This window comes from Arachis hypogaea, chromosome 4, assembly GCF_003086295.3.
Source record: "Arachis hypogaea cultivar Tifrunner chromosome 4, arahy.Tifrunner.gnm2.J5K5, whole genome shotgun sequence".
NCBI classification, from domain to species: domain Eukaryota; kingdom Viridiplantae; phylum Streptophyta; class Magnoliopsida; order Fabales; family Fabaceae; genus Arachis; species Arachis hypogaea.
The window spans coordinates 30,257,811-30,329,899 of record NC_092039.1 but is presented as its reverse complement, the minus strand read 5'-3'; positions in this window follow the sequence as shown (position 1 = coordinate 30,329,899).

The window sequence follows — 72,089 nt, the reverse complement described above, 5'->3', positions numbered from 1 at the left end:
GGAATTTTGTCCTTCTTGGAAATATCTCCAAGCCTAATACATTGGGGGCAAGATTTGCAATAGAGAGAAGCATCTTTGAGAATAGTTGGCCACCAAAATCCGCAATCAAGGACCTTTCTTGCCGTTCTTTGGGGCCCATAGTGACCACCTCCTTCGGAAGCATGGCAAGCGTCCAAGATTGCTTGGAATTCGGTTTGAGGTATGCACCGTCGCACTATTTGGTCCGCTCCACACCTCCACAAATAGGGATCATCCCAAATATAGTATTTGGATTCGCTTTTCAGCTTATCCTTTTTGTTTTTGTCGAGATTAGGAGGGAAAGTGCGTGAAACCAAATAGTTTGCTATTGGGGCATACCAAGGAACCACTTTCGAGATTGCGTGCAAAGCATCTAAAGGAAAGGAGTCATTGATAGGAGTGGTGTCGCCTTTTGTGTGTTCGAGGCGACTTAAATGGTCCGCCACTAGGTTTTGGGAACCGCTCCTATCTTTGATCTCCAAGTCAAATTCTTGTAACAAAAGCACCCAACGAATTAATCTCGGTTTTGATTCCTTTTTGGCCAATAAGTACTTTAGTGCCGTGTGATCCGAGTACACTACAACCTTGGAACCAAGAAGATAGGCTCGGAACTTGTCCAAAGCAAAAACAATAGCTAGGAGTTCCTTTTCGGTAGTAGTGTAGTTGGATTGGGCTCCGTCTAATGTTTTGGAAGCATAAGCTATGACATAGGGGATCTTACCCTCGCGTTGTGCTAACGCAGCTCCTATCGCATAATTCGAAGCATCACATATGATTTCAAAAGGTTGAGTCCAATTGGGGCCTCGCACTATAGGAGCTTGTGTCAATGCTACTTTGAGTTTGTCATATGCTTCCATACATTCCTTGCTCAGCTCAAATTCGGTGTCTTTTTGTAGTAATCGAGAGAGAGGTAAGGCCACCTTGCTAAAGTCTTTGATGAATCTCCGGTAAAATCCTGCATGTCCAAGAAAAGAACGGACTTCCCTCTCGGAGGAGGGGTAAGGTAAATTGGATATGACATTTATCTTTGCCGGATCTATGGAGATGCCTTCCTTTGATACTATGTGTCCCAAAACAATGCCTTGTTTGACCATGAAATGACATTTTTCAAAATTTAAGACAAGGTTTGTTTTGGTGCATCTCTCTAAGACTTTTTCAAGGTTACCTAAACAATGCTCAAATGAATCACCATACACACTAAAGTCATCCATGAAAACTTCCATCGATTGCTCTAGAAAGTCCGCAAATAGGCTCATCATGCATCTTTGGAACGTTGCCGGTGCATTGCATAGGCCAAATGGCATACGCTTGTAAGCATACGTCCCAAAGGGGCAAGTAAATGTGGTTTTTTCTTGGTCTTCTAGAGCAATATGAATTTGGAAGTATCCGGAGTAGCCATCAAGAAAACAATAATATGATTTACCGGCTAATCGATCAAGCATTTGATCAATAAATGGTAGTGGAAAGTGATCTTTTCTTGTGGCCGCATTCAATCTTCGGTAGTCTATGCACACTCTCCAAGAATTTTGCACTCTCGTTGCTATAAGTTCACCACTTTCGTTTTTGATTGTTGTCACTCCGGACTTTTTTGGCACTACTTGGACCGGGCATACCCATTCGCTATCCGAGATAGGATAGATGATGTTCGCTTCAAGTAGCTTAGTGACTTCTTTCTTTACTACCTCAAGAATGGTTGGATTAAGTCTCCTTTGAGGTTGTCGGACCGGTCTTGCTCCTTCTTCAAGGAATATGCGGTGCTCGCATACTTGGGGGCTTATTCCCACTAGATTCGCCAAACTCCACCCGATTGCCCTTTTGTTTTTTCTCAATACATTTAGCAATTTTTCTTCTTGTTGAGGGGTTAGCTCTTGTGCAATTATCACGGGTAGCTCTTGGGCTTCATCAAGGTATGAATACCTTAAGTGAGGTGGTAGTGGCTTCAATTCCATCTTTTTGTCATTCTTTGAAGTTTAAGTTTCCAGATGGTTTGTATGATGTGTGGTATTTAGTTCGCTTGACTTTTCATTTGCTTCTTCAACCATATACTTCTCATCTAACCTTGCAAGATACACTTTGGCCACTATGTTATCGATTGGGTCACACCGAAATAAAAAGTGGTTCTCCGGTGGATGCTTCATTGCTTCCTCTAGGCTAAAGCTTACAATTCTCCCATCTATTTCAAATGAGTAGTTCCCCGAGTAAGCATCAAGTTTAAATCTAGAAGTTCTCAAGAATGGCCTTCCAAGTAGGATAGACGATGCTCTCTCGGTTTCGCTTGATGGCATTTCAAGGACATAGAAGTCAATCGGAAACACCAACCCTTTTATATTCACCAATACATCTTCCACAACACCCACTACGGTTATTATGCTTTTATCCGCTAGGACAAATCTTGCCGTCGACCTTTTTAGTGGTGGCAACTTCAATACCCGGTAGATGGAGAGCGGCATGATGCTAACACATGCTCCGAGGTCACACATACAATCTCTAAATTGAACTCCATTGACTGTGCAAGTGACCATACAAGGGCCCGGATCATCACACTTCTCGGGCAATATTCCCATTAAAGCGGAAATAGAGCTCCCCAATGGGATGGTTTCCAATTCAAGAATTCTATCCTTATTTATGCATAAGTCTTTGAGGAATTTGGCATATCTAGGAACTTGATGGATAGCATCAAAGAGGGGGATGGTTACCTCAACTTTCTTGAACATTTCTACCAGTTTGGGGTCGAGTTCTATGCGCTTTTTAGCTTTCTTCGCAAGTGTTGGAAATGGAAGTGGTTGAGCAACTTCTTCTTCCAAGGTTCTTTTGGCCTTGGTTGTCTCCCTTGTTGGTTGGGCTTCATCCTCAACTATGGCTTGTGGTGTCTCCTCTTCCACTACCTCTTCTATATCTATTCTCTCCTCTTCTTGCGCGGTTGTGATAGGACTTGAGTCCTTTGCTTCCTTCTCTTTTAGTTGCGTACCGGATCTAAGGGTGATGGCATTGATGCCCCCCTTTGGATTTGGTTGAGGTTGAGAGGGAATGACACTTTGGATTGGGGGTTGAGGAGTGGGAGTTGATGGTGTATCCATGCGTGCAAGAAGAGCTTGTAGTGTAGATGTGAGGCCGGTGAGACCGGAAGCAAGTGTGTTTTGTAGTTCCTTTTGGCCTTGGATAATGGTTCGGAGTGTTTCGTCTTGGTTGGAGGGGGTGGTTGCATATGTGAGTTGAGGAGCTTGTGATTGGTTGGGTGGTGGTCTTTGATGTGGTGGTTGATATGTTTGGTAGTTTCTTTGTGGGTTTTGTTGGTTGTATGGTTGATTTTGTGAGTTGTATGGTCGGTTTTGTGAGAAGTTTTGTGAGTTGTTGCCCCATCTTTGACCTCCTCTATTGTTGTTGTTGTCCCTATTCCCTTGTTGATGGTTGTCTCTCCAATTTTGATTATTGTGTCCACTTCCTTGGTTGTAGCCTCCTCCTCCTTGATAAGAGTACCCTTGGTTAGGATTACCGCCTTGGTGGTACCCTTGATTGGGGCGATCATAGAAATTATGGGTAGCCGCCAAGGTATTGTCTTCTTGAAGGCTTGGGCACTCATCCGTGTAGTGAGAGTAGCAAGAGCAAATGTCACATACTCTTTGAGGGACCAATTGTTGGTTGTGTTGTTGAGGTGGTGAAGGGTGTTGTTGGTATGATTGAGGTTGTGGTTGTTGTTGGTTCAATTAGAGTTGCCTCAAGATGGATGCCATCTCATTCAAGGATTGAGTTAGAGCGGTGGTTTCACTACTAGTTGATACCTCATTCACGGTCCTTGGACGGTTGACTCTTCGCCTCATATGTTGATTGGATTCGGCTAAGTCAATAATAAGTTGCCATGCCTCCTCCGCGGTTTTATATTTGGACAAAGAACCATTGCTAGAAGTGTCCAAGAGGGTTCTATCTTGCTCTCGCATCCCTTGACATATGTATCCAAGCAATACTTGAGTGTCGATCATGTGATTAGGGCATGCATCTAGTAGTTTGCGAAACCGTTCCCAATACTCATAGAGTGGTTCCGTCTCACCTTGCACAATACAAGACATTTCCTTCCTTAGCCTATCCATCTTTTCTGGGGGCAGGAATTTATCCAAGAATCCCCTTCTAAGTAAGTCCCAATCGGAGGTAACTTCACTAGAGAGGGTGTAGAACCATTCTTTAGCCTTGTCCTCAAGAGAGAAAGGGAAGGCAAACAACCATATAGCAACTTCATCTGACCCTTCCCGTCTAGTAGTCGAGCATATGCGATGGAAGTCCTTGAGATGTCGAATAGGGTCTTGTGCGGGAAGCCTGTGAAACTTGGGTAGGAGGTTGATCAAAGCGGTCTTCAATTCGAAGTTCGCATTCAAGTTGGGGTGAGTTACGTGAAGGGGTTGAAGGACATAATCCGGTGCACCCGCTTCCTTGATGGTAACTCTCCTCGGAGCATCCATGGTATTAGTACCTAGAACAAAAGAAGATTTGTTAGTGATATTGATGGGAGTAGGATTAATGCCTTCTTTGAGTGACGGTTCAATGTTCACTTCTAGTAAGGTGGTTGAGGTGGTGAAAACCTCTTCCCCTTTTCCAAACTTAAGCCGCCTCCGAGCTTGTCTAATATGAAACAAAGTTCGTTCTATTTCCGGATCAAAAGGGACTAAGCTCGAATTCGGTTGTGAACGCATCATGCAATGAATGGGAAATGAAATTCATTGTAACGAATGAGGGGTTAGTCACTTGAGCAGTCTACAATGAACTGCAACTATGTACATATATACACGCTTAATCCAAACAATCACATGGCACACTAAGCAAATTCCCCGGCAACGGCGCCATTTTGACGAATGAATTTTTGCCGGTATAGAATTTATCAAGTGATCAATCGTAGTATAGTCTAAACCAACGCAAAATCCATCATCAAACAAATCTACAATCTATATCCGAGAGTACTAGTCTCCCGAGTCGTTCTCCCTTGGAATTGCCAAAGTGTGCATCTTATTGATTTAGTAAGCCTTGTTGGAATTCTTTGAAGGTTTTAGCAAAGTAATGAGAAACAAACAATCAATTATCAAAAGACTTGGCTTAGGGTTGGCATTAGAAATTCTATCCTTATAGTCCATTCAATGTTGACAACAATTAGGCCTTGCTTCATTTAGTTATCCCCTAAGTATAGAGAAAAATCAAATGAAAACAATCAACTTGAGTCACAAGTCCTAGCTTCACCTCATGGGAATCTAGCTTTAGTGCACTCCAAGCCAACTAGCAATCCCTAATTCCAAATCAACTATTGATACAACTATTCAACTTCTTCCAATGACCAAACCCTATGCCAAGTGTAAAAATTCTACTCCATAGCTAGTGTTGACATTTTATCAAACATGTCATGAGCAAAAAGGAAAGTCATAGTAAAATGAGAAGAAAAATAGAATTGAAAGTATTGCAACACAAGAATCTAACAACAAGCCTCAAAGAGTAGCAATGGAAAGAAAATTCTCAAAGAGTTAATGAAATTCAAAATTACAACATTAAATTCTAGATCTATGAGAGTTGATCAATTACAACTACTTGAATTTGGAGAAGAAAAATCTATGACATGAATAAAATGGAATGAGAATTGTAATAGATCTCACCAAAAATGATTGAAAATTCAGAAATTGGGTGAAGATGAACCCTAGTGAAAAGCTTGGAATCTTTTCCTCTTCTTCTATCCCCAAAAGTGAAAACTAACTCTCCTCCCAAAAAAATCTAAAATCTAGCAAATGAACTAAGTGTGTTTAACCCTTGCTCCCTTGGTCTTCTTAAGCCTTTTCCCGCCAAGGCATTTCCCCAAAAGTGGGATTCTTAACTACCTCCACGCCTAAGTCACGTGACTTCTTAAAAAAAACACATTCGCAAATCGGCGCGCACGCGCAAGGTACGCGTACGCGCTGTTGAGGCGTCTTGTAATGTGCGCGGAGGCGTGATGTACGCGTGCGCGTCCATGAGGATCCTGGCTTAGCCGCTACTCAAGCCGGCTCGTGGCTTGGCTCTTAGTCTCGGCTTCACGTTGCTCTTATCTGCGCGGGCGCGCCAGGTGTGCGCACGCGCCCATGCGAAAATTTCCAAAGCTCAATTCTCATGCTTCCTTCCTTTGCACCCGTCTTCCTTCTCTTTTCCTGTCCATTCCTACTCTATATCCTGAAACCACTTAACACACAAGTCACGGCATCGAATGGCATCAAGAGAAGATTAGAAATGTATCTATTTTAGTGCAAAATAAGCATGTTTTCATTCATGAGGCAAAACTAGGAAAGGAATGCAAACTCTTGTATTCTCATATAGAAAGTGTGTGGAATCATTGATAAAACCCCTGAAATCAGCACAAGATAAACCCTCAAAATGGGGTTTGTCAGGTCTCTGTTGATCCTTCCATGAGAGATTTGGATGATTTCTCCATGAAGAATTATAGGTGTTTCCATAGGGTTCTCCCATGTAATTCACCTCTTCCATTGAAAGGTTCTCAGGATCATAAGCTTCTTCTTCAGATGAAGCGTCCTTAGTGCTGCCTGGTGCATTTTGCATTCCAGACAGACTTTGAGAAATTAAATTGACTTGCTGAGTCAATATTTTGTTCTGAGCCAATATGGCATTCAGAGTATCAATCTCAAGAACTTCTTTCTTCTGATTTGTCCCATTGTTCACAGGATTCCTTTCAGAAGTGTACATGAATTGGTTATTTGCAACCATTTCAATCAGTTCTTGAGCTTCTGTAGGCGTCTTCTTCAGATGAAGAGATCCTCCAGCGGAGCTATCTAATGACATCTTGGATAGTTCAGAGAGACCATCATAGAAAATACCTATGATGCTCCATTCAGAAAGCATGTCAGAGGGACACTTTCTGATTAATTGTTTGTATCTTTCCCAAGCTTCATAGAGGGATTCACCTTCCTTCTGTCTAATGGTTTGGACTTCCACTCTAAGCTTACTTAATTTTTGAGATGGAAAGAACTTTGCCAAGAAGGCATTGACTAGCTTTTCCCAAGAGTTTAGGCTTTCTTTAGGTTGTGAGTCCAACCATATCCTAGCTCTGTCTCTTACAGCAAAAGGAAATAGCATAAGTCTGTAGACCTCAGGGTCAACCCCATTGGTCTTGACAGTGTCACGGATTTGCAAGAATTCAGCTAAAAACTGATGAGGATCTTCCAATGGAAGTCCATGGAACTTGCAATTCTGTTGCATTAGAGAAACTAATTGAGGCTTAAGCTCAAAGTTGTTTGCTCCAATGGCAGGGATAGAGATGCTTCTCCCATAGAAGTCGGGAGTAGGTGCAGTAAAGTCACCCAACACCTTCCTTGCATTGTTGGCATTGTTGTTGTTTTCGGCTGCCATGGGTTCTTCTTCTTTGAAGATTTCTGTTAGGTCCTCTACAGAGAGTTGTGCCTTAGCTTCTCTTAGCTTTCGCTTCAAGGTCCTTTCAGGTTCAGGGTCAGCCTCAACAAGAATGCTCTTGTCTTTGCTCTTGCTCATATGAAAGAGAAGAAAACAAGAAAATATGGAATCCTCTATGTCATAGTATAGAGATTCCTTGAGGTGTCAGAGGAAAAGAGAAATAGAAGGAAGAAGTAGAGAATTCAAACTTATCAAGAGAGATGGAGTTCGAATTGTTCATTGAGGAATAGTGTTAGTCCATAAATAGAAGGATTTGAGAAGAGGGGAAGAAATTTTCGAAAATTAAGTAAAAGATTTTAAAAACATTTTGAAAAATACTAATTGATTTTCGAAAACTAAGAGTGAAAAAGAAATCAAGTGATTTTTGAAAAAGATTTTGAAATTAGAAATCAAAAAGATATGATTGAAAAGTTATGGTTTTAAAAAGATGTGATTGAAAATATATGATTTGAAAAACAATTTGAAAGGATTTGATTTTAAAAATTAATGACTTGGCTAACAAGGAAAGATATGATTCAAACATTAAACCTTTCTCAACAGAAAAGGCAACATACTTGAAATGTTGAATCAAATCATTAATTGATAGCAAGTGTTCATACCCTGACCGGGCTCCTCCAACTCGGCAAATTCATAAAAGGTCCGACCTCGTCCTAAGGCTCACGCCTAAAGGTCGGACCTCGGACAATAAAACAAGGAAGGCCCATCAAAAGGAACACAGCCCAAAACCTAAAAGGCCGAAAAGGCCTAGAAAAGGCGGTTCCACAAAGATAGAGATAAAACTCCCAAAGATAAGATAAGATAAGAATATCTTATCCAGGGAAGATCACGGCCAACTACTATAAATACACTGGAGCACCCAGGTATGGCATTCATTCCACATTCTACACATATCTGCTTGGACCCATGCTAACTTAAGCATCGGAGTGTCATTGCAGGTACAACCACCAACCACTCTGCATATCAAGCTCGGGTCCCTGAACCCCCACCTCGGGCCTCTCCAGACGACCGAGCTACACGTTTCAGGTAACCCTCGGAACATTGGCGCCGTTGCCGGGGACCTGGAAGTCATCCCTCTACCATGGCGGACGACCCTCACAACAATGACCGCGCTGCATCTGAACAAGAGGACGAAATTGACACCGGAGAACGACCGGACAGCCCTCTATCACCACGCACTCCAGGAGGAAACAAACAGAATCGCCCAAAGACATCACTCCCAAACAAAGATCCACAAAATTCCGAAAAAGAGAAGAGCTCGGAAATTCTAGAAGCAGTCCGGGCACAACAAAACCGACTGAAACAACTCAAAGAGGACATAAAGAAGCAGAAAGAAACTGAACAAGATCTGAGAAGGGAGACTCGAAAGCGCAGAGAATTAGAAGAAAAACTGCGGAAAATAGAGGCCAACCTGAAAGACCGGACAGAACGTGGCACCACCCCCGAAGGCAACCATGATCCCTTCACGCAAGAGATCATGAAGGAGAAGGTACCGCGAAACTTCAAACCACCCGATATGGACCTCTACGACGGCACCACCGATCCAAGTCACCACCTCAGCAACTTCAGAAGCAGAATGTACCTAGTCGACGCCTCCGACGCGATTCGGTGCAAAGCCTTCCCCACCACTCTCACCAAGTCAGCCATGAAGTGGTTCGACAACCTGCCACCAAGATCAATCACCAGCTTCGAAGACCTAACCAAAAAATTCCTAACAAGGTTCTCTATTCAAAAGGACAAGACAAAACATGCCCCCAGTCTACTCGGGATCAAACAAGGTAACCAAGAAACTCTCCGAGAATACATGGAGCGATTCAACAAAGCCTGCCTGGACATACAACACTTGCCCACTGAGGCAGCCATCATGGGACTAGCAAACGGCCTAAAAGAGGGACCGTTTAGCCAATCCCTATCCAAACGATATCCGACCTCCCTATACGAGGTGCAGGAGCGGGCAGAAAAATATATCAACATGGAGGAAACCTCCCAGCTAAGAGACTCTTCTAGGAAGGAATCAACCTACCCACTCCGAGATCAAGATCGGGAACAGAAGAAGAAAGAAGAACCCAACTCGGACAAGCCACGGAAGTACCACAACTACACCCCCCTCCGAGTCTCCCTGGTAGACATCTACAGAGAAGTATGCCACACCGAAAAGATCCCCCCGCCCCGACCGCTAAAACACAAGAGAGCGGGGAGAGATCGGTCCGAATACTGTGAATATCACAAGCTCTACGGTCATTCTACTAACGACTGCTACGACCTAAAAAATGTTATAGAAAAGCTAGCCAGAGAAGGAAAACTCGACAGATACATAGCAGAGAAAGGAGAAGAGACCAGGAAGAGAAGGCGGGGAGATAACGAAGATTGGGCCGAACAAATCCCGCGAACCCCTGAAAGGCACGTTCACATGATAAATGGAGGTTTTGCAGGCGGAGGAACATCCAGATCCTCGCGAAAAAGACACCTCAAAGAAGTCTATCACGTCCGAGAAGACAGTCCCCTGCCCGAATTACCTACTATCTCATTTACCCGAGAAGATGCTCAAGGGATAATACCCGGGCACGATGATCCAATGGTAATCACCATTATCCTAGCAAACGCCAACTTACATCGAACCCTGATTGACCAGGGAAGCTCAGCAGATATCCTGTTCAAAACAGCCTTCGACAAGCTCGGACTTGAAGAAAAAGAATTAAAGGCCTATCCCACCGACCTATTTGGGCTAGAGGATACCCCGATCCATCCCTTAGGATACATCTCGCTACACACTACCTTTGGAAGAGGCGAGCAATCTAAAACATTAAGCATCGACTACATTATAGTCGACGTCACTTCAGCATACAATGCCCTCATTGGGCAACCAACCCTAAACAGACTGGCAGCTATAGTCTCGACCCCACACCTCTGTATGAAGTTCCCTACCGCAAAAGAAATTGCTACCCTAAAAGGCGACCAAAAACTAGCGCGGCGATGTTACAACGAAAGCCTGAGCCTAAAAGGGAAAGAGGTCAACACGATAGAACTCGGACGAGTTCAATCCCGAGAAGATCTTCGGCCACAACCAGAGGGAGAAACCGAAAGAGTCCAGATTGGGAACACACCTGAAAAAATAACAAACATAGGAGCAAACCTCGAAGCAAGCCTAAAAGAGAAACTCATAACCCTCTTAAAGGAGAATTCCGACCTCTTCGCCTGGAAAGCCTCCGACATGCCAGGCATAAGCCCCGACCTGATGTGCCATAAGCTATCAGTTTACCCGGGATCCCGACCTGTCCAACAAAGACGCCGAAAGCTCGGACCCGAGCGCATGCAAGCAATAGAAGAACAAGTACAAGCACTGCTAGATGCAGGGTTCATTAGGGAAGTAAAATACCCCCTATGGCTCGCAAACGTGGTCTTGGTGAAAAAGCCCAATGGAAAATGGAGGATGTGCGTCGATTACACGGATCTCAACAAAGCCTGCCCCAAAGACCCATATCCACTACCAAACATCGACGCCTTAGTAGACGCAGCCTCAGGCTATAGATATCTCTCCTTCATGGACGCATACTCGGGATACAATCAAATCCCGATGTACGGACCCGACCAAGAAAAGACCTCGTTCATAACCCCAAGGGCAAACTACTGCTACGTAGTAATGCCCTTCGGGCTGAAGAACGCAGGGGCAACCTACCAGAGGCTAATGAACAAAGTGTTCTCAGAGCACATCGGATTACAGCTGGAGGTGTATGCCGACGACATGCTGGTAAAGACACAAGAAGACAAAAACTTGCTGACCGACCTCACCAGTATCTTCGGTACCCTCAGAAAACACAACATGAGACTTAACCCGACAAAGTGCACCTTCGCCGCAGAGGCCGGAAAGTTCTTAGGCTTCATGCTGACTCAAAGGGGCATCGAAGCAAACCCGGACAAATGCCAAGCGATACTCAATATGAAGAGCCCGACGTGTGTCAAAGAAGTACAACAACTGAATGGAAGGCTAGCCGCCCTATCAAGATTCTTGGCAGGATCAGCAATAAAGTCACTACCTCTCTACTCACTCCTAAAGAAAGGGAAACCCTTCTCATGGACCCCGGAGTGCGAAAAAGCCTTTCAAGAATTCAAGGAATTCCTCGGGCAGCCACCAATCCTAACCCGACCTTTAAAAGGAGAAGAGCTCGTACTCTACCTCTCGGTTGGACATCGAGCAGTCGCTTCAGCATTAATACGAGAAAATGACCAGGGACAACACCCCATATACTTTGTAAGCAAGGCACTACAAGGGGCCGAATTAAACTATCAGAAGATAGAAAAATTTGCCTACGCCCTAGTGTTCACAGCTCGGAGGCTCCGTCCCTACTTTCAAGCCCACACCATCAAAGTCCGGACAAACCAACCCATGAGACACATCCTCCAAAAAACAGACCTGGCAGGACGAATACTGCAATGAGCGGTGGAACTGTCCGAGTTCGACCTCCACTATGAAACCCGGACTGCCATAAAATCTCAGTATCTAGCCGACTTCATCGCAGAATACACTGAGACCCCTGGAACCCCACTCTCATGGAACCTGTATGTCGACGGGTCCTCAAACAAAACTGGAAGCGGAGCCGGGGTTATACTCGAAAGCGACCAAGGAACGCGGATAGAACTATCCCTAAAATTCGAGTTCCAGGCTTCGAACAACCAAGCCGAATACGAGGCCCTGCTAGCCGGCCTAAAGCTAGCCGAAGAGGTCGGAGCCCAGAAAATCACGATCTTCAGCGACTCCCAGGTCGTCACATCACAAGTAAACGGAAGCTACCAAGCCAAAGACCCCACCATGAAAAAATACCTGGACCAAACACAGGCACAACTACGCCACTTTTCAGAGATACAGATTCAGCACATACCTCGGGAACAAAATGCCCGGGCAGACGCCCTCTCAAAGCTCGCCAGCACCAAGCCCGGAGGCAACAACAGAAGTCTCCTCCAGGAAACCTTACAATCCCCCTCCGTGCTAAGAGAGGAAGAAACGCTAAATATATCCAACCAACAGCAAGGATGGATGACCCCCATACTCAACTACCTGAAGTCGGGAACTCTTCCCGCCGAAAGAAAGGAAGCTAAAAGACTCACGAAAGATGCCCAGAATTATACACTAATTCACGACGTACTATACAGAAGAGGATTCTCAAACCCCCTCCTTAGGTGCGTCCCGACCTCAGAAACAAAGAACGTCCTCGAAGAAGTCCACGGAGGCATGTGTGGGAACCATCTCGGAGCTCGGGCATTATCCAAAAAAGTAGTCCGAGCCGGGTTCTACTGGCCGACCTTGCAGAAAGACGCAACGGAATTTGTGAAAATATGCCCCCCTGCCAAAAACACGCCAATTTCCACAAGGCACCACCCGAAAACCTTATCAGCATCACCGCACCATGGCCCTTCGCAAAATGGGGACTTGACCTACTCGGCCCGTTCCCCCAAGGACCGGGGCAAGTCAAATACCTCATAGTGGGGGTCGACTACTTCACAAAGTGGATCGAAGCTGAACCCTTAGCCACCATTACGGCTCAGAAAAGCCGCAAATTCCTATACAAAAACATTGTCACAAGGTTCGGAGTCCCCTACTCCATCACAACAGACAATGGAACACAGTTCACGGACACAAGTTTTCAAAACTTGGTGGCCGAACTAAAAATCAAACAGCAATTCACCTCAGTCGAGCACCCACAAGCCAATGGACAAGCAGAGGCCGCAAATAAAGTCATCTTGGCCGGGTTAAAACGAAGACTCCAAGAGGCCAAAGGGGCATGGGCCGAGGAGCTCCCCCAGGTACTATGGGCATATCGGACAACCCCACACTCTACAACGGGAGAATCGCCATTCCGACTGGCTTACGGGATGGAGGCAATGATTCCTATCGAAATAGATGAAGGGTCACCCAGAGTCATCTTCTACAATGAAGAAGGTAACCCGCAGGCACAAAAGGAAGAACTCGACCTCCTCCCCGAGGTCCGAGAAAGAGCCCGGATCCGAGAAGAAGCCTTAAAACGGCGATCGGCCCTCAGATACAATCAGAAAGTAATAAAGCGAAGCTTCTCCATTCACGACCTGATTCTAATCCGAAATGACATCGGAACACAAAAGTCGGGAGAAGGAAAGCTAGCTGCAAATTGGAAAGGACCCTACAAGGTAACAGAAGTCTTAGGAACAGGCTATTACAAAGTATCCGACCTAGAAGGCAATGAGCTGCCCAGGGCCTGGCACGCCTGTAATCTAAGACGGTACTACAGCTAGAAAAATTTAACCCGAGGTGTACTCTTTTTCCCTACAAGGGTTTTTTAATGAGACACCCGGTCAAGTAAGGCACCCGACCTAGTCAAGGGTAAACACTCTGTAAATATTCTTTCTTTTTTAATACTAATCAAATTTTTCTATTTTCTTTTCTTCTTCCTCGTGATGAAACAAATCCTGAAAAGTACCCCGCCAAGGCGCATTAATTTATGCTCGGCAAAACGCAAAAAATCATTGCCAAGAGACCACACAAGGTCGGCAAGATAAAGCGACGAGGTTCAAATTAATGTGAGAAGTTATAAAGCAACTCTGAAAAGGCTCAAAAGGCCAAATAAAAAGAGATTACAAAAATAACTTAAAGGGCCGACCAACGACAAGGTCGGGCCCAACAAAGGGAAGTACTCGACCGCCCCACCCGAGGTCCGAGAAAAAGCCCGGATCCGAGAAAGAAGCCTTAAAACGGCGAAAACAAAGATTTCGAAAACGCTTACTAAAACGTTGCTATACAACTAAAAAGTACAAAGCGAAAAAACGAAATCAAAGGAAAGGCTAAAACAAAAGTTTCAAGCGCTAGCTAAAAGGTTGTTATCCAAAAACAACTAAAAAGCATAAAAGCGGAACAAAAAGTCAAAACGCGAACAAAACACCGCATAATAAGCTAAAAAGTTACTACAAGTAGCTAATAGCAAAAAGGTGTCCAAAGCATTCATAGAAACCATCCAAAAACAAAAGAGCCCACAGGCCGGGCAAAAAACCAAAGATAAAGGATTACAGAGAATCAAGATCCTTTCCGGACTCCACATCAACAGAAGGCTGCGGAGGAAACATAGAAATCGGGACAGCATCGACGGCACCGTCATCTCGGTTTAAAACCTCCACACCAGATCCATCCCCGGCCAAAGGTGAAGTCGGGTTCGCAACCGGAACTTTGGGGTCGGACACCGGAACCTCATCCTCGTTGGGAGCAGGAACAATCTTTCCCTCCACAACAACGTTATCCGTACTGAATAAGCTCAGATCCAGGTCAGGAGCAAGAACCCGGACCTGAGCCTTCAAATTTTCAAACATAGCATCCATACCCTTAGCCACATGACCTTCTAGCTCGTAAAAATCATCCTGAGCGGATTGCAATCTCTCCTTTGTCTCCACAAGCTCAGCATATGTCCGAGTATAATTCTCTGTAGCCGCCTTCGCCATCTCCTCAGATGCATTCACTGCCGCCACAGCCGCGGTAGCCTTAGCTTTCTCTTTCTCCAAAGATGCCTCCAGCTCAGTAATCCTAGCAGCCTTCAGTTCACTAATCCTCTCGAACTCAGACTGAGCCTTCTCAAGTCGGGAGCTGGTCGCACCAATGGGGGATTTCTTGAACTCCCGGGCAATAGCGGCATGAAGACTAGCCATCCGGACACAACTCCGCGCCATATACTGAAAATGGTGCTCCATAGACACATCATCAGTAGAAATGAAGGTCTGAGGGAGAATATGCTGTTCAATCCAACCAAGAGCATCAAAATCCTTGTCATTAAAACCCGCAAGCTCTTGGGAGGTCTTCTGTTTCTTGGGAGGAGGACCCGAGGACGAAGGCGGGGAAGAGTGACCGGGTCCAGAGGTCGGAGGATCTTGATTTATAGCTTGGAACTGGGGAGTCGGAATAGTCTTCGACCGAGTAGTAACACCCACAGTAGTCTTCTTCGGAGAAGATCGGGCAGAAGCCTCCCCAGCCTCGATATTTCGAGCAGCCACAGACTTCTTCGTCCGACGAAGGTACTTCATGGAATCCGCCTGAGAAGACATCTCTGCAGAAATAAAAGAAAAAGGATTACCACAAACAGAAATTCCACCAAAACAAGCAAAACCAAAATACTAAAAAAGATGAATCTCGGAGAGGTCGGAAACTACCTAACTCGGAACGGAGAAGGCTTGGATCTCCCAACATTTTCTTCGTGTCCAAGTGAGGTGCCCGACCCCATAAACTGCTCACCACACCCACAAAAGCCTGCTCCACCTCATCTAGACTCTCAAGGGTATACTTAGTAGACACTACATTCTCCTGCCAACAAAGAGGAAAAAAAGGCTCCCCACTCTCATCTAGAAAGAAAGGTCGGACGTCTCCAGTAGCCCGGACCTTGAAATAAAAGTTCTTAAAATCATGAAAAGACTCATCATACAGGGTACAAAACTTCCTTCCCTGGTTAGCCCTAAAAGAGACCCAAGATACCTTCCCTCCACCCGACCCCGGCTTCGTCAACACAAACAAATAGGAAAAAAGAGAAATAGAGGGAGAGACGCCCAAAAGTTGAAACAGCTTTAAAAACGCCCAAGAATTTGGATGGAGCTGCGTAGGGGCAAGGTTACAAGACCATAACACCTCGGACTCCAGATCGGTAAAGGGAAGTCGGACACTCAGCTTAGAGAAAAAACAATCATAAGCATAAAAGAAGAGCTTCTCGGAACTATCTAAGGGCGGGAAGCACACTCTCTCCTCGGAATCCGGGGCTACTAGTTCATAATCCCTCTCAGACTCTCTATTTTCACATATGCTACAGTGCCTACGGAACCTAGTTAAATACTCAGAATCTACCACAGAAGGGACTCTTAGAGGAAGAGGGTCTACCCAACCAAGACCACATGGAATCTTAGTCGACATCGCTTGAAGAACCTTTCGAGACATAAAATTCTTACCTACAAAGAAGAATACAACAGCAAGCAAAAATCACATAAAGAAGACAGCGAAAACCCATTCAGCAAAGCAAGAAACAAAAACCCCACGAAGAAAATGCGGCAACCCGGAACAAAAAATACCAGAGAACAAAAAGAGCCCCCCCCATATATACAAACAACAAGCAATGACGGCGCCTCTTTTCGGGGCAACCCAGGCATAAAGAAAAAGAAACAAACAAAAACCACACAAAGAACAGAAGCATATGTGCACAAGAAAAGAGAAACATGGGAACAAACCTGGAAGAAAGAAACGAAGACGACGAGCTCCGAAGCAAGAAGAACGAAACGACGGCACAGAGGAAACCCCAGAAAGACACACGGAGAGATTCAAGGAAGCAAAGCAAAGAGAAAGAAGAAGCAGTGCTTGAAAAAGGATAAAGAAAAACAAAACGCAGAAAAGGAGGAAAGGGGCAAATAAATAAAGCCTTCACAGGGCCTGAACGGAAATCGAGGAAAAACGGTAAAATGCAATAAATGCAGGAACGGCCATTTTTGAATTTTGAAAAACCACTATGCCCGAGCTCGACCTCCCAAAAAGGACGAACTCGGGCAGGGGCACTGTTCATACCCTGACCGGGCTCCTCCAACTCGGCAAATTCATAAAAGGTCCGACCTCGTCCTAAGGCTCACGCCTAAAGGTCGGACCTCGGACAATAAAACAAGGAAGGCCCATCAAAAGGAACACAGCCCAAAACCTAAAAGGCCGAAAAGGCCTAGAAAAGGCGGTTCCACAAAGATAGAGATAAAACTCCCAAAGATAAGATAAGATAAGAATATCTTATCCAGGGAAGATCACGGCCAACTACTATAAATACACTGGAGCACCCAGGTATGGCATTCATTCCACATTCTACACATATCTGCTTGGACCCATGCTAACTTAAGCATCGGAGTGTCATTGCAGGTACAACCACCAACCACTCTGCATATCAAGCTCGGGTCCCTGAACCCCCACCTCGGGCCTCTCCAGACGACCGAGCTACACGTTTCAGGTAACCCTCGGAACAGCAAGTATTTTTGAAAATGGAAAGAAATTGATTTTGAAAACATATGATTGAAAAGATATGATTTGAAAAAGATTTGATTTTGAAAAATTTTGAAAACCTGAAAAAAAAAATTGAATTGAAAACAGAATCTTCCCTTTTGTGCCATCCTGGCGTTAACCGCCCAGAATGGTGCACATTCTGGCGTTTAACGCCCAAAGCACTACCCTTTTGGGCGTTAAACGCCCAGCCAGGCACCCTGGCTGGCGTTTAAACGCCCGTTTGCCTTCTTCACTGGGCGTTTTGAACGCCCAGCTTTTTCTGTGTAATTCCTCTACTGTATGTTCTGAATCTTCAATTCTCTGTACTATTGACTTGAAAAGACACAAATTAAAAATATTTTTGGATTTTTAATATGAGGAATAATCAAAATGCAACTAAAATCAAATAACAATGCATGCAAGACACCAAACTTAGCAGTTTGTATACCATTGACACTAACAGAATGAGAATGCATATGAGAAATAACAAAACACTCAAGTCAAGAGAATTTAAAGATCAGAGCAAGAAAATCATCAAGAACATCTTGAAGATCACTTAAGACACATGAATGAATGCAAGAAAAACAGAAACATGCAATTGACACCAAACTTAAAATGAGACACTAGACTCAACATAAAATATTTTTGGTTTTTCATGATTTTGTAATTTTTTTTTTGGATTTTTTGAAAATTAAGTGGAAAAGAAAATAAAGATATCAAAATTCTTAATGAGAATTCCAGGAATCATGCAATGTTAGTCTAAAGCTTCAGTCTAAAGAAATTAGACATGGCTAGTCAAGCTTCAGCAGGACATTGCATTCAAGAGCTAAATTGATGAGAATCAATCAGCTTTGGTGATGATAAGAACATCACCTTGAATCACTAGAATTCATTCTTAAGAACTCTAAAGAAAAATACCTAATCTAAGCAACAAGATGAACCGTCAGTTGTCCAAACTCAACAATCCCCGGCAACGGTGCCAAAAACTTGGTGCGCGTAATTTGTGATCATCAATGGCGCCATCAACATGGTACGCACAATTGTAATCTCAACTCTTTATCACAACTTCGCACAACTAACCAGCAAGTGTACTGGGTCGTCCAAGTAATAAACCTTACGCGAGTAAGGGTCGATCCCACAGAGATTGTTGGTATGAAGCAAGCTATGGTCACCTTGTAAAACTTAGTCAGGCAAACTCAAATGGTTATGGATGATGTATGAATAAAACATAAAGATAAAGATAGAGATACTTATGTAATTCATTGGTGAGAATTTCAGATAAGCGTATGGAGATGCTTTGTCCCTTTCGTCTCTCTGCTTTCCTACTGTCTTCATCCAATCCTTCTTACTCCTTTCCATGGCAAGCTGTATGTAGGGTTTCACCGTTGTCAGTGGCTACCTCCCATCCTCTCAGTGAAAATGTTCTACGTACCCTGTCACGGCACGGCTAATCATCTGTCGGTTCTTAATCAGGTTGGAATAGAATCCAGTGATTCTTTTGCGTCTGTCACTAACACCCAACTTTCAGGAGTTTGAAGCTCGTCACAGTCATTCAATCATTGAATCCTACTCAGAATACCACAGACAAGGTTTAGACCTTCCGGATTCTCTTGAATGCCGCCATCAATTCTAGCTTATACCACGAAGATTCCGATTAAGGGATCCAAGAGATAAACATTCAAGCCTTGTTTGCTTGTAGAACAGGAGTGGTTGTCAGGCACTCGTTCATAAGTGAGAATGATGATGAGTGTCACATAATCATCACATTCATCATGTTCTTGGGTGCAAATGAATATCTTAGAACAAGATTAAGCCGAATTGAATAGAAGAACAATAGTAATTGCATTAATACTCGAGGTACAGCAGAGCTCCACACCTTAATCTATGGTGTGTAGAAACTCCACCGTTGAAAATACATAAGAATAAGGTCTAGGCATGGCCATGAGGCCAGCCTCCCCAAAACATGATCAAAAGATTCAAAGATCTAAAGATAAAAATACAATAGCAAAAGGTCCTATTTGTAGAGAACTAGTAGCCTAGGGTTTACAAAGATGAGTAAATTACATAAAAATCCACTTCCGGGCCCACTTGGTGTGTGCTTGGGCTGAGCATTGAAGCATTTTCGTGTAGATACTCTTCTTGGAGTTAAACGCCAGCTTTTGTGCCAGTTTGGGCATTTAACTCCCATTCTTGTGCCAGTTCCGGCGTTTAACGCCGGGCAGTTTTGAGCAGATTTGGAACGCCGGTTTGGGCCATCAAATCTTGGACAAAGTATGGACTATTATATATTTCTGGAAAGCCCAGGATGTCTACTTTCCAATGCCATTAAGAGCGCGCCAATTGAGCTTCTGTAGCTCCAGAAAATCCACTTCGAGTGCAGGAAGATCAGAATCCAACAGCATCTGCAGTTCTTTTCAACCTCTGAATCAGATTTTTGCTCAGGTCCCTCAATTTCAGCCAGAAAATACCTGAAATCACAGAAAAACACACAAACTCATAGTAAAGTCCAGAAAATTGAATTTTAACTAAAAACTAATAGAAATATACTAAAAACTAACTAAAACATACTAAAAACATACTAAAAACAATGCCAAAAAGCGTACAAATTATCCGCTCATCACATGCGAGCTAGAGGAGCTAGTCCTCGTCGATCAGTCGCCGTCGAGGTCACCGCACCGTCGTCCTTGCCAGCTCCAAACGAGAAGCATGATGGAGCTCCGTTTTTGCTTCCTTGGTCCGCTGTGAGTGAGCACCGCTGGGAGAGAGGAAGACGCGCGTGGGAGGGTGAAGTTGTCGCGGTCACTGCCGCCGCCATGAGTGGAGGGTCGTTGCCATTGCCCTACATGCTGGCGCCATACACCACATCGCCGGAGGGCCAGAACGCGATGGAAGAGAAGCCCACCTTCATCACTGGCTTTCACTGTCGCCTACCTCCGCCTCTACTGACCTGCTGCTCCGCGGTGCTTGACTGGCGCTTCTGATACTGTCGCCGGAGTTCTGAGGCCATCGGAACCACCGCTGGAGCTTCTGGCTACTTCTGCAACCGCCAGAAAAATTACCGGTAAGGGTTTTATTTGAGGTTCTGCCATTTTGGATTTTGAGAAGGTTTTGATGCTACGCAATTTTTATAGTTGATCCATCAGAGCTTCTGGCGGCCGCCGGAGCTGTTGCCAGGGCCAGTTCAAAATTACAACTGCTTCGTGTTATTTTTTTCGGTAAGAAATTATGTTTCGAAAGCCCTACGTTAGTATCCCGTACATGTATTAAAGCCTTTAGGTATTAATGTTCTTAGAGTTTAGTAACTGAGGTTGCCTGTTGTAATTTAGAGCTGCTTATGCCGCTGCGAAAATGTATGGGGCTGTGATTTGAAGCTGCCTTTGATTTCGAGTTGAGCCGAAAAGAACTTATGAGGCGTTTGGATTATGGAATTCGCGTTTTGAGGTAGGGGCACTTTCCAAAAACTATATTTTTATATATTGAAATTATTATATATGGATACTGCTGTGAGAGAATGTGTATTTGGTGATTGTATCGGCCTTATGTTTGGTTTGATTTGTCTCGATTGATTATGAACATTTGTTGGTTGGATTGTTGTGTGGTTTTATGAAACGAAATGCTTTTGAAGTTGATTCTTTTAAAGCTTTGAGATTGAGTTTAATCCGTTGGGAATTGATTTGAGTTGAGTTGATTTTCTTGAGAATGTAAAAAATATGATACACTCTTGAATTCAGCCTGTTTTGCTTTAAATGATCTAGTTTGATAAATGATTGTTGCTGAACCGTTTCTTTAAAGCTTTAGAAATGAGTTTATTCGGCTGATAATGATTTGATTTTGAAACTGTTTTCTTGAAAAATGGAATTGAGATGACTGTTGGATTTTGGCTTGCCTTGGACTGATTTTGAAATTTGGGCTGTTGAAAATGATTGTGGAACGGTTTTATTGGGACCCGAACCGGGTGGCAAAATCCAAGTTTTAGGGGAGATGCTGCCAAAATTTCTATAAAATCCGAGTCTTTATTTGAAATGCTATTTGGGAAATTTTAAGTTTAATGCCTTTCCTATTTACTTGGAGGATTGTGAATTTAGGGCTTCTTTTATTATCTTTACTTGGAACAATTATGAAAGTGAGGAAGCTATGCTTTGAAAGAATTATTGAAAAGAGAATCATGATTTCTCCTTATTTTCCAAGAAGAATAGTATGTCTTTGGGTACAAGTCATTCGAAAGAGGATTTTGCTTTGAGGTTGTTTTAAAAGGTAAAATGGGTTTATGTTTTTCTCTATTAAATATAAAGATTGTCCCTTGGAAGAGTTTTTGTGATTTTCAATGGAATTGGATTTCGATTGACGAACCTCATTTTTTTGACGTTTTAAATAAGATTCAAAGTATCCTTTGAACTCTAGTTTAGCACAACAAAAATGATTCTCTTAGCAGTTTGAAACGCTTCAGATTTAATCATGGAATTGAAGCAAGTTTTGTTTAAGTAAAGTAAATGGTTTTAAAAGGAGTAATTGATTACATGACTCGGATTGACTTAGATCCTATTTTATTACTCAAATTAGGAAGCCAAGGTTTTTTTTTAATGATTTTAAGTGAATTTGGCAAAATGAGTTATGATATCCTCCCCTAAAGACTTGAGACTCTGCCGAAAAACTTTTGTTATAAAATCCCATTGTGGGATGGAAGACTTTAAATGTTTCCAAAATGAATCTTTAACTTTCCATGGTTTTGAAAGTTTTGGAAAGAGAATGCCGAGAGCGGCTTTGTTTTAAAAAGGGAACTCACTTTGAGTAAATTTGGCTTATGAGCCTGAGATGATTTGAGAAATGAGATCTTTAAAGCCAATGCTGAAAAGAGTTGAAACTTGATATCAAAGTGAAATGAGGTGAGAAAAGTGATTTATGGCTTAAATTCCGATTTTATGAATTTGATGATATTGAATGGTGGAAGTGCTATTTTGTTGTGAGCCAAAATGGTTGTGTATGATTATGAATATTGGCTGGTTCTGGGTTGAACCGTGAGCCGGAATGGCTGTGTATGATATGAATATTGGCTGGTTCTAGTTTGAACCATGAGCCGGATGGTTGAGATGGATGTTGATCCATGACTGAGAATGAAAGCATATATGCTGAGATATTGATAAGTTGTGATGTTGCACTTCTACTATCGGAGATACGAGTTTCTCTGGGAGAAAGCAGTGGCTAGCCACAACGTGCTCCAGGTGGAGACTCGAAGTTCTTTTGACCCTATGTCGTCAGGGTGGCCGGGCACTGTGAAATCCCCGATAATCTCACCCCGTGAATATTCACCAATGAAGGTGATGGATATGGATCATGATTATGATCACGATTATGTTGAGTATAACTCGAGTTGGGGAGACACGACAGAGGGACAGTCCAATGGTTAGCTACTAGGACTTGTCGGGTTGGCTCTATAACTGACAGATGATATCATCAGCCACTAGGAACAGGCATGCATCATATGATCTATGTGACATTGTTTGGGTGTGCATATTATACTTGGTTTGACTTTGTGATTAACTGCTAATTGTTCTACTTGCTGTAATTGTTTGTTTGTGCTTGAACTTCCTATCTGTGTTTGCAACTGGGACTCTGTTGGATTGTGGTGATTTGGTTGATGGTTGGATTGTTTGGGCCTAGGACCGTGGTTGAAATGATATGGACCGATGGTTGGTTTCAGTTTTGTGCTTCTGATTTGGAAATGTATGAAAGGTTATTTGGTTCAGCATAGATAAACCTTTTGAAAGGCTTTTGAATATTGTTGTAAATGAACAGTTTCCTCTTTTAGAAAAGATTTCAGATTTCTCTTTCATTGTAAACCGTTGTTTTTTAAAAGAGGCATAAGATGATTATTAATCACTAGTATGGTTTATCTTCATGTATCCTATTATAGTAATTCCCAAAAACCCTCTACTGAGAACCCTTTCGAGGATGATGTTCTCACCCCCTACATTTTTTCCCTTTCAGGATATGGGCGCAGAAGTTACGAAGAGCTTATTTAGTTGTTGTTGAAATGCTCTGTATGCTTTAGATTACTATTTATTGTACCCTCGCCTTTATCTTGAGATATTCTGTAAGAGGGATATGAATTGCATTGGTTAATGCTTGTAATATTATATATATATGGATGTACTCTTTGTGAGTTATTGTAAGTGTATTGAATGTATGGATGTACGTGTTTAGCAAAAGTATTCTTGCAGCGGTATTGCGGTTTAAAGTTTTAAACAGGCTCATATTTTAGTATTAAATAATATAAGAGTCGTTATAATGTCTGAACTATCAGAGTTGTGCAGCCGGAAGCGTGAGCTTTGGTAATTAGGGTGTTACAATTAACATCACCCTAACAGGACTGTATTTCATGCAATCGTATAATATTTTACATTAATATATAATTGATTATTCCCATATCTTGACGAATATATAACATAGCCAAATTATAAAAATGTTTCTAGTTATATAGATTCTGTTACGTTGGTGGTGGCTGAATATGCACATGGATTTGATTCGGTGGCATTAGTTATATTGTCAATATTTTTCATGATTATTGGATCCATTATATCTAACTTGTCTTTAGCTCTTTGACTAGGTCGATAAGCAGCTTCTTCTTCTGTCCTTGCAACCAAGAGAAATCAACTCACTGGTTCTTGGATTTAGCTTGGCTGTGAGACCAAGATATAATCCAGTTTGATCATATCACTGGTGTAGGAAGTCATTACAGGGAATCATATCTCACAACAGTTTAATACATTGATTTCTTTTGCTTTGGTATTGAAATGTTGGTTCATTGTTGACTGTTATTCTGGATGCACACATTAGTCAAAGTAAATAATGGGTATAGTTTCTTCATCTAATATATAGATATATAGTATATGAGGAGAATGTTTGCCCATATCACGTTTAATGATTATGTGCATGCAAGTTTCTATATAGTCTATACAACGCATGCTTGCTGATGGTTTGGAGTCCTAATTTTGTAGGATTAAATTTCATGTATAAACAAGTTTAACAATTTAAACAAAATATATAATCAATTTTCTTTATTGGAAATGATCAAACTGTTTCATTTTAATATTTTTGAAGTTTCTTTTATACATGAATAATTTGAATTGATCATCCATGTTAAAATATTCTTAGTTTTCTTTATCTTCATTCCAGCTAGGTGATTCAGCAAGTCTCCATTCTACTACTCGCATGCATACATCACTATTTCAAGTCTAGATTAGATGTAATTTGGGAGGTTTATTTGAATTAATTATATTTGAAACTAATGATTTAATTCACATATCGAGAACAGAGGTTGATCCAATTCCAAATGAGTTGATAATTAATGATGTAGTGACACCTATTATTAGAAATTTATCTTACATTAGTAAAACCTTAATAAATTCATGCATCATACACTATACTATATATACATTAGTCAATATAATCAATGCACATTTCTTCTATTTTAGTATTAAGTCTAAGTCTATTTTTGTTTAGGCTTTTGATAGTTATCTATCCACTACTGCTGCCACTTCTTTTATTCTGTTGCTCCTGTGGTACTAATTATCTGCTACCGAATAGCTATTCACTATTGCTGCTACCTCTCTAATTCTGCTTCTAATGCGCTGCCACTTTGTTACAATTGTAGTACGGATTAAGATAGTAATTAAGGTTGATTTATGTGGATTTGAATACATCTATTAATTTGTTATTGATGTTATGCGTACAACTTAAGTGCTTTCCTGAGGCACTCATCACTTCAGGACCTTCTTTAAACATTGCGAAAATTCAATTTTCTTTGTTATTTTATGTCTAATGGCTTCAAAGTATTTTGGAAGCTTGCACAGCATTGTCTCTTAGTTAATTAGGAAGCTAGATTCACAGTTAGTGAGGCTAACAGTAAGGACTTCAATCTAGAAACTTAGCTATCTATTTGAAATATATAGGTTTTTGATGGATATGTCCAAAGATTAGATGGATACACCACGTCATGAGAAAGAATATCAAATTAGTGTAGAAAGATTTTTACACTTTCCTTTCTCATTAACGGGAGTTCCTCAAGGGGAAGAAATTCAATGTCCATATACAAAGTGTTGTAATAGACTTTGGTTAAAGAGAGATGATATATATGATAATCTAATATGCCACGGTTTTATAAAAGGTTATATGCGGTGGTTTAATCATGGGGAATCACTCATTGCTATGGATGTTGACAGTGACATAGACGGTGAATATAACTACAATGATAACATTGATGAGTTGTTACGTGATAGATTTAGTGATACTACACAAGTTGATGGACAAAATATGGGGCCCAACGTATGTGAAAAATAATTTTATAAATTGGTAGATGAGGCAAGCCAAGAACTATACCCTGGGGGTAAAAAATTTTCAAGATTATCTTTTACCATCCATCTTTACTTGTTAAAATGCTTGCATGGTTGGAGTAATGTGTCATTTACTTCTCTCTTGAAATTATTGAAAGAAGGAATGCCATATTTGAGTATTCCTACTTCTTTTGATAAAAACAAGAATATGGTGAAGAATTTGAGTCTTAACTACCAAAAGATCGATGCATGTCGCAATGACTGCATATTGTATCGGAACGGGCATGAGAATGGCTCATCTTGGCATGTTTGTAGAACATCCCGTTATATTGAGCATCATGTAGAAGAAGATGATGCTACCTCATCTAGAAAGCCTCACAAAGTTGCTGCAAAAACTCTAAGGCATTTCCCTTTCATTCCCAGACTTCAAAGGCTTTTTATGTGCACAAGGACTGTCGAAGCTATGTCTTGGCATCATAATGAGCATGTAAAAGACGGGTTGATAAGGCATCCTGCCGATGGTGAATCTTGGAAAGCATTTGATAATCGACATAAATATTTTGTAAAGGAGCCTCGTAATGTGAGACTTGGCTTAGCAAGCGACGGATTCAATCTATTTCAAACTTTGAGTAGTACACAGAGTACATGGCCTGTTGTTTTGATGGTGTATAATCTACCCCCTTGGATAAGCATGAAGCATAATTATTTTATGCTATCTTTACTCATTCTTGGATGACAATCACTGGAAAATGATATTGATGTCTTTCTTCAACTATTGATTGAAGAATTAAAAGAACTGTGACTGTCAGGCATCGAAACATATGATTCCAAAGAAAAGAAAACATTCAACATGAGAGCATGTCTTTTGTGGACAATTAATGACTTTTCTACATATGCTATGTTATCTGGGTGGAGTACAAGGGAAAAATTATTTTGTCTATGTTGTAATGATGAGACTTTTTCTATCTATCTGAAGCATAGTCACAAGACTGTTTATATGGATCATTGAAGATTTTTACCCATGAATCATCCATGGAGGCATAACAAAAGATCTTTCAATAGAAAAACTGAACTCAAGTCTCTACCGCAGTTGTTAGATGGTTCAACTATATTTGATATATTCCAAGAGATAGATAATTCTTTTGGGAATAAGCAAAGAAAATCAAAGAATGGCATATCAAATTGGAAAAAAGCAGTCAATCTTTTTTTATTTACCATATTGGAAGTACAACATATTTAGACACAACCTTGATGTCATGCACATAGAGAAGAATATAGTTGATAGCATAATTAGAACTCTTTTGGATATTTCTAAAAAGATAAAAGATCATGCAGCTGCTCGTTTTGACCTTAAAGATATGGGTATCAGGAAAAACCTTCAACCAAAAGATATGAAGGATGGTAAAAAAAACTAAGTTAGCAAATGCATGCTTCTCAATAACTCCAGTAGAGAAAACAATCTTTTGTAGTGTGTTGAAAGCGACAAAATTACCAGACGGTAGCACTTCCAATATTTTTCGATGTGTGCATGAAACAAAAAAGAAGATTTCTGGTTACAAGACACATAATGCTCATTTCATGTTACATTACTTGTTGTAAGTACCAATCAAGAGCATACTTCCTAACCATGTTGCCATCGCTCTAGTTCAATTATGTTCATTTTTTCACCGGATATGTCAGAAACTAATTAGCCTAGATGAGGTAATTAACTTAGAAGTAGAGATTGCTAAGACATTACACCAATTGAAAAGGATTTTTCCTCCAAGCTTTTTAACATAATGGTGCACTTGTCTATTCATTTGGCAAATGAAGTGAGGTTAGGTGGTCTAGTTCAATATCGTTGGATGCACCCTATTGAATGGTATATGTGCACACTAAAATCATATGTTCGTAATAGAAGTCATCCTGAAGGATCCATTTTCGAAGGATATTTGGCGAATGAGTGTATAAATTTTTGCTCAAGATATTTGCATGAAGATGTTCAGACAAAATTCAAGAATCCTTCGAAACAATAATGATTATGTTTTAGATGAACTGCGAACTCCTAGTTTGTTTCCAAACAAAGGATGTCTTTTGGTGAAAAAATAGAAGATTTATTTATTTTAGATGAAAAATCAGGAATACAGGTCATGCATACATCCTAAACAATTGTGATAAGATCGAAGTCTACATGAGGTATTTTGTTTGATTCATTATCATTTGTTAGATCTCAATCATAACATTTTACCTTACTAACAAATAAGACTATGAACATTTGATCTCTTCGGAGATCATGAAAAGGTAGTTTCTGATAACAATCCACGAAGAACAAAGTGGGAGAAAGCCAAAGACTGTAGTCAATAATTCTCAGAATGGTTTAAAATTCGTGTCATAAAAAAGGATGTGCCTGGTTGGGCAAAAGGATTGGCTAGGGGTCCAAATAGAGTTGCAAAATGATTTTCAAGTTATTTATATTATCAATAGGTATAGATTTGATATAAGGCACCGTGATGCGAAACGTAAAACCCAAAATAATGGTGTCACATTAGAGGCGTTGACTCCTAGTTTTGCTAGTGTGAAAGATAAAGAACCCAATTAAAGCAAAAGTAGCCTACTATGGTAGAATAGTTGATATATTTTAGTTAGATTATTTTGGCCAATTTAAAGTATTTCTATTTAAGTGTGAGTGGTATACAGTTGCAAAAGACAATTTTGGTCTTTCATATTTGTATTTCAATAAAAAATACTACCAACAAGAACCATTTGTGGTAGTATATCAAGTAAACTAATGCTTTTATGTGCAAGACCCATATGTGAGTGACAAACACTATGTTATAAAAATAATTCCAAGAGATTTATTTAGGATAATTGATGACCTTGTGTCTGATTCTCCCATAATATATGCAAGGGAGCCATGTGAACCTAAAGTGATTTCAAGTCTTCCAAATGATAATGGTGAAATTAATCTAGTGAGGAATGATCTATGAGCAACCATTATAGATATAGCTCCAAACATGTTTTCTAAACAATTTTGTGAGCAAGACGAGGAAAGCAAATATGAGTACATGGAGGACCTTGATTCTGAAACATCTTGACAAGTTTTCATGTAGTGATTTTTCGTAGAATCCTAAATGACTCACTTTTCTTAGTTGTTTTGCTTATTTAATTACTTGCTTCCGTTGATTATGTTCATTTAATTATTATTTAAATAACATTTTATTCATTGGAATTATTTTGTGTATGTAGAATGGAGAAATGGGAGATCACTAAAAAAAACGGATACTTACCTTATTGTCTAATTATAGCTTATATTACTTCTCAATTGGTTTGGTGTTGAATTTTGTTGTTTTAATCAGACTTAGGCACAATTAAAAAGAAAACCCATGGAAAGACTATGTGCAAAAAGCTTCATGCCACTGATTTTAATAATTGACAGGAGGTGAAATTTTTTCAAGGGCAGCTTATAGGTCCAACCAAGGAGGTCGTATCTGACCTCAACCAACTTTTGGGCACAATAGTTAGAAACCCTTGTTTTGTGACTTTGCTATATACTAGTTGGTATGGTGTGTCTAAAAAACTTAAAGAGGACATGTGGGAGTATGCCAATGTATGTAAATATAGTATTATGGATAATTTTTTGTTAATTTATTTGTCACATTATTTGTGCTAATTGTTGACATTTTAATGTGTTGTGTTGCATAGCAAAAGTTCATTCTTCCAATAAGTTTAAAGCCATGGATAATGCGGGGATTTTGTTGTGCATGGAAAAAATACAAGGGTGAAATAAAAAAAGAAACATTTCTTGAAGTACAACACAAAGAAAGAAATGATAAAGAACTGACCATTAGAGATCCCTGAGGTTCAATTTCACAAACTAATTCGGTATTGGAGTCTTCCAGCTATCAAGGTAATATTGTCTTTAATTTCTTCCTATGTACCATCAAGCATACTATCATTAGTTCTTCATGTGATTAAACTTGGTGTTTTCAAAAAAGGTGACATGATTTTGAAAGCACAAAAAAACATGTCTTGTAAGAATAATAATATCTCTTCTTCATATTTATATTTAGATTATCTCTGCTAAGAATACTGAAAATATGTCAAAGCAAACATATCCTCACCAAATGGGATCCACAAATTTTGGAATAGTGCGTAAGCAGCTGGTAATATAACTTAATTTTTTGTGATTTCTCCTTTATATTCATAATTTAGTTGTCTAGTTAGTATGCTTCATGTAAACTTTTCTCTATATACTCTAGCGCGATTCTAAAGAGAATAATGAAGAACCATCAAGGGCTGAAGTTTTCATAGCAACTCGCACAAGTAAAAAAGGAAAAGAAATTGATGCTAAAACACAAACCACAATTGTGAGTTATTTGTATTTGTATTTGGATTTGTACATTATGAATTCTAAGTGATTTCTATTTATATTGAGTTAATGCAACTTTGTATTTTATTGGTTGTTGCATTTTGATAGACTGAACTTCAGAAACTGTTTAGAGGCAGGGGAAAATGATGAGGATGCATTTGTAGGAGTGCTAGAAAAGGACCAACCAGGTTGAGTTCGTGGTTATAGGGCTTCGATTACAAGAAGCTCTATTAACAAAGATGAGAATATTTGCCACATAAAAGTTGAATACAACACTAAGGACTCATCTTTAGAGAAGAATATGGAAGGTGTATGTGGTTTATTAAAGGTATTGGTACACCAAATCAACCCTGAAATGAGTGATGAAGAGGTAACAGCCTTAGTGCAAGTTGCCCAAAATGATGTAAGTAACTATCTTTTCCATGTTATTGTCAAAGAAAGATACTGATAAAAATAATAAAAAAAACAGTAGTCACTGCCTTGTTGCTCCGAATTATAGAATTTTATTTTCCATGTTGAATTTTCTGTTGTAGTTCATACTAATATTGCTGGCTGAATATGCATTGTTAAAATATCATTTGTTTTTGTAAAAAAATGTGATTGATTAATCTAAAAATGCATCCATAATTCCATACGCACTGTAACTATTTCATATTGGACAAATACTTTAATTAATTTGAAGGAAAACATCATGAGAATCAAATCAAACAGTGTGATTTTTGTTTAGAAGCAAATGTTACCAACCAAATAGACGTATCTTTTTGAATCACAACTTTTTCATAATTTGTTCATATTTTTTCTTAGACTTTGTCTTTTCCTAAGTGACAACTATTTTAGTGTTTTGTTTGAGCAATGTGGACACCATAACCGGATTATATTCCTTAATTTAATTAATAAATAAACTCTTAGTGGAACTTATTATTGATTTAATGTTGATTGACTCACTTATTAGGAATAGGAGTAAACCAGAGAATGTGACTCCAACATACAACATTGCAGGTTTCAATTGGAGTAATGCATGACTTATATATATAGTTTCCATTGATACATACCCTCTCATTTTTTGGATGATCAGTAATCATGAAGTTTCATATTTTGTAATGAAGTATATATACAAGAAGTAGATAATGAAATAGTTGTTGGAATTCTAATTCATGTATTAGAAATTCATGGGTAGTTGTTATGACTTTAATTTTTGGTATTTTGTTAAAGCATGTTATGTGATCACACACACTTTTTTGTGACAACTTTATAAAAGTTAGATTAGTTGATTTAAAATTACTGGTCATTGACTAAATTTAAAATTATCTATGAATTTTTGTAAGATTTTTTTACGAAGATTAAAAAGAATAATAATAGGTTACTGACCAAACATATAGCCACACTTTAAAAGAGTGGCTATATTATACAATAGTTATCAATAGCCACGCTTTAAAAGCATGGCCATATCTCTCTCTATTGGCACGTTACTAAAGCGTGGCCATATCTTTCTCTATTGCCACGCTTTTAAAGCGTGGCATTATCTATCTCTATTGGCACACTTTTAAAGCGTGACCATATCTCTCACATATGGCCATACTTTTAAGCGTGGCAATTTGTAAAAAACGTGACAACAAAGCGTGATGATATGTCACTAAAAGCTTGGCGATAAAGCAATTGCCACGCTTGCAGATGTGACCCTTTCAACCAAACCAAACTGGTTGATTAGATTGGATTAGCTGAAAATAGTCTCTATGTGCGGTTCGGTTTATGTAAAAAATTTGTTTGCAAAAAATTAGTAAGAAAACCAGTGCAACCGACGATAAACCGGTAGACCTTTTGAACCACTATGATTTTTTTGGTTTGAATAATTTCTGAAAAAAATATATAAAACACAAAGAAGATTGTTTCAACACATAGAAAAGTGGAAGGATAAATAAAGTGAAAGAAAAGGCAGAGAAGAGAAAAGATAAAGCTGTACAAAAAGAGAAAACATGAGAGGTTGTTCAATGTTAAGAGAAGGAAGAGAAGTTATGTTTTCTTTTTCTTTTTCTTTTTTTTTTGAGGGGGAAGTTATGTTAATTATATTGAGGGTGAAGAGGAGAAAAAGCAATGTAGGAAACAATAAAGCTCTACATTCAAGTCATAACTCTAACCAAGTCCAACCAAGTATTTCAAATTCATGTGCGCCTGCCGTCGCTTCTTCTTCTTCTTCTTCTTCTTTATTATCTTTTTCTTTCGTTATCATCATCACCAACAACACCACCACCTCATTTTCCTTCTTTTCTCAGTTGAATTTCTTAATTTCCTTCCCTTTTCTTCATCATCATCATCATCATCATCATCATCATCATCATCATCATCACCGTTATCGTTATCTTCATCTTCTTCTTATACATATCGTCATTATTGTTATTGTTGAATTTTTGCCATGTTGAAGATGTTGTCTGATCCAAATTAATTTTGGATGTGTTTTTGTTTAAGATTCAATCTTATTTGTGTGCTTATTTATGAACTGAGTTTATGTGTTGCAATCATTACGTAATTTCAGTTCATTTCTGAGTTAATTATGTCACAATCATTATATAATTTCAGTTTATTTCTGAGTAAATTAAGATGCATTTGGACTCGTTGTCCTGTACAATTCAAATTTCTTTCTCCTCTTCTTCCTTATCTTCTACTATTTTTTCTTCTTCTTTTTCATCTTTTCTTCTTCATCTTCTCCTTCTTTTTTTCATTTTCTTATAGTTCTTCTTGTTTCACTCTCTTAAGAAGAATAAAACCAAGAAAAAGAGAAAAAGGTATCAAATAAAAAAGAAGAAGAAACATATTAATAACATTGTCTAATCTAAAATTAATTTTGGATGCATGTGTTTTTGTTCATGATTCAGTCTTGTTTATGTGCTTGTTTTCGAACTGAGCTTATGTGTCGTAATCATTACGTAATTTTGGTTCATTTCTGAGTTAATTGTGTCGCAATCCATTATATAATTTTGGTTCATTTCTGAGTGAATTAAGCTGCATTTGGACTCGTTGTCCTAGACAATTCAAAACTCTTTCTCCTCTTCCTCCTCATCTTCTATTGCTTCTTCTTTTTCTTTTTTTATCTTTTTCTTCTTCATCTTCTCCTTCTTATTTTATTTTCTTAAAATTCTTCTTGATTTACTCTCTTGAGAAGAATAAAATCAAGAAAAAAGAAGAAATATATTAATGATATTGTTTGATCCAAAACTGATTTTGGATGTGTTTTTGTTCATGATTTAGTCTTGTTTGTGTGCTTATTTTTGAACTGAGTTTAAATGTTGCAATTGTTATGTAATTTTGGTTTATTTCTGAGTTAATTGTGTCACAATTTATTATGTAATTTCGGTTCATGTCTATGTGAATTAAAGTGCATTTGGACTCATTGTCATGCACAATTCAAAACTCTTTCTCCTCACCTTCTACTGTAATAACAGCAATAACAACAGCAACAAAAGAATGACGATAATAAGAAACACGTGAAGAAGAAGGAGGAGGAACACAAAGAAGAAGAAGAAGAAGAAGAAGAAGAAGAAGAAGATGACGACGACGATGATAATATAAAGCCCTGTACGTGAACGTAAATGACTTGGTTGGAAGAATGATGTGTGCGCATGTAATCACGTTGTTTTAGCGAGAGTGGTTTTTGTTGGTGTTGGGTCTACTTGATTAGACTTGAATGACAATATTACTTGGATGTATAGCAGATTTGCGGAGAAAAGGTGAGAAAGATAGGCAGATGTTGAGACTTGAGAGAGAGAAGAGAAGTTATGTTAAATTGTTAATTATTAGGGTAAATTTAGGTTTAAAATAAAATTAGACTAAGGCCCAAATATTTTTTATATTTGGTTTATTGCTAAAGGCCCAAAAACACTTATCACTTATTATTGTGTGTATGTTTTGTTTTCACATCAAATGTTATCAGTATTTTTTTATGTTGGTAGACATGTTATTAACATTTAATTGTGATAGTAATTAATGATAATTATTTTTTAAAATAAAAATTAATAATAATTTTATAACTATTAATAATAATAATTTTACTTTAAGGTTAAGTAATTTTTTTGTCCTTAATGTCTTGGGTGAAAATCAAAATCGTCCCCGACCATTTTTTATTATTAAAATTATCCTCAACGTTAAAACGTTATAAAATCATCCTTTTGTCCATAATAATTTTTGAAATGACATAAAAACCCTTTTTTATTATCACTACCCAGTACCCACAGTACCCCATCCATTACCCTCACCCCCATTACCCCCACCCCTTTCTACCTAAAATAGAAAAACCAAAATGAAACCAAAATGAAGAAAAAGAACAAAAAAGGGAGAAGAAAGAAAAGGAAAGGAAGAAGAGGGAGGTGACGACAGAGAAGAGGGTGGCCGTCGCGGTTGCGTTGTGGTTGTAGGACTCGTTGCAATGGGCTTGTCGTTCTTCATCTCTCTCTCTGTTGGGGCTTGTCGCGCCGCCGTCACTGGTGTTCCCCATCGCCGCCGTTGCCGGGGTTCAGCCGCTCCGTCGCTGCTAGGCCAACCCTCTGCTGCTCCCCTCATCTTCTCTATGCATCCGCGGGCTTTCTCTTCGCCGTCGCGGGCTTGGGCTCTGGTTCCTCTCCCGTCACGCTATGTTCTGCTGTGCCGCCATCGTTAGAGTTTCAACCGCTCCGTCATCACTGGGTAAGGGTTTCATTGCTCCCCCAGAAAAATATTGTGTTTTTTATTTGTCTTGGTACAAAATACAAAAAAAAACAGTGCATTTTGTGGTTTGTTTTTGTTGCAGTAGCTCTGTATTTTGTTATTTCTTGAATTTCAGCCAAATTTATGTTCCATTTTTCTTCCTTTTACTTGATTTTCTGGATTTCAATTTGTTCTTAATTCCTTCTTTTGTATCATTTTCCTTGGATTTAATTTTTCTTTGTCTCTGTTGTTGTTGATTTTGGGCAGAGTTAAGGTTAGACTTGTAATGGTTTTGTTGCAGTAAGAGAAGAAAGGGCCAAGACAGTGGAGGTGTGATGGTTAGACTTGTGATTGTTGCTGTTGTTGGATTTTTTATTAGCAATGGTGATGATGATGCAGCGGTTAGTGGTGAGGGTAGAGAGGGTTTTTCAATTTTTACTTAAGGGTAAAATTGTCTAAAAAATATTGTTTATGGACAAAAGGATGATTTAATAACGTTTTGTTACGTTGAGAATGATTTTAATAACAAAAAAAGGTCGATGACGATTTTAATTTTCACCCAAGACGTTAAGAATGAAAAAGTACTTAACCCTTTATTTTATATTTAAATAAACCAGTTCCATGGTTTAATTCTGATTGAACCATTAAACTCGTAAACTAGTTATTCGATTGATTCTTTGACCGGTTCAGTAATTCTCACAATCTTACTTGTGAGCACAAGTAGCTTTTCAAAAAATTTTACCCAGTTAAGTCTTAACATAACCATTGGATAACTCCAAAGAAAAAGGGATAACTTTTTGACGAATTTATATTATCACTACCCTTACTCTAGATCTGACGGAAATGTTTGGATGATAATTATTATTAAAAATAAATATAAAATGATTCGGATATAGTCCCACAAAAAAGTTTAATGGAAATTAGATACAGGTTATATATATTGCACTCTCTCTTTAGTTTGTTCTATTTTTTTCTTACCCAGATTTATGCAACAAAGCTCGAAAAATTTCCTACAAAGTCAGAAAACTAATGGCTAGTTTAAGTTTAATTTAAAAGTATGTTTGATTCAAATACTCCATTTTTCAGGAGTTACTAAACATGCATCAAATATAGTAAAGGCCATATACATCTGCAATTAATTAGATAATAAATTAGTAGACATGATATGCTTTGCAAATCACAACGGTTTTGAATCACAAAACTTTTGTTTTCCTTGGCAAATGAAATACATACATATATACATATATACATACATACATATACCCCTCTTTCAAAATTAACTTATGAATTGATACTCCAAAATAATTGATTTTATTTAGTATCTCAAGAAAAAATAAAGACTAATTCAAACTTGCTTAAGAATTTAGAAATGGTAGAAAATTTTGTGTAATGCCCAAAAGTGCATGGGGGAGTTGAAAAAATTCACTAAGGGCAGATTATGAATACACAATTGTGCAGGGTGAATTCACATTTTAAATTTTGATTTTGGTGAATATGATAAAGGCGTATTCAATTTTTCTTTTCCAATTTTTATGAATACACACAATTGTGCAGGATGCATTCCAGTTTTAATTTATCTCGCTTTAAATTAAAAAATAGTGGGAGCAAATTTACAAAGCTAATTATCTGCTAAAGCAAAAACGTTATTAAAAGATAAAATACATCATTTGGTTAAAAGGGTACATGTTAAGGAAGTAAAGAGGGAAAGTTCTATTAAAAATTAAATTTTTTTTTTCATATTTTCACTATGCTTTAAAAGTATTAAGTACATAAAAAAATCAGAAGTTATTTTTAGTATTCTTAACAAGCATCTTAAAGTTACATTTTATCTAATTCATATGTTGTATAAGTTTTTTGTGCTTGTTTGGGTGTCATTGTTTTGATAAAAAGCTCTTTTTTATTAAAAAATATTTTTTTAGCGTGTTTGACAAATTTTTAGTAGTAAAAGTAAAAGTACTAAAAAAATTTTAAAAAAATCTTTTTTGAGAAGTTGTAATTTATATCTTTTTTAAAAATATCCTTTTTCTTTAAAAAAAGGTATTTTTATGTAATAAATAACGAAAAAGTACTTTTATATTGTTATACCTAAACATAATTGATAGATAAAAAAAATCTTTTTGCATGAGATATCTAAATATAAAATTATTTTTACTTTTACACAAGATCCTTTAAGAAAAGATAACTCCAAAAAAAAATTTTTTTAGAAGTTCACACAAAAAAATACTTTTTTTATTTTTTTTTTATATATTGTATATATTCTTGGTCTCGCACCTCCCATTTATAACTTTTCTGGATCCGTTTATGAGTGGGTTGTAAAAATTGGACATGAATGAGGATGCATGCTATTGGTGCACACAAAAGTCAACAACTAAAATAAAGAAAGCTCTTCATCTTTCACCTCTGTAAATTTCTTGTTCGTGTTTTTTTTTCTTTGTTGTTATTGTTTTTGTCTAAAAGTGAAAAGAGGGGTTGTTGATGCCTTGATGATGTTTGTGTTGATAAATGGTGGAGATGCTAATACAAAAAAAAAAAAAACAAAGATAAAAAGAATTTCTTAAATAATGATGTCGTTTTTCTGGCCATTTTAACAGTTTTTTTTAATGCTTACCCATGAAAAGGAAAAAGAGAAAAAAAAAGTTAATTGGCTTGGTTTCTATGTAAATATATAAATTGAAGTTCATTTATAGCAAAGATGAAGTCATTTTACACATTTTTCTACATTTGGATTAATATTTTTAGCTATAAGATCAAATGTATGATTGAATGGTTTTTGAATCAGAAGTGATACAAGTCTTCTAATTTTAATTCATCAATCTTCTTTTTATACCTATAAAAAAATGTTCAAATAATTTGTCTCACAAAAAAGTCATAAAATATACATTTTCAAATAAGAATTAAATCCTTTTAAATAACATAAAACTAAGCCTAAAATAAATTAATATTTTTTAATTTTCCAAAGCAATCTTTCACCCGACACCTATTTAAATTGCAAATAAAACAATCAAAAGTTGTTAACTCACTAAGAGGCCAGTTTAATAATTTGGAGATGGAAGTTATTAGAGAGATCAATTTAAGAGTTCGAATTGAGCTAAACAACTAAAATTTAGGACACGAGTAAAAATGTAAAATAGATAATAGAGTTTCACTAAGGAGCCAATGAGGTATTTATACAATAGTTACAATGAGCTGTTTGTTAGGCGCAATATGAGTTAAAAAGGAGGATTAACCCCCTTTTACCCTAATTCACTAATGCCTGTTTAGATTTGTTTTAACCCTAATTTTAATTTTTTCCCAATTCCCCTTTTTTGAATGGAAGGTCATGCTATCCCCCAAACCCCCACTGTCGTAGCTGAACATCCCATCCTCGCCGCCACTGCGTCACCTGCAAACTGCGTCCGTGCTGATCAGGACTTCAGGGGCCAGCCTCCATCGCGCTCGTCCTCCCATGCTGGCAGCAACCGTTGTGCACTGTCACGGCTGAGCATCCCCATCCAAAGTGCCACCTGACACGAAGCCTCCGTCGCGCGCGACCGCCCTTATTGGAAGCAACCACTTCGCAACGTCACGGCTGAACACCCAGCCGCTGCGTTCCCGCGTGATTTGGAACCCCCATCTGCATCGACCCGACCTGCATCACCCAACCTCGTTCGCACTCACCATCCTGCGTCAGCCGGTGGCCTGGGTCCTCCCTCCTGCATGACCATTGGATGGTTCACGGTGTTGTTCGTGTGCCTGCCCGATTACACCTACCATCATCGACGTTATGGGGTTAGTGGCTTAATGTCTTGTTCTCATGATTCCTGTTTCTACTGTTTCTAGTGATGGATGTTGTTTATATTGCTGAGTTGTTCCATTTATCACAGTGAAAACCTCACTAACTGTATTATTATTTTGTCGGAACTTGTTGAATAAAATTGTGATGTAGATGGTTGTAGTTGATTTAATGTTTGCACGGGAAGAATTGCAAAAGCTTGGTTCAAATATGTCCCGTTTTTTCCCTCATTGTGTGGACCATTGCATGCAATGCTACGTAAACTTGTTGACCATTGTCGATCTCTAGTTGACACAATGTAGATGGTTACATTAGCATGTTATCGGATGGTTAGTTTCTATCGACAATCACTTATTTGCTTAACTAGATTTTTTTTTTGCAGGGAATTTTTTTCCTCTTAAGCAATTAATCTTAGTATCTAAGTACTATTGAATATTCCCTGAAGTAGTGTAATTGTACATATGCTCATCAAGTCGCACTTCGTATTGCATAAGTCAATAAATTGGAAACGGATCTCCTTTTTGTATTTGATCATTGTTCAATATAACCTTGTTGTCGTGATTTATGAAGTATGATTTGTATTGACTTTGCAGATATCTTGATGTACACAATCTGAGTTAAAGTGTGAATAGGTTGGTTAATTTACCAAACCTTTGGATGGTTAATTTTCATAATGGTGACATCTATTTTCATGTTAGTACATTATCAACTTGTTTGAACGAGTTGCTGTTTGATGGGTCTCTTCTTTTTGTAGGTAAGACAATGCATATATGATGCTAATTATATTAACTGTTTATTTAGTTTGAAGAAGTTCAAGTTAGATGTTTACTATCACACATACGACTTACTTTAATTTTATTATGAACATATCACATAAAGAGATTAATTTTCTTATATTCGGTGTTAAATTAGTTTATCTACTTATATAACATATGTAAAAGATGTTAGGTGTGAAGGGTGCTAACTTTCTACTAGAAAAAAGGACAAGATATGGGTCTAGTAGTGCGTATGGTTGTTCAACAAGATGTTCTTTGTAGCTATGAACAAAACTGATAATGCAACCATGTAGTGTATCTCAGGATTTGATATTATAATATTTGTATGAATCAAATCATTTGAAGATATATGAAACCACAAAAGTCACCGCATCCCTATTGTCTTTTTGTTGTTTTTTTCTTCAAGTGACTATGTTCTGTTTCATGAAGGCATGGAAGTGTGGATCCAATCCATTCAAGTCCTTAATCACTAATCTTTCAAGAAAGCTTGACTTCTCTATCAAAAATTACTAATCTTACAAAAATACTATTGATCTATATCCTCTAGTTTTAATTACGTATATATCTTGTTATTTTAATGTATGACTTATTAAAACTAAAAATACCAATGTTATATGACTAGTAAATATGATTAGTTTTTGTCCATATTTGGATGGTTGATTTTCATATATGGAAAGTTTACTGTGTTGGTATTTTGTGTGAGTATGGTGATGTTTGAGGGTTGTCTTCTATTTTAGTGAGAAAACGTATACATGGTCCGTGGAGCGTATTCCGAGTTCGGATATTCATTCCTAGATCGATGTGGAACATATGTTTACTTAAATAAATATCTGGATGGTTGAATTGCACTGATTACTTTGCTATTTAGGTGTGCTATGTTGTTGCTTTGTGTGAATCTGATTTACCTTTCTGATTGTTGTGTTTATAATTGGCCAAGTCGGTCTCTCAGACCACTTAAATTCTTGTTGTGGACATCCTTTCTCTTCGTTGGCCTTATAATTTTTTGTGTATTAGCATCTGGAATTATTGCAAGGTTTTTTTCTCATGTGACTATAATTTTCTTTAGTTGGTTATAAATTGAATAGAATCTTGCATTGGATTTCAGAGGACCTATTGCGTGAGTAACTTTTCACGGCGCTCCAACCATCCATTTTCATACCATCCGAACACAAAATCAGATGGGTAAAAAGGTATCACATTTTTAACGTGATTGAAAAAACATGTTTGGTTATAAGTTGTGACGTAATTATTTTCTTAATTTTTGCTTGACAGAAATTAGTCGAGACACGATGTAAGACCCAAAACTTTTGAAAAGTCTTATTATGATCAAGTCTCAAAATCATATGGTTATTTATAGCCTTAATTTCAGAAATTATTTTATTAAAGGTAATTAAGGCAAGTTTTGATTTATTGGATTTGAGATAAGTTATGATTATTATCCAATTTTATAAGTATTGGATTATTTTCTATATTTAAAGTATAAAGTTGATAGTTGTGAAATAATAAGGATTTTATGTGATTTGGATTAGATAAGTAATATTTTAAATATTAGTACTGCTATTTTGGAAAATGAAGAAATTAATTATATTATTTCTAATTTTTAGATTTGGGCATTTTATTGAAAATAATTTGTAAAGTTGATGAGCAAATAGTATTTTCCTATATATGATTAGTGTTGAATTTAATTTAGGTTTCAATTATTATATCATTCCCAAATTTTATGTGAAATTACCAAATCACCCCTAACCCTAATTTTCAAAAAAATGAAACCCTAACCCAGCGACCCGTTACCCGACCCGGTTCCCTTTTCCCCCACACCCAGCTACAGCCGAAATTCCCTTTTCCCTGACTCAGCAGCAGCATTTCTTTTTCCATGAAAGAAAGAAAGGAGAAACAGAAGATAGGAGAAGAGAAACAGGGAGGAAAGAAGATGGGGAGGACGGCGTCGGCAGGCGTCACTGTCGTAGCGCAGTCGCGTCGCGGAGGGGGCGAGAGAAGCGAGATCCGTGAATGAGGCAATGATCTGCACCGGTGGCACTGGGGTTTGCAGTCGCCGCTTGATGCCGCCGAGGGGAGGAGGGTCACAACCACCGCAAGGAGCCGTCGATGTCACCCTCGCGAGTCACCATCCCCGAGTTGTAGCACCATGAAGCCAGCCTCTTCGCGCCGCCGCGGCTGCCCGCGCTATCGTCGTCACCGCGGGTCCACAGGGAGTCGCCGTTGAAGCTGAGACACAGAGAGAGAGAGGGTATGTGAGTGAGAAGGGGTTGAGGGCCTGAAACCGCCGTGCCTGCTCTCATCTATGAAGCCATTGCCGACGTCAGTGGAACAGAAGGCGAGAGAGAGACAGAGAGCTCGCGGTAGGGGAAACAATCCACGACGCCGCCAGAGCTTCTATGGCCGTCGGATGCTGCCGGCACCAGAATTTCTGGTCATTGTCGTTCTAGTGAGCTTGCCCTGTTCCTGGTTCCTCCTAGTTCTGCCAGTTCAATTTTACTTTGAAGCTGTCACTGAAACTGTTGTATTTGATGAAGTGGTTGTCATAAGTTACGTTGTCACTGCTGGAGACGCTGTTGTGGTCGCTGGACCCATCACCAGAGGTTCTGCAGTTTGATTCAGTCTTTAATCCTTTCTCACAGTAAGCATTTTCATTTCCGGAGCTCTCGAAAATCAATATGCTGCTATATTTGGCCATAGATTCTGAGGTTTTGTAACATAGGGTCAAGCTCCGGTTATTACGGGTCATGATTAAAGTTGCCGCCAAACCGGTTCGGGGATCGCCACTGTTTGGTGCAACTGTTCTTTCTTCATTTTGGTAAGCATTTTCGATTTTCGAAAGCCCTGCGTTAGTGTTCTGTTCCGTGTAGTAAAGTGATTGCGATGTTAATGGTTTTAGGAGTTAGAATCCGGTTTGCTTATGCCGCTTGTAGCTTTTTTTGCTTTTGAGAGAGCAAGCAGAGCCGAGGTTCTAATTTCCGGTGATTTCAGGCTGAGCGAAAAGGGATCAATCAACGAGTTTGGGTTATAGCTTCAATTTGTCGAGGTAGGGGCGCTTTCCAAACACTATGTTTTATGTATTGGAATTATTACATATGGATACTGATGTGAGATATTGTGTATTTGGTGATTGTATCTGCCTTATGTATTATTTGATTGACTCAAATGATTATGGATGTTGGTTTGGCTGAATTGTTGTGCGGCTTTGTGAAATGTAATGTTTGAAGTTGATTCTTTAAAGATTTGAAATTTGAGTTTAATCCGCTGAGGATTTATTTGATTTGAGTTAATTGTTTTGATGATTTAAAAAGTCGAATGCACCTTTGAATTCAGCCTGGTTTACTTTAATTGAATTGGTTTTGGACAAATGATTTGTTACTGAGCCGTTTCTTTAAAGCTTTGAAAATGAGTTAAATCGGTTGATATTGATTTGATTTGAAATAGTTTCCTTGAGATATGCCACTGAGGCGACTGATGGATTTAGCGTGATTTTGAATTGAGTTTTGGGTTCTGGACTGTTGAAAATGATTGAGGAACGGTTTAGTTGGGACATGAACCGAGTGGCAAAGTCCAAGTTTTAGGGGAGATGCTGCCGAAATTTTTATAAAATCCGAGGCTTTATTTGAAATGTTATTTGGGAAACTTTGAGTTTAATTCCTTTCCTATTTACTTGGAGGAATGTGAATTTAGGGTTTCTTTTACTAAATTTACTTAGATCAATTATGAAAAAACGATGAAGCTATGCTTTGAAAGAATTACTGAAAAGAGAATCATGATTTCTCCTTATTTTCCAAGAAGAATAGTATGTCTTTGGGTACAAGTTATTCGAAAGAGAATTTTGCCTTGAGGCTATTTTAAAAGGTAAAACAGGTTTATGTTTTCTCTATTAAACATAAAGATTGTCCCTTGGAAGAGTTTTCGTGGTTTTAAAAAGGATTTGGATTTCGATTGATGAACCTTATTATTCTGATGTTTTAAATAAGCTTCAGAGTATCTTTTGAATTCTAGTTAAACACAATAAAAATGATTCTCTTGGTAGTTTGAAACGCTTCAGATTTAGTCGTGGAATTGAAGCCGGTTTTGTTAAGTAAAGGAAATGGCTTTGAAATGAGTGATTGGTTTCATGACTCGGTTTGGCTTAGATACTATTTTATTACTCAAATCGGAAAGCCAATGTTTTAATGATTTTAAATGAATTTGGCGAAATGAGTTATGTTATTCTCCCCTAAAGACTTGGAACTCTGTTGAAAAACTCTTGTTATAAAATCCCATTGTTGGATGGGTGATTTTGAATGCTCTGAAATAAATCCTTAACTTGCCATGGTTTCAGAAGTTTTGGAAAGAGAATGCCGAGAGTGGCTTTGTTTTAAAACGGGAACTCACCTTGAGTAAATTTGGCTTATGAGCCTGAGATGATTTGAGAAACGAGATTTCTAAAGCCAAGGCTGAAAAGAGTTGAAACTCGGTTAAACAATTTGAGAAAAAGTGATTTATGGCTTAAATGCCGATTTTATGAATTGATGATGTTGAATGTGGAAGTGCTGTTTTGTTGTGAGCCGGAATGGCTGTGTATGACTATAAATATTGGTTGGTTCTGGATTGAATCGTGAGCCAAAATGGCTGTGTATGATATGAATATTGGCTGGTTCTAGACTGAACCGTGAGCCGGATGGGTGAGATGGATGTTGATCCATGGATGAGATTGAATGCATGTATATGCTGAGTCATTGATAAATGTGAATGTTGCACTTCCACTATTGGAGATAAGAGTTTCCCTGGGATGAAGCAGTGTCTAGCCACCACGTGCTCCAGGTTGAGACTCGAAGCTCTTTTGACCCTATGTCGTAAGTGTGGCCGGGCACTGTGAAAGTCCCGGATGAGCTCGCCCCCGTAAATATTCACCAATGAGGGTGATGGATATGGATCATGATTATGATCAAGTTTATGATGAGTATAACTTGAGTTGAGGATGCGCGACAGAGGGACACTCCAATGGTTAGCTACCAGGACTTGTTGGATTGGCTCTATAACCGACAGATGATATCATCAGCCACTAGGGATAGGCATGCATCATATGCATCTATGTGACATTGTTTGGGTGTGCATATTGTACTTGGTTTGCCTATGTGATTACTTGTAGGGCTGGGCATGGTTTGGATTTTTATAAATCCAAACTGGATCCATTTCAGAACCAGTTTTATGGTTCATGAAACCAAACCAGAACTGGATTGAAGAGAAAAACCGATTCTAAACCGGTTTGGAAAAAAAAAACCGGTTTTAAACCGATTTTAGAATTTAAATTCGGTTTTACATATAAAACCGGTTTTAAATCCAATTTTACATATAAAACCGATTTTTAATCCAGTTTTACATATAAAACCGGTTTTAAATCCATTTTTTTAAAATCCAAATCTAAAATCCGGTTTTTTTAAAAAATCCAAATCTAAAATCCGGTTTTTTTATAAAATCCAGTTTTAAAACCAGATTTTTTAACCAAAAATTCAATTTTAAAACCAATTTTTAAAAATCCAGTTTTAAAATCAGTTTCTTTAAACAAAAATCCAATTTTAAAACTAGTTTTTAAAAATTCAATTTTCAAACCAGATATTTTAACAAAAATCCACTTTTAAAATCTGTTTTTAGAAATTCAATTTTCAAACCATAATTTTTTTAAAAGTAAAATTAATACTAAAGTCATTTTAAAGTGTATAGGTTCATTACAACTAGAATTTGGTTCTTTATAAATCTAATGACAATAGCTAATCTATATAACATTTAATCATTCTCAAGACATCAAAAGAATACCACTAAAAAATCTCTCTAAAATCTCTCTAAATCATCCTCAGGTGCCCAACTACTGCTTCCTGTGCCTTAAGCACCTTCAAGACTTCTCCCTGCAGCTCTACAATCCTTTCATTGGCCGCAGCATAAAATGGCACCTCATCTATCATGAAAATGATTTGGCATCAGAAACATTCCAATCTTTTAACCAAAAATGTATTTAAAAAAGAATGCTCATTTCGTTAGGTACATAAAAATGAGAACAGGAATCTAAACTTAAGTCAAATTGGACTCTGCACAAAAATTAGGCTCAAGAAAAGAGCATCGACCAACACAAATCTGATTGAACATAGAATTCAGCACACCTTTATAATCCAAAATCACTAGTTGCTGTTAAAATATAGGAAAAATCATTGGTTCATTATGTAAAATTACAGGAGAGAATGCTGTCTCTGGATCTTCCTTCCCTGATATAAGTACCTACAGACATTTAATCCAAAGAAACAGCAGCCAATAAAACTTCAGCATGATTCATAAACTAATGCATGTTCATATATCTCGCAAGACAGCAGCAGTGTTTAAATAAAAAATTCATATAAATTGAGAGTTATGTACTCAAGAATCTACTGCTGCAGAATCAGAATTCAGTTTCTTTCTGCACAAGGCACCATTTTTCAAAAGGGGAAGCATTTTTATAACTCATAAATTTCTTTAGGGATATGCAGCCTAGTATATCTAATCTAATCATGCAATTAAACATAGGTTCAAAACTTCCCTAAACAACAATAACATGAAATAAAACTAAGATTCATTCAGAGGCCCAGATTGGCAGTAGTAAATCTAACAATTTTCGGTTTTTACTGCCTAATTCTGCAGAAAAAGCTTTGGTGTATTTTATTGATTCTCAACTATCCTTAAGCTTAATCTCAGCCCCAAGTGTTTGATTAGCATTCAATCATCACAATATAAAATCACATATTCAGAAGATCAATTGAACATTCACCATAACATAATCAAGCACAAATCCAGCAACACAAACTCAACCAATACAGCTTCATAAAATCATACTTGCATCCCTTCCCCAGTAAACAAATAATGAACTTTGATGTGTTGTATCCTCAGCAATAAACCATTAGCAAAGTGAAATATCCTATGCTTTAACAGTATGCTAGAACTAGAAACCTGGTGCAATGTCTCAACAACAGAGTAGCATGATGAATGAACAGGAACAAAATTCAAAGCTAATTAAAAAATTAAAACACAAGGCAAGGCAAATACCTGGTGCTTGGTGAGCCTCTGCGAATGGCTCTGGTCTTCTTACTTCTTAGGGTGGAGATCAAGAGCTTGACGTGTACTTCTTCTTCTTATAAACTTCCCTCAAGATAGCCTTCTACTTCTGAGAAATCACCGTCAACACTTGACCAAAGGACAACCATACAACCTTGCTGCAAAAAAAAAACCCCAAAATAAAAATGGCATTAACACAAACACTTGATATGCATAACAGCATAAGCAATCAAACCTTGTTCAGTTTTTCAAATTGATGGGATAGAACAGAACAGAAAAGAACATGGAAGCACCTTTGGCACTTTCAACTATATAATCACAAATGTAGTAAATCCTTATCTACCACTCAATTCCTTTTCTCAGATGATAGATTCACTCTGTGGTTCTTCTCTGTTGCTTCACAACATTTCAATCTACCAAATTAATTACTTAATGGTAAACCTATCTAACCTTGAGGGTACCCAGAGAACGGAGAAGAACAGAGCTGGGTCACGGCAAAAAAAAGCAGACGGTGCCTTGAGGGTACCCAGAGAACGGAGAAAAATAGAGCTGGGTCACGACGAGAAAAGGCGGACGGCGGAACCGCGGATGGCGGAACAGAGCAGTGGCGCGACGCGCTTGTGGTGGTGGTGGCAACTACGAAACTGTAGTGCCAGTTGCCTGCTCCGGTGCGGCGGTGCCGGCTGCGGGCGAAGGAGAAAAGGATTCGTGACGGTGCTCTGGATCTGGATTTTTTAAGAATCAAAAGTTAAGAATTAGGGTTTTGTGAGATTTGGATTTTAATCTGGATCTGGAACCGGATCCGGATTAAAACCGTTTAAATGGATTGGACTTAAAACCAAATTGTAAAATAAATTTGGTTTGGTTTGGATTTTTTTTGTTTAAAACTGGTTTTTTTAATGGTTTGGTTTGGATTTCGTTTAAAATCCTAATTTTGGATATCTTTGCCCACCCCTGATTACTTGTGATTACCTGCTACTTGTTCTACTTGCTGTAACTGTTTGTTTGTGCTTGAACTTCCTATCTGTGTTTGCAACTGGGACTCTGTTGGTTTGTGGTGATTGGTTGTTGGATTAGATTGTTTGGGCCTAGGGCCGTGGTTGAATTGAGATGGACCGATGGTTGATTCTGGTTTTATGTTTCTGGTTTAGAAAACTATGAAAGGCTATTTTGGTTCAGTATAGATAAACCTTTTTGAAAGGCTTTTGATGATTTAAGGATTGAACGGTTCCTCTTTCAGAAAAGATTTCTGACTTTACTTTTATTGTAAACTGTTGTTTTTGAAAAGAGGCATAAGACGGTTATTAATCATTGGTACAGTTTATCTTCATGTATTCTATTACAGTAATTCCCAAAAACCCTCTACTGAGAACCCTTTCGAGGATGATGTTCTCACCCCCTACATTTTACCCTTTTCAGGATGTAGGCGCAGAAGTCACGAAGAGTTTATTTAATTGTTGTTGAGATGTTCTGCATTGCTTTAGAGTATTATTTATTGTACCCTCACCTTTATCTTGAGATATTCTGTAAGAGGGATAGGAATTGTATTGGATACTGCTTGTGATATTATTTATAAATATATGTATCTATATGGATGTATCCTTTATGAGTTTTTGTAAGTTATATGGTATCTATGGATGTACGTTGTTGAATGAAAGTATTTTTGGGAGCGGTATTGCAGTTTAAAGTTTTAAACAGGCTCATATTTTAGTATTAAATAGTATAAGTGTCGTCGTAATGTCCGAGCTATTAGAGTTGCACAGCCGGAAGCGTGAGCTTTGGTAGTTAGGGTGTTACATTATGGTATTAGAGCAGTCCTTCCTGTAGAGCCTGAGGAATGGATTGACTATGCTTCAATTGCATACTCTGAACATTTGTCATGTATTAGGTCTTGTCAGATGACGAGAATTAGAGCTTTAAGCACATGACAGTCTGTTGATTAACGTGGTTAGTCTTGCATTGCATAATTCTTCGAATTAAGTTTGGCCAGCTTAATACTAGTGGATTATGTATATAAAGTCACTAATGGGTTATCATAGGCGATATACGAGTTTTGAGTAAAGCGAATCGCGGGTTTTGGGAACGTTAGAAACTATTTCTCGAGGCTATTTAGTTGTGTCTCTTAGATTTTGTTCGAGTCGACCTGTTCTTTCATATCCTAACTTGAAAAGCTCTTGTTTGCTACTCCTCTTGAAAAGTAATTTGATGTTTTCACTCTGTTTATCTATTCATATGCATTCTTGTTGGATTCTAATTGCATATGCTTGTTTGACATCCTTGTTGTATCCATCCTTCTCCGTTTAAATTCTTCTCCTTGATTCATGTGTTCTTTGATGTACCTTTAAACTGTCTTGATGCGTTGTGCCCTTTAAGTCCCTGTTCGAGTCTATTCTTAGAGAAATTGTTGATTCGGTTTTTCTCTTGTTTGACAGTGATTACAGCCAGTTTTGAGATTTTTATGAAAATTGCTGTTGAATAGATGTATACTTATCTATATATGAAACTTTGAAGATTTCTTACACAGTTTAACAACTATTTATTTCTAATACCTCGCTTGTACTTTTACTTGCTTACGGAACTGCATTTACTTTAAAATTACAATTTGACTTTCTAGTAATTTCACTATAGTTCCAATGCACATTTTCATTTGATTATGTATTTGGATATTTTTTCAAAATTTTGGAAAGAAAGAATCTTTCATTTTTATCTCGGTTGAGTTTCGTTTGATAAGCTTTACTTAACTTGTTTTGAATTGAGTTTGATTTAGTATGCTAAATGGTTTATGCCATTGTTGTTCTTTTGAAAGTGTTAGACTCATAGCTTTCTTCCTATGAACGGACTAAATTCTCTATTAAACCTTCCATATCTATGAGTGTCATACTTGACTTTGTTTTTAACTAAACTTTTACATCTTGTGAACATTACCATTGATCTTGGTTTGTCCTCTCTTGTGAACCTCATCCTTATGTGAGTCAGTTTGATTCGTTTCAATTTAGTGCATCGTTTATTCTCTCATTATCTCTGCAAGAGTTTTTAGTCAAAGATTTATTGTTGAGAAATTACTAATGATTGAGTTGTCTTTTTCTATAACTTTTGTATTCTTTTGGATCAATTGAAAGCTTATTTGATGTCTCATGCCTAGTGGATCTTGTTTGAACTACTTTGGTTTAAGATCCTTTCTTGCAAGGCTTGACTCCTTTTTAGTACATCTTAAACTTCTTGAATGTTCTTCTGAGGTGGTGATTTCAAGAACACTTTTGGAGTCTTGTTTTGAACCTTTTAAAGAAGTTCTGAATTCTCTTGTAAGAAGTTTTAAACGAAATTTATTTTCTGTTGCTTGATTGAGATTGAAACCATTGTTCAATTTTTGACAAAATTGTTTTAGAGTTGACATGTGCTATTTTAAATAAGGTTTTGAAAAGTTACCTTGTTTAATGGAAACCTGTTCGTTTGTAACGCACCACTTGTTTTCTTACCAATTGTAAGCAATTTTTTACCTCGGAATTTCTTTTCTAAAGAGAATTTAACTTCCTCTTTCGTCCTTGCTATAAATGTTATATACGCTTGTTTGAATATGGACTTTGAGAATTTTTGAACAAGCATTTGATTTTTCTTCCGAGTCTTCTGAACTACTTTTGGGTTAAGATTGTGCATCTAACTGCCTTTCTAAAATAGTTGAAGAAATATTTTTGCTCTCAGCTAAATCTGTGTACAGTTGTTTTTTAAAATTCTACATGATCTGTTTCCAACGTGAAGTTGTATTACAGCAAAGCTACATTAATGCTTTTGTTGCTCTCTTGAAGAATGTTCATTACTTGACTTTCTTATAAACTGCGAAGTGATTTTTCCGCAAATTTTCGATTCCTTTATGGACAATGTATTCAGAAGTATTTTTAATCATGCTCTTAAGTTCTGTGAGCTTTGTCTTGGGTTTGAGATATTCTTTTCTGGACACTTCATGCTTCTTCGACTTAACTTGAATTTGTTTCAAAATAATGCGCTGAATTTTCTTCTTATTGGTCCTATTGAATTTCTGTTATACGAGGGTTATATTCGAAGTTGTCAATTGAATTATGTCTAGCAAACTTCATTGCTTGAGTATCCTTGGTTATCTGAGATTGGATACATTCTCTCAAATCTATTATTGATATCCTTGACATTTGACTCTCCTTTCTAAATCTTGTATCCTTCTAAGTAGACTCGAGAATTGTTTTGATATCACGTGCGACCTGTAGACGTAGTAGCATGATGCGTTAGTTCTTTAAGACGTGATACGTGTATACGAAAGTTGAATCGGTAGGTGTGCAACGTTATGAATTGTGGATGTTTTGTTCCTTGCGAACGGGTTTGCGGTTGTTAGGCTTATTATCGGATATGGGGATTGAAAGATGCTTAATGGAGTTGGGAAGTTAAAGCTTTGAGGTTGAGATGAGATTAGTGTGAGGATGTTGAGCATGTCGTTGTAACCTCATCCTGTTTTATAACCTTCAATGCCTTGCTTTACTATCACATGTTTGACCCATGTCACCTTTTGAATTGAGCCTACCTTGTAATATTTGCTTTGCACTCACACTTCTACCTTTGCATCCTTATGCATATGACAATCAAAGTATTTGAAAACCGTATATATGTTTATATGTTGAGATATTTTTGCTTATTCCTTAAATGTGCTCAAGAATGAACTGTTATGAAATTTCTTTCGTTTTGTATCAATTTTTGAGGGCAAAAATTTTTATAAGGTGGGTAGAATGTAAGACCCAAAACTTTTGAAAAGTCTTATTATGAACAAGTCTCAAAATCATATGGTTATTTATAGCCTTAATTTCAGAAATTATTTTATTAAAGGCAATTAAGGCAAGTTTTGATTTATTGGATTTGAGATAAGTTATGATTATTATCCAATTTTATAAGTATTGGATTATTTTCTATATTTAAACTATAAAGTTGATAGTTGTGAAATAATAAAGATTTTATGTGATTTGGATTAGATAAGTAATATTTTAAATATTAATACTGCTATTTTGGAAAATGAAGAAATTAATTATATTATTTCTAATTTTTAGATTTGGGCATTTTATTGAAAATAATTTGTAAAGTTGATGAGCAAATAGTATTTTCCTATATATGATTAATGTTGAATTTAATTTGGGTTTCAATTATTATATCATTCCCAAATTTTATGTGAAATTACCAAATCACCCCTAACCCTAATTTTCAAAAAAATGAAACCTTAACCCAGCGACCCGTTACCCGACCCGGTTCCCTTTTCCCCCACACCCAGCTGCAGCCGAAATTCCCTTTTCCCTGACTCAGCAGCAGCATTTCTTTTTCCATGAAAGAAAGAAAGGAGAAGCAGAAGATGGGAGAAGAGAAACAGGGAGGAGAGGAGATGGGGAGGACGGCGTCGGCAGGCGTCACTGTCACTGCGCCGTCGCGACGCGCAGGGGCGAGAGGAGCGAGATCCGTGAATGAGGCAAGGATCTGCACCGGTGGCACTAGGGTTTACCGTCGCCGCTTGATGCCGCCGAGGGGAGGAGGGTCACAACCACTTCAAGGAGCCGTCGATGTCACCCTCGCGAGTCACCATCCCCGAGATGTAGCACTATGAAGCCAGCCTCTTCACGCCGCCGTGGCTGCCCGCGCTATCGTCGTCGCCGCGGGTCCACCGGGAGTCACCGTTGAAGCTGAGACACAGAGAGAGAGGGTATGCGAGTGAGAAGGGGTTGAGGGCCTGAAACCACCGTGCCTGCTCTCGTCTGTGAAGCCATTGCCGTCGTCAGTGGAATAGAGGGCGAGAGAGAGACAGAGAGCTTGTAGTAGGGGAAACATTCCACGACACCGCCAGAGCTTCTATGGCCGTCGGATGCTGCCGCCGCTAGAATTTTTGGTCATTGCCGTTCTGGTGAGCTTGCCCTGTTCCTGGTTCCTCCTAGTTTTGCCAGTTCAATTTTACTTTGAAGCTGTCACTGAAACTGTTGTATTTGATGAAGTGGCTGTCATAAGTTACGTTGTCGCTATTGGAGATACTGTTGTGGTCACCGGACCCATCACCAGAGGTTCTGCAGTTTGATTCAGTCTTTAATCCTTTCTCACGGTAAGCATTTTCATTTCTGGAGCTCTCGAAAATCAATATGCTGCTATATTTCGCCACATATTCTGAGGTTTTGTAACATAGGGTCAAGCTCTGGTTATTGCGGGTCACGATTAAAGCTGCCGACAAATCGGTTCGGGGACCGCCACTTTTTGGTGCAGCCCTTCTTTCTTCGTTTTGGTAAGCATTTTTGATTTTCAAAATCCTTGTGTTAGTGTTCTGTTCTGTGTAGTAAAGTGATTGTGATGTTAATGGTTTTAGGAGTTAGAATCCGGTTTGTTTATGCCGCTTGTAGCTATTTTTGCTTTCAAGAGAGCAATAGAGCCGAGGTTCTGATTTCCGGTGATTTCAGGCTGAGCGAAAAGGGATCAATTAACGAGTTTGGGTTATAGCTTCAATTTGTCGGGGTATGGGCGCTTTCCAAACACTATGTTTTATGTATTGGAATTATTACATACGGATACTGATGTGAGATATTGTGTATTTGGTGATTGTATCTGCCTTATGTATTATTTGATTGACTCAAATGATTATGGATGTTGGTTTGGTTGAATTGTTGTGCGGCTTTGTGAAATGTAATGTTTGAAGTTGATTCTTTAAAGATTTGAAATTTGAGTTTAATCCGCTGAGGATTTATTTGATTTGAGTTAATTATTTTGATGATTTAAAAAGTCGAATGCACCTTTGAATGCAGCCTGGTTTACTTAAATTGACTTGGTTTTGGACAAATGATTTGTTACTGAGCTGTTTCTTTAAAGCTTTGAAAATGAGTTAAATCGGTTGATATTGATTTGATTTGAAATAGTTTCCTTGAGATATGCCACTGAGGCGACTGATGGATTTAGCGTGATTTTGAATTGAGTTTTGGGTTCTGGACTGTTGAAAATGATTGAGGAACGGTTTAGTTGGGACTCAAACCGGGTGGCAAAGTCCAAGTTTTAGGGAAGATGCTGCCGAAATTTTTATAAAATCCGAGGCTTTATTTGAAATGTTATTTGGGAAACTTTGAGTTTAATTCCTTTCCTATTTACTTGGAGGATTGTGAATTTAGGGTTTCTTTTACTAACTTTACTTAGATCAATTATGAAAAAATGATGAAGCTATGCTTTGAAAGAATTACTGAAAAGAGAATCATGATTTCTCCTTATTTTCCAAGAAGAATAGTATGTCTTTGGGTACAAGTTTTTCGAAAGAGAATTTTGCCTTGAGGCTGTTTTAAAAGGTAAAACGGGTTTATGTTTTCTCTATTAAACATAAAGATTGTCCCTTGGAAGAGTTTTCGTGGTTTTGAAAAGGATTTAGATTCCGATTGATGAACCTTATTATTCTGATGTTTTAAATAAGCTTCAGAGTATCTTTTGAACTCTAGTTAAACACAATAAAAATGATTCTCTTGGTAGTTTGAAACGCTTCAGATTTAGTCGTGGAATTGAAGCCGGTTTTGTTAAGTAAAGGAAATGGCTTTGAAATGAGTGATTGGTTTGATGACTCGGTTTGGCTTAGATACTATTTTATTACTCAAATCGGAAAGCCAAGGTTTTAATGATTTTAAATGAATTTGGCGAAATGAGTTATGTTATTCTCCTCTAAAGACTTGGAACTCTGTCGGAAAACTTTTGTTATAAAATCCTATTATTGGATGGGTGATTTTGAATGCTTTGAAATAAATCCTTAACTTTCCATGGTTTCTGAAGTTTTGGAAAGAGAATGACGAGAGTGGCTTTGTTTTAAAAAGGGAACTCACCTTGAGTAAATTTGGCTTATGAGCCTGAGATGATTTGAGAAACGAGATTTCTAAAGCCAAGGCTGAAAAGAGTTGAAACTCGATTCAAAGTGAAACGATTTGAGAAAAAGTGATTTATGGCTTAAATGCCGATTTTATGAATTGATGATGTTGAATGTGGAAGTGTTGCTTTGTTGTGAGCCGAAATAGCTGTGTATGACTATAAATATTGGTTGGTTCTGGATTGAATCGTGAGCCAAAATGGCTGTGTATGATATGAATATTGGCTAGTTCTAGACTGAACCATGAGCCGAATGGCTGAGATAGATGTTGATCCATGGATGAGATTGAATGCATGTATATGCTGAGTCATTGATAAATGTGAATGTTGCACTTCCACTATTGGAGATAAGAGTTTCCCTGGGAGGAAGCAGTGTCTAGCCACCACGTGCTCCAGGTTGAGACTCGAAGCTCTTTTGACCCTATGTCGTAAGTGTGGCCGGGCACTGTGAAAGTCCCGGATGAGCTCGCCCTCGTAAATATTCACCAGTGAGGGTGATGGATATGGATCATGATTATGATCAAGTTTATGATGAGTATAACTTGAGTTGGGGATGCACGACAGAGGGACAGTCCAATGGTTAGCTACCAGGACTTATCGGATTGGCTCTATAACCGACAGATGATATCATCAGCCACTAGGGACAGGCATGCATCATATGCATCTATGTGACATTGTTTGGGTGTGCATATTGTACTTGGTTTGCCTATGTGATTACTTGTGATTACCCGCTACTTGTTCTACTTGCTGTAACTGTTTGTTTGTGCTTGAACTTCCTATCTGTGTTTGCAACTGGGACTCTGTTAGTTTGTGGTGATTGGTTGTTGGATTGGATTGTTTGGGCCTAGGGCCGTGGTTGAATTGAGATGGACCGATGGTTGATTCTGGTTTTATGTTTCTGGTTTGGGAAACTATGAAAGGCTATTTTGGTTCAGTATAGATAAACATTTTTGAAAGGCTTTTAATGATTTAATGATTGAACGGTTCCTCTTTCAGAAAAAATTTCTGACTTTACTTTTATTGTAAACTGTTGTTTTTGAAAAGAGGCATAAGACGGTTATTAATCACTGGTACAGTTTATCTTCATGTATCCTATTACAGTAATTCCCAAAAATTCTCTACTGAGAACCCTTTCGAGGATGATGTTCTCACCCCCTACATTTTTCCCTTTCAGGATGTAGGCGCAGAAGTCACGAAGAGTTTATTTAATTGTTGTTGAGATGTTCTGCATTGCTTTAGATTATTATTTATTGTACCTCGCCTTTATCTTGAGATATTCTGTAAGAGGGATAGGAAATGTATTGGATACTGCTTGTGATATTATTTATAAATATATGTATCTATATGGATGTATCCTTTATGAGTTTTTGTAAGTTATATGGTATCTATGGATGTACGTTGTCGAACGAAAGTATTTTTGGGAGCGGTATTGCGGTTTAAAGTTTTAAACAAGCTCATATTTTAGTATTAAATAGTATAAGTGTCGTCGTAATGTCCGAGCTATCAGAGTTGCGCAGCCGGAAGCGTGAGCTTTGGTAGTTAGGGTGTTACACACGATGCTCACCTTTCTACATCAACAACTTGTTTTCCCACTTGGAACTACATAATGAGGATGCAAAGTTAGCTGAGATCGAGGCTATTGGATTTGATTTCCCGCAGCATCTACCACTGTGGCCTGTGAAGCAGAGCATCATGCTTCAACTTGCGAGGGCCTATGACGTGAAATCAAACACTCTCAAGGTCGACACAGGGGACATTTGCGTTATCGCCGAACTAATCGGCAATGTATTCGACATACCTTCTAGAGGTTAGTAGAAGTTATGTAAGATGTAATATTTACTGTGCGTGTTTTTTGGTTTGCCTTTGTAAATATTGAGTGATTATTGTACAATGTTTCGTTATGTAGGGGACCCAATCCCAGAACTATAGAAGAAAAATGCATCCCATGTGGCACTTAAGAGACAGTTCTGAAAGAAAACAACAACACAACTACGTGACTTGGTCTTTGGTTATCCAATGGGGACTGAGCAACAAAGGATGGCTTTTAGACGATACTTTATCCTAGTGGTTCTAAAGATGTTTCTTTGCCCCACAAGTCAGCAAACTATCTCCATATGGTACCTCCCTCCGATTTTGGATGTCTCAAACCCCAGAAGATTCCACTGGCCGTATCAAATATTGAAGTGGTTGTGAGATACAATACAAAATTCCAAACCGAGAACCATGAAACATGCGGCTGGTGCATATTCGTGTTACTGGTATCGCAACTAGTTTACCTAATTTTCTTCTATATGTACATCTTAAGTTATAAACCCTATCATGTGAATTACTTGTATCCAGGTTCTGTACTTTCAACGCTTAAAGTATGGTCCGTAACATGCATGTCAAGAACGCGAGCCTTGGATTGCTGATTAGACCGCTGATGAACTTGATAAGAAGGCCAAGCATGTTATTTCACAGGTAAAATCTGTAATAATTTCATTTTTAGACTTAAATTGAATACAAATGGCATCAGTGGTTTAAGTTGATTTTTGATAACTTCGTTGTCCCACATTGAACACAAAGGGACATGTGTGGATGCTTCGCGGACAAGCCCAGAAAAGGGAAAAAACCCAAGGAAGCAGCTAGTAGAAAATAAGATAACGAAAAAGCAAGGTGTCCCCGCAAGGACTCTGACCAAGCGCCATCTACCCGGTGCAGGACTAAACTTCAGCAAAGAGATATAGATGCACAGAAGGTGATCTGCTTTCATTAAAATTACTTGTGTTATTATCATTGATGTTTATTTTAGTATGTATGTGACTAGTTATTATTTTGTTAGTACATTCCTCCTTGTGTGGTGTGCAACGTGTTGTGATGTGCATGTAATTGTTATTTCTTGGGTCTTGCCAGTGGTGTGGCAATGTCAGCGATGGAAGTAAACAGCCAGGTAAGGACTCCGAACAAGTGCCATCTACCCAGAGCAGGACCAAATATCAGCATAGAGATATGGATGCGCAGAAGGTGATCCCGGTTCATTAAAATTACTTGTGTTATTATCATGGAAGTTTATTTTAGTAAGTATACAACTGGTTTGAGTATTTATCATGCATATGACGATATCTGGGAATATAGCCGCGACTGTAGTTATAGATATTAATTCTCCCTCTCCAGCATGATAAAATGTTTTATATATGTTGTTTTTCATATCCTGTTGTGTTGTTTATCTCTCTTGATCCGTTCAATGTCTACATCACAGGAATGCAGGCCTGGTACGAGGAGAAAGTTGCCTATTCACAGAAGCCGATCAAGCAGCAGCATAAAAATAGCATGTCCAGTAGAGATTGTCCCAAAAAGCAGGGGGACACCTTTGGTTGCCCCAGACTGTAATAATGAAGATAGCGTGCCGCTTGCTAGATGATGAGCGGATATTTTATATGCTTTTTGACATTGTTTTCATATAGTTTTTAGTATGTTTTATTTAAGTTTCATTAAGTTTTCATAGGTTTTAGTGAAAAATTCACATTTTTGGATTCTACTTTGAGTTTGTGTGTTTTTATGCAATTTCAGGTATTTTCTGGCTGAAATTGAGGAGTTGGAGCAAAAGTATGATTCAGAGGCAGACAAAGCACTACAGATGTTGTTCGGATCTGACCTCCTTGCACTCGAAAGATCTTTTCTGGAGCTACAGAAAATCAAATTAAGCGTTCTTAATGGATATGGAAAGCTAGCATTCAGAGCTTTCCAGAAATATATAATAGTCTATACTTTACTTCAGAATAGAAGGCCTAAAACTGGCATTCAATGCCAGCTACCTACCCCAGTCTAGGCTTCTAGCGCCCACAAAGGGGTAGCCAGCGTTCAAACGCCCATGAAGGACCCCCTAGTAGGCGTTCAACACCCAAGGAGCCTCCTAGCATGTGGATCTCAATCAAGCTCAGCCCAAACACTCACCAAGTGGGCCTCAGAAGTGGATTTTAACACTTAAAGACTGTTTTACCCTTTTTCATGTAATCCTTAGTCATTAGTTTAGTATTTAAAGTAAAAGATCACTCTTTGTTAAGGATCTTCACCTATCTTCCACCACTTTACACATTTATTATTGTATTCTCTATCAGTATGAGTTTCTAAACCTCCTAGGTTGAGGCTAAGAGCTCTGCTGAGTTTTATGGATTCATAAAAGTACTACTATTCTACTTCCAATTTGTGTTTGTTCTTATATTCTAAGATGTACCTTCATTCTTCATCCTAAGACCGCGTGCTTGACAACCACTCGTGTTCTTCTTGGGTTCATGTGACTACGTAACTGGAAAGCATTGAACCACTAGCTTGATTATACATCTCTTAGACGGTTAATCCACGACTTCGTTGGGGACTTCTTGAGACACCAGTTCAGCCGAGATACGGGAAGATTAGAGTCTTTGTGGTAGAGGCTAGAATCAAGGCACAGCATTCTCTGATCTGGAAGATTCGACCTTGTCTGTGGTGTTTTAAGTAGGATCATCAAGGGAAATGAACTGCAGAAGCTTCACGCTTAATCAGACTGGATCCACACTATCCCTGGGCTTCACTTGGAGTAGACAGTAAGACCAAGTTGCTCCCAAAGAACAAGTTATCTTTGAGGTCTTGACCATCTTCCTATCATTGCATTCACCATCAATTGAGTAACGTTTTATTTATTTTATTTTTATGCAAATTAAACAAACAAACAATTATCTGCCTGACAAAGATCTACAAGATAACCATAGCTTGCTTCAAATCACACTCCTCATGGGATCGACCCTGACTCACCTCAGGTATTACTTGGACGACCCAGTGCACTTGCTGGTTCGGTTGTACGAAGTGTGGGAATTCGTGCCACCAAATTTTTGGCGCCGTTACCGGAGATTGTTCGAGTTTGGACAACTGACTGATTATCTTGTTGTTTAGATTAGGTATTGTCTTTGATTTTGTTAGAGTCTTTTATTCTATTTTCTTTTTTTCAAAAAAAATTTCAAAAATTCTTTCTTTTCTTTATTAATATTTATTTTTGGTTTGAGTCTTTTGTTTTTGTTCTTGTTGAATTTTCGAATTCTTTGAGTCTTTTTTCTAAAAAATTTTCAAAAATAGTGTCTTTTGTATGAGTCTTGTATTTCACTCTTTAAGTTTGGTGTCTTCTTGAATCTTTTCTTTTAAAATTTTTGAAAATTGTGTCTTTGGTTATCAAATTTTTAAGTTTGGTGTCTTTTGCATGTTTTTATTTTCTTTTAATTCTTTGAGTTTTGTTCTTGGTGTTCTTCTTGATCTTCAAATTGTTCTTGCTTTTCTTCTTGTTTTGATCTTAAAATTTTTAAGTTTGGTGTCTCCTTATGTTTTTCTTAGCAAATTTCGCATATTAAGTGTTTTAGATCTAAAAATTTTAAGTATGGTGTCCTTTTCTTGTTTTTCTCTTTCTTCATTAATTCAAAAAATCAAAAAAATAAAATCTCTTTTCTTATCTTAATCTCAATTTTCGAAAATTAAAACAAGTTTTTCAAATTTCAATTTCAAAATCATTATCTTCTCTTATCTCATCTTAGTTTTAAATTTCAAAATCATATCCTTTTCAAATTACTATCTTATTTTTTTGTCTTCAAAATTCAAAAATCTTATCTTATCTTATTTTAAATTCAAATTTTAAAATTCAATTTTAAAATTAAATTTTAAAATTCAATTTCAAAATTTAAAATTTAAAAATTTCAAATTTTAAATTTCAAATTTCAAAATAAAATATTTTTCAAAAATCAAATTTCAAATCTTATCTTTTTAAAATCTTTTAAAATCTTTTCTCTTAAAGTTTGATTCTTTCTTATCTTATCTTTCTTAGACATTTAAAATTTCAAATCTTTTTAAATTAGAAACTAACTCTTTGATTTTGATTTCAAATCTTTTTTAATTTAAAACTTATCTTTTTTTTAACTTCCTTGTCTTTTCTTTCTTACCTAACTTATCTTTAATTTAAAATCTTTTCTATCTTATCTTCTTTTAAATTTTAAAATTAAATCTTTTTCAAAATTTTTAAATTCTTATCTTATCTTGTTAACTTTTTCAAATATTTTCAAAATCAAATCCTTTCTAATCTTCTATCTTATCTTATTTTCAAATCTTTCTTAATTAGTTACTTGTTCTCTTTCTTCTTTTTCAAAACTTCCTAACTAATTCTTCTCTTTTCTATTTCGAAAATTCTCTTCTATTTATCTCCCTTCTATTTTCGAAATTCATCAATCAATTTTCAAATCTTTTTAGTTAATTAACCTTTAATTTCGAATTTCATTAACAAATAAGATAAAAACAAAAATATTTTACATCTTGCTTCTCTTTTTACCTCTAATTTTCGAATTCATAATCTCTCTTATTCAAATTCTTATCCCTCATATCTCACTGGGAGTTCTCTATCCTTTGGCATAGAAGCTTCCTTTCTTGTTGTATCTGTGTTTTCTTGTTTATAACCAGGAACAGAAACAAAGAACCTCTCTTTGATCCTAATCCTGAACCTGAGAAGACACTAAGGAAGCGTTTACAACAAGCTAAAGCACAACATTCCGGAAGAGCCCTCTCAGAAAATTTCAAACTAGAAGCAGAACACATGGCAGCCGAACCTAATCATGAAAGAGAGGCACGAAAGGTTTTTGGTGCTTACATCAAGCCTACCTCTGACTTCTATGGCAGAAGTATCTCTATACCTGCCATTGGAGCTACCAACTTTGAGCTAAAACCTCAACTGGTGACCTTAGTTCAACAGAACTGCCTGTACCATGGACTTCCACAGGAAGATCCAAATAAATTCTTATCTGACTTCTTGCAGATATGTGACACAGTCAAGACCAATGGAGTGAGTCTTGAGGTCTATAAGCTCATGCTCTTTCTTTTTGCTGTAAGAGACAAAGCTAAAGTGTGGTTGGATTCTCAACCTAAAGAGAGTCTTGACACATGGGAGAAGGTGGTCAATGCATTCTTGATCTAGTTCTTTCCATCTCAAAAGTTGAGCAGACTTAGGGTGAAAGTTCAAACCTTCAAACAAAAAGAAGGTCAATCCCTCTATGAAGTTTGGGAGAAGTACAAGCAACTTATCAGAAGATGTCCTCCCAACATGATCTCAAATTGGACCATATTAGACATCTTTTATGATGGTCTTTCTAAGATATCCAAGATGTCACTGGATAACTCTATTGGTGGATTACTCCACTGGAAGAAATGCCTGAAGAGGCAAGAGAACTCAAAGACATGGTTGCAAACAACCAGTTTATGTACACTTTTGAGAGAAACACTGTGAATACTGGTGTAGCTCAGAAGAAAGGAGTTCTTGAAGTAGACACTTTGAATGCCATATTGGCTCATAACAAGATCTTGACTCAACAAGTCAATATGATCTGTCAGCATTTGACTGGAATGCAAGCTACAGCTGGGAGCACTCAAGAAGCTTCTTCTGAAGTAAAAGCTTATGATCCTGACTAACCCACCATGGAAGAGGTAAATTACATGGGAGAATACTATGGAAACACCTATAATCCCTCATGGGAAAATCATCCTAACCTTTCATGGAAGGATCAACAGAAGCTTCAGCAAGGCTTCAACAATAATCAAGGTGCAAGGAACCAAAACAGGTTCAACAACAGACCACCATTCCTACTTCTCAAGAACATATGGAGACCCCTAAGCAGAGCCTCTCTAACTTAGTAACTATAGTCTCCAACCTCTCTAAGACCACTCATAGTTTCATTACTGAAACAAGATCCTCCATCAGAAATTTGGAGATACAAGTTGGTTGATGAGCGGATAATTTATACGCTTTTTGGCACTGTTTTTAGTATATTTTTAGTACATTTTAGTTAGTTTTTAGTATGTTTTTATTAGTTTTTATTTAAAATTCACTTTTCTGGGCTTTACTATGAGTTTGTGTGTTTTTCTGTGATTTCAGGTAATTTCTGGCTGAAATTGAGGGACCTGAGCAAAAATCTGATTCAGAGGATGAAAGAGGACTGCAGATGCTGTTGGATTCTGACCTCCCTGCACTCGAACTGGATTTTCTGGAGCTACAGAAGCCCAATTGGCGCGCTCTCAATTTCTTTGGAAAGTAGACATCCTGGGCTTTCTAGCAATGTATAATAGTTCATACTTTTCCCGAGATTTGATGGCCCAAACCGGCGTTGCAAATCAGCTTCAGAATTCCTGGCGTTTAACGCCGGAACTGGCACAAAAATTGGAGTTAAACGCCCAAACTGGCACAAAAGCTGGCGTTTAACTCCAGAAAAAGTCTCTACACATGAAAGCTTCAATGCTCAGCCCAAGCACACACCAAGTGGACCCCGGAAGTGGATTTTTATGTCATTTACTCATTTCTGTATAGCCTAGGTTACTAGTTCACTACAAATAGGATATTTTGACATTGTATCTCTACCTCATGACACATTACACGTTTCTTATTGTATCTTCTACGGCATGAGTCTCTAAACCCTATGGTTGGGGGTGAGGAGCTCTGCTGTGTCTTGATGGATTAATGCAATTACTACTATTTTTCATTCAATCACGCTTGCTTCTATTCTAAGATATCACTTGTTCCTCAACTTGATGAATGTGATGATCCGTGACACTCATCATCATTCTCACCTATGAACGTGTGCCTGACAACCACCTCCATTCTACTTTAGATTGAGTGAATATCTCTTGGATTCCCTAATCAGAATCTTCGTGTTATAAGCTAGAATTGATGGCGGCATTCAAGAGAATCCGGAAGGTCTAAACCTTGTCTGTGGTATTCTGAGTAGGATTCGAGGATTGAATGACTGTGACGAGCTTCAAACTCTTGAAGGCTGGGCATTAGTGACAGATGCAAAAGAATCACTGGATTCTATTCCAACCTGATTGAGAACCGACAGATGATTAGCCATGCTGTGACAGAGCGCGTTGAACATTTTCACTGAGAAAATGGGAGGTAGCCATTGACAACGGTGAAACCCTACATACAGCTTGCCATGGAAGGAGCCTTGCATGCGTGAAGAAGAAGACAGTAGAAAAGTAGAGGTTCAAAAGATATAGCATCTCCAAAACCTCAACCTGTTCTTCATTACTGCAAAACAAGTATCTATTTCATGTTCTTTTACTTTTCACAATTAAACTTGAGAATTATTGATATCCTGACTAAGAGTTACAAGATAACCATAGATTGCTTCAAGCCGACAATCTCCGTGGGATCGACCCTTACTCACGTAAGGTATTACTTGGATGACCTAGTGCACTTGCTGGTTAGTTGTGCGGGATTGCAAAAGTGTGATTGCAATTTTGTGCACCATTGGTCAGCTGAGCAAGAGGATCCCTGAGACTCCTCCTGACACTCTTCCTAGTAACACTGAGGTGAACCCAAGAGAAGAGTGCAAGGCCATCACCACAGAAGCTGAGGCCGAATCTGGAGAGACTGGGATGGCATTGAATGCTAGTGAAGAGCATATTACTAAGTGTTCAACGCCCAAACAGGCACCAAAGCTAGCATTGAATGCCAGTGAGGAAGCCCTCACTGGGCGTTCAACATCCAATCTAGCCTCAGAGATGGTGCTGAACGCCAGTGAGAAAGCCCTCACTGGGCGCTCAATGCCCAAACTGGCAGGAACTCTGACATTGAACACCAGCAAGGACACCCCTGCTGGGCGTTCACATCCAAAATGGTAAGGGAACTGGTGTGTTGAACGCCAGTAAAGGTATGCATAATGGGTGTTCAATGCCCAAAGAACCATCAGAACTGGCGTTGAATGCCAGTGATGGTATACCTCCCAAATGTTCATTACCTACTGAAGTTATCCATATCCAAGAACTAAAGAATGCCAAGGCTCATGTAGAGACCATAGAGGTTCCTTTGCATGCATTCTTGCAGTGCATGAGTTCTGATTAATACTCATTATCTGATGAGGATGAGGACATTAGGGAAGAGCAAGTTGCTCGGTACATAGGAGCTCTCATGAAGTTGAATACCAAGTTATTTGGTACAAAGCCTTTGGAGGAAGAACCTCCACTGCTTACCAAAGAACTAAATGCTTTGGTTCAACAGAAGCTACCTCAGAAGCTTTCGGATCCCAGACGCTTTCTAGTTCCTTGCACCATAGGCACCATGACCTTTGAAAAGACTCTGTATGACCTAGGGTCAAGTATAAACCTCATTCCACTCTCTGTAATGGAAAAGCTGGGAATCTTTGAGGTACAAGCTACAAATATCTCACTAGAAATGGCAGACAAGTCAATGAAGAAGCCGTATGGCTTAGTAGAGGATGTCTTGGTGAAGGTTGAAGACATCTACATCCCTACAAACTTCATAATCTTAGATATTGGAGAGGATGAGGATGAATCTATCATCCTCAAAAGACCTTTCCTAGCTACTGCAAATGCCATGATTAATGTGGCAATGGGAGAAATGGTCTTCCAAATAGGGGAAGACTACATCTTGTTTAAGATGCCTCACCCTACTAAAGGCCTCTCACCTGGTATGAGGGTTGTCTTCACCAAGAAACTAGTTATACCACACACAGTGAGTTGTGTCTTGTCTCTAGAGCATGTAGAGCTCATTCATGAGAAGGCAGGTAGAAAGTTCACTGTAAGGGGCAAAAATCTGAGCCCATATCCATGTCTGTAAGGAGCTAACTGTCAAACTAATGATGTTAAAGAAGCGCTTGTTGGGAGGCAACCCAACCCTAATTAGTAATTTCTATTTCTTTTAATTTGTTTTTCTTAAGTTATTTCTTTTGGAGTGTCTTTCTGGCGTTGAACTCCAGCCAGGAAGCACTGGCTGGGCGTTCAACACCCCAAACGGCAGCAAAGCTGGCGTTCATGGCATAGTGCTAGGCGTTCAACGCCCATGAAGAGGGCAGGGATTTTGAATTCCCTAGCCTCTCAGGACTAGTGGGACCCACAGCATCTTTACCTACCCCACTTCTTCACTCTTCTTTTTCACACTTCCCCATACACTCTTCCCTATAAACCCTAGCCCAATCACATCCATATCACTTTTCCAAAACCATCATAAATCCCACCAACCCCCACCCACTTCAAAATCAAATTTTCCTCCCATTTAACCCACCCATGACCGAACCCTACCCTAGCCCACTCCTATAAATACCCCTCATTCTAACCCTTCATATACACACTTCATACACTCTTAAGCCCATTGGCCGAATTTCTTTCTCCCCCTTCCCCATCTATTTTCTTCTTCCTCTACTCTATTTTTCTCTTCTGTTTATTTTTGCTCGGGGACAAGAAAAGCTTTTAATTTTGGTGTGAGAAAAGCGTTGCTTTTTGCTTTTCATTACCACTTATAGCACCCAAGGTTGGAGAATCCTCTTGAAAGAGGAAAGTAAAGGCCACAGCCGCCACCTCTAAATCTTGGGAGATGGAGAGATTCATTACCAAAGCCCACCAAGACCACTTATATGAAGTAGTGTGATAAACCACTATTTTATAGTTTATATTGTGTTTAATTGAGTGGTTTTATCAAGTCTTTATCCACTTATTCATATGATTAGCATGATATTACAATTCCTTCCTAGTTTAGTTTTATGGTTAAAAACTTGCTTCCTAGAGATCTTTTTATTGTGTATTTTAATTCTCTTTTATACCATTCGATGCCGTGATTCGTGTGTTAAGTGTTTCAGGCTTTATAGGGCAGGAATGGCTTAGAACATGGAGAGAAGCTTGCAAAAAGAAAAGGAGCACAAGAAATAAATGAGACAACCAGCGAACAGCGATGCGACGCATGGCTGACACGTGCGCGCGATTTGGACAAAATCATAGCGACGCATGCGTGTGCTTCACACGTACGCGTGGATTGGAGTTCGCGCAAACAACGCGAGCGCGTGGAGAGAAAAATCGTCAAATGACACATACGTGTGACCGACGCGTACGCGTGACAAGCGCAATCTGTAGAATTAACAGAAATCATTGGGGGCGATTTTGGGCCATATTTTGACCCAGTTTTTGGCCCAGAAACACAGAATAAAGCCAGGGAACATGCATAGACTCAATACAACAGAATACAACATTCATAATTAATGCAATTTGAGGTTTAGATGTAGTTTTTTAGAGAGAGAGGCTCTCTCCTCTCTCTTAGGTTTTAGGATTTAGGATTTCTTTTAGGATTAGGATTTCTACTTCTCAATTTCCAGGTTCGATGTTCCTTTTATTTAGTTTTCCAATTTAATTTATGAAATTTTTTATGTTAGATTTGATTTTTTTTATTAATGCAATTTGAGGTATTTCAGATATATGGTTTTTATTTTGCTTTCTATATTCTTGGCTTTGGTTGAGTAATTAGAGACTCTTGAGTTATCAAACTCTTTTGTTGATTGATAATTGGAAGTTGCTAATTGGCTTGAATTCCACTAACTCTAGTCTTTCTTTGGGAATTGACTAGGACTTGAGGATTCATATTGATTTATCCACTTGACTTAGCTTCATAGTTAGAGGTTGACTAAGTGGGAGCAACGAGCAATTTTCATCACAATTGATAAGGATAACTAGGATAGGACTTCTAATTTTCATACCTTGCCAAGAGTTTTCTTAATTATTAATTTATTTTTCTTGCCATTTAAATTACTTGTTCCTTATTTCAAAAATCCAAAATAAAATATATCTTTTTCCATAACCAATAATAAATCATACTTCCTTGCAATTCCTTGAGAAGACGACCCGAGGTTTGAATACTTCAGTTATTTATTTTTATTGGGTTTGCTTAAGTGACAAACAAAACTTTTGTACGAAAGGATTCTCTATTGGTTTAGGAACTATACTTACAACGCGATTATATTTGTGAATTTCTTTACCGATAGAAATCCGTTCGTCAAAATGGCACCGTTGCCGGGGAATTGCAAACGTGTGCCTTATTATTGGTTATTGTAAATATTTTTTTCTTTTGCTTGTTTATTTGTTTTTAATTTTTATGAGCTTCTATGAATTCTCACCCCTCTGGTTTCAAGTTTGGTTCCAATGTTGTTGTAAGGAATGGAAACTATAATGAAAATAGACATCAAGGTTGGAAGAATCAAATATGGGAGGAGCCACAAGGATTTGATCAACCCTCTTGGTAACAACCCCCTCCAATGCGCTATAACCAACAACCATTCTGTGATGCCTACCAAGACAATAGTTATGGTGGACCTCTTCGTGACAACCAACCTCCACCAAATTACTATGGTCAAGAGCCATTCTGGGGAGCGTACCGAGATGATGAATATGGTAGACCCCCTTACCAACAAGTCACACCATATGCTTATGAACCACCTCCTCAACACAACTCTGGACCACCATACTCACAAGCCCCCTACTACCAAACACCATCACATGATTCTAACCCTTATCCACCATATCAACCACCCTATGGGCCATATGAGCCATACATAGATCCACCCCAATTCCAACCCAATTACTCCCAAGGACCATCACCTCTATATACACCACATCCATATCCATCAATCCAAGAGCCTTATGATCCTACTTATGATATCCGAGCAGAACAAGAGTCAAGGGATCGTCTCAAAGAAATAATGGATCAATTTCAAGCAACCCTGCGTCAATTGGACCGAGCGGTAAACCGGATAACACCCAAAGCTTTCATGGATAAAGAATCTCAAATTGAGAACAAGGAATTGAAGTGTGCTGTGCAACAAGTGGAAATAATGGAGAGTGATGAACCACCCTCTTATCATGAACCTTTCCACCCAATTAATGAGCCCTCATATCCACCTCAACCTTCAATGCATGACACTCTTTGTGTTCTTCATCAAGGGCAAAGAGAGATGAAACGGGGAGTACTAGAATTTGCGACTGCCTTGACTGAGGTAGTAAATCAATTAGCTTCCCAACATCTGAGCACTCAAAGTACTCCCATGGCTACATGTGGAGAATCAAAAGAAGAGCGTAGCATGAAGGAGACACTAGAAACTTCGGTGGACAATGAGAAACATGGCTTTGTATTGGAACAAGTGGAGGAAGCCATAATAGTTGCAGAAGAAGAAGTGATTGAAGATTTAGGAGATGCTGAACCTCTATGGGAATCTAGAATTATAGAGTACTCCTCCAATAAGATTAAAATTGATGTCAAAAAGGCCAGTGTACAACCTCCATGGCATATTTCTTATGAAGACTTGGATGGGATAAATCAAGAAGTAGGTTCCTTTGGTGATAAAGATCATGCATCAAGTCTTCCTAGTGATAAATCTACATCCACAAATGAACTCCTTGAATATGAAGACTCTTCTCTGATTGAGTATGAGAATAATGCGAAAGCGGAAATCCTTAGAAAAAGGTGGACGGGAGTTGAGTACGCTTTGTCAAGAACGTTGGAGACTTCTCCACCTAGGTTGTCATCTACTCCTTCACTTGAGTGGGTAAAACTTATCTCTGTTCATCTTCCTATCCCACTTGAGTACGGTATTCTTGAAACGGACGGCCAATTCAGGAAGCTTTGTGGCATAAAGCGTAAGAGGAGACTGTTTCGTGGTTGGAGTTGTAAATCAAGGCTCATCGAGGTTGATATTTCAAGAGCTAGATGTAAGGGATCAACTGGTGATAATTTGGTTAGATCTAAAAGAAGAGTTTAGTACTCCGTAGAGAATTCAGACTGCTTGCCACTCGGTTGGGACAATGATGATCTACTTCAAGACGGGTGTAGATACAAGATTTGGGATCCGGGCATACATGAGGATCGACTTTGGGAGCTCAAAGCTTGCGAAGAATTCCCTCAAGGCTTGGCAAATTTACTTGAGAATGATAGAGCTTATTGGAAGTCTAAGCATTGGTGGAAGTTTCAAGACGAGTTCAAGCACAAGCCACCATAACAAAGGACTCCCCAAATGTCCAACTTAAGGACTTTAACTAAAAGTGCTAGGTGGGAGACAACCCACCATGGTATAATCGTTCCTTTATTTATTTTATTTTTATTTTATTAGTGTCATTCATAATGTTTGTATTAGCATCTGCATACTGCATTCTGCATTTTGCATATATTCCAAAAAAAAACGCATCCCACGCGCTAGCGTGAACCACGTGCACGCGTCACATGCGACGATAAACCTTACAGAGAGTTGCGCGGGAGCGTGGCTGGAGGCATGCCTCAGGCACAAACACGCCCATGCGAACGCGTCCCTGACGCGTCCGCGTCAATTGCAAAATCAGCCTTCCACGCGTACGTGTCACCCACGCGTACGCGTGACCCTACAAATCGGCGTAAAGAGGTGTTAGGCCGAAAGTTGTGCTGCCCAGGTGTGGGCACTGTGCCCAAGGCACAAAATCACCCACGCGTATGTATCACTGACGTGTGCGCGTCATTTTTAAATTCTGACCACCCACGCGTACGCGTGGGCGACGCTTACGCGTCACATGGTTAATGCGGTTTTCACGCGCACGCGTGCCCTATGCGTGCGCTTCGCGCCCCGTTTTTAAATTCTTACTTCTTTCTTCTCTCCTTTCCTCCTCTTTTCTTACTTTCTTCTTCTTCTTCATCCCTTAAACCTCTCATCCCTATTCACTTCCATTCTATTTTATTTAATTTATTTGCATACTTTCATTCATTGCATTTTAATTTTGTGCATATTTTTATTTTTTAAAATTTATTATTTTTCCGTTGGTGTTACTTGTTCATATTCAACTGTTATATCTTCTCTGGTATTATTTTGGTGCTTAGTGACTTGTTTTCCAAAGTTGGGTGATATTATTTTCTTGTCAATATCAATCTTTTATGACACATGTATTCCTTTTGCATTGACATGAACTTACACTATCTTTTATTACCCACACTTTTCCTATTTTGTTGCAATTCTTGCACTATTGATATGTCGTTCGCTCCTACTGTCTTCTCTCTTGCATGTTGTAGCTACCATGTAATTGAGACCCTTATTATTTGGCATTACCCACTCATATTTTATTTGTTTTCTATCATTATTTTTGGGTTCCTATTCTTCTTTTTCTCTTCTTTCAGGCTTGCCACCGACGAAGGAAAAAGAGGAAAAGATTCTTAATGGGGAGACAAACAAGTCCATATGCACAATCCTTGGAGAAAAGCATCAGTTGAAACAACCCGTCCACTTGCACATCTTAGCATGCACCGAGGACGGTGCAATCTTTAAGTGTGGGGAGGTCGATACCGACTTCCGGTGGTTAGTACTTTCTGACTCAACACCAATGTTTAATCTTCCTCTGTTAGTTCATTGTTGTATTTGCATGTTTGATTGCATGTTTGTTACATTGTGTGCATATTTTACCACTTGGTTGAAGTAATATTTTCTTTTTCAAAAAAATTTTTATAGCATTCTACTAATTTGAATTAAAATTTTTATTGAACTTGTTTGAAGAAATTTTATTCTGGAACATGGTTTAGAGCTCGAACACACAAAACCAGTGAGATTTTGAGCCTACTTGATTGGTTGCATTTTATCAACCAATATTTTATTTTTGGTGTGTGTTTTTCTCTCTAAAATTGTGATATTTGTCTTGCTTAATTCTATATTTCCATAGTTTGATGTATGCATGTACTTATATGATTGAGGCCTTTGCTTCACTAAGCTTACATACCCATATGGCCTTACCCTTTCATTATCCTTTGCAAACCAAATTTGAGCATATTTTATCCCATTTGTTCCTTATTTTACCACATCACTAACTCTAAGTAGAAAACAATAATGTCCTTAATTTGAATCCTTGGTTAGCTTAGACTAGTGAGAGTGCTCATGAATTAAGTGTAGGGAAAGTGGGTTTGGAAACGTTTGGTTTGAGAATTGAGTATGTTAGACTTTCTGTGAAAATGTGAAAAATGTTGAGAACATGTTTATGCATTCAATACCTTAATCATATGCAAAACAAAAGAAAAGAAAAAAAACAAAAATATATAATACAAGAAAATCAAAGAAAAAGAAAAAAAGAGCAAATAAATAAAAAGGGGACAAAATGCCCCAAGTTAAAGTAATAATATCAATGCATATGAGTTGTACTTAAATTTGAGATGCATGAATATGTGGTAAACATGGTTAATGGACAGTTAGGTTTTGTATTGAAATTACATGGATTCTCCTAAGTTAGGTGGGAAGTTTAGGTTAATTAAGGATTCAGATTTTAGTCCACTTGACTAAATACAATCCTACCTTGACCCTAACCCCATTACAACCCTCAAAAGACCTCTTGATTTGTGTATTAGTACATTAAATTTATGTTGATTAGTAGAAGAAGAGCAAGTCTTAGAAAACAAGATTAGTAGAGAACCAAGAGACTCAACCCTTAAAAACTTGAGTGATTAGAGTGTATACACTACCAGTGAGGATTCGATGCTCGATTCTTTGTTCCCGGCTTTCATGAGCTATCTTCTTCTTGCAAGTTATTTGTACTTTATTTTGTGATTTGAATTAGTGAAATCCAGTTCATATTTGTTCTTGAAGGATTTGTTTACTTTTAACCAAGTAGATAGAAACATCTTAGCATATAGTTGCAATCACATTCATAGGTTGCATTGCATGAGTCTTGCTTTTCCTACTCATTTATTTTATCTCCTTAAGCTAAGCATGAGGACATGCTAATGTTTAAGTGTGGAGAGGTTGATAAACCACTATTTTATGGTTTATATTGTGTTTAATTGAGTGGTTTTATCAAGTCTTTACCCACTTATTCATATGATTAGCATGATATTACAATTCCTTCCTAGTTTAGTTCTATGGTTGAAAACTTACTTCCTAGAGATCTTTTTATTGTGTATTTTAATTCTCTTTTATACCATTCAATGCCGTGATTCGTGTGTTAAGTGTTTCATGCTTTATAGGGCACGAACGGCTTAGAGGATGGAGAG